The sequence below is a fragment of the Crotalus tigris genome, unplaced genomic scaffold (assembly GCF_016545835.1).
Source record: "Crotalus tigris isolate CLP2741 ecotype Arizona unplaced genomic scaffold, ASM1654583v1 scf7180000018317.730465, whole genome shotgun sequence".
In the NCBI taxonomy this organism is placed as follows: Eukaryota; Metazoa; Chordata; class Lepidosauria; order Squamata; family Viperidae; genus Crotalus; species Crotalus tigris.
In genome coordinates, this window is record NW_024096938.1 from 276,607 (window position 1) to 348,695 (window position 72,089).

General features: G+C 41.5%; 2 protein-coding genes and 1 long non-coding RNA gene across 4 annotated transcripts; 1 reads left to right on the forward strand and 2 right to left on the reverse strand.

Annotated features, from left to right (window-relative positions):
• Positions 1-6,863: 6,863 nt before the first annotated feature.
• Positions 6,864-14,207, reverse strand: LOC120311111 (zinc finger protein OZF-like). Its single transcript, XM_039350277.1, has 2 exons — positions 13,308-14,207; positions 6,864-11,297 (listed from the first exon to the last, which is right to left on the reverse strand). The coding sequence occupies exons 1-2, from the start codon at positions 13,332-13,334 to the stop codon at positions 10,266-10,268; spliced, it is 1,059 nt and encodes a 352-aa protein (XP_039206211.1). The 5' UTR covers positions 13,335-14,207; the 3' UTR covers positions 6,864-10,265.
• A 2,442-nt stretch (positions 14,208-16,649) lies between these two features.
• Positions 16,650-19,540, reverse strand: LOC120311113. The gene is made up of 4 exons (XR_005557527.1): positions 19,358-19,540; positions 18,671-18,726; positions 18,460-18,547; positions 16,650-16,846 (listed from the first exon to the last, which is right to left on the reverse strand). It is a non-coding gene; the product is annotated as an uncharacterized LOC120311113 (long non-coding RNA).
• A 1,071-nt stretch (positions 19,541-20,611) lies between these two features.
• Positions 20,612-41,936, forward strand: CCDC51 (coiled-coil domain containing 51). Of its 2 annotated transcripts, none has more exons than XM_039350275.1 (4): positions 20,612-20,718; positions 28,188-28,514; positions 30,064-30,228; positions 41,095-41,936. In XM_039350275.1, the coding sequence occupies exons 2-4, from the start codon at positions 28,272-28,274 to the stop codon at positions 41,872-41,874; spliced, it is 1,188 nt and encodes a 395-aa protein (XP_039206209.1). In that variant the 5' UTR covers positions 20,612-20,718; positions 28,188-28,271; the 3' UTR covers positions 41,875-41,936. The 2 variants fall into 2 exon arrangements, with proteins under 2 accessions (XP_039206209.1, XP_039206210.1); XM_039350276.1 differs by having other exon boundaries at positions 20,644-20,759.
• The last annotated feature ends 30,153 nt before the right edge of the window (positions 41,937-72,089 follow it).

The following is a 72,089-nucleotide window of genomic DNA, read 5'->3' on the forward strand; positions in this document are numbered from 1 at the left end:
CATCCTTGACTTATAACCATTTGTTTGTCTCAGTTTTCCAATAGCAGCATTGAAAAGTTCCCCAGCCCCCCCAAAATAAAAATAAAAATTCTTGAGGTGGTCAGGTGGTGGGGAGGCAGTGGTGGATTTCTGTTTGTGTAATATCCTGATAATGAGATTATTGCTTCACTCACAAAACATACAACATGTGATCCAATCTGTCCTTGTGCTTTTGCCTGAAAACTCTTCCCCTCCCGCCATTTTTTGTGTTGCAACCTTTGTGAAAGGTTGACTACTATGTGCTGCCGTGTACAATATGTTTCAAAGTTGTCGCACTGATTGCTGTACATCATGTGAGATGTTACTGGAGCAATACACTTGCTACTTATGTAATTTGGGACTTTGGGCCTCTGTTTTTCTTCCATCTCATTGAAACACTTGAGCTCCACTTAAGCAGAAGGGAGTCTGCATTCCTTTTGGCAGGAATTACTGCCAATTCTCATCTCCTGATATGGCTCTCCCCACCTCTTTCCCCAAATCCTTGCACCTCATGCTGCAGGCCTTTGGATAATACAGGTAGTCCTCGAATTACAACAATTTGTTTAGTGACCATTCAAAGTTACAACAGTACTGAAAAAAGTGACTTATGACCATTTTTTACACTTACAACCTTTGCAGCATCCTCGTGGTCATGTGATTAAAATTAAGAGGCTTGGAAACTGACATGTACTTATGATGGTTGCAGTATCCCCAAGTCATGGGATCACCTTTTGCGGCTTTCTGACCAGCAAACTCAATGGGGAAGCCAGATTCATTTTACAACCTTGTTACTAACTTAACAACTGCAGTGATTCACTTAACAATTGTGGCAAGAAATGGGGCAAAACTCCCTTAGCAACCATCTCGCTTAGCAACATAAATTTTGGCCTCAATTGTGGTCCTAAATCAAAGACTACTTTTAATACTGTATTAATAATAATTTAACAAATTATTTTTGTTCCTTGCTTTAAAATAACCCATTGAGATTGACTGGAAGTGCACAAACTGTCTCTAGTCATTTTAACATCTGCTTCTTGCAAGAACAGTTTTAGGAATGAAGTGATTATTTGGGGAGACAAGGGCAGCTTTATGAAAATGCCCGTTATGTTATGTCTCCCCTAAATATGTTTGCATCCACCTCTGTTTAGAGAATGAAGTTTGAATAAGGAAAGGGAAAACTGTCAAGAATGTTATTCCCCCATCTAAAGTATAAAGCAGGGGTCTTCAAACCTGGCCCTTTTATGACTTGTGGACTTCAACTCCCAGAATTCCTCAGCCAGGCATGCCTGGCTGAGGAATTCTGGGAGTTGAAGTCCACAAGTCATAAAAGGGCCAAGTTTGAAGACCCCTGGTATAAAGTGAATAACAGTTTCTATAACATTCAACTCACACAAGTTATGCAGGTGGTCCTTGACTTATGACCATTTGTTTATTGACTGTTCAAAGTTACAACACTACTGAAAAAAGTGACTTACAACCAGTCCTTGCACTTATAATTGTGAAAGCATCCCTACAGACAAGTGATCAACATCCTGGCACTCAGCAAGCAGCAGGTATTTATAACAGTTGCCGCATCCCAGGATTGTGTACCATTTATGACTTTCCCAGTTGGCTTCTAACCTTTAAAGTCAATCTGGAAATCTGGATTCACTTGATGATCACATAATTCATTGTACTGCAGTGATTTGCTTAAGAATGGTGGCAAAAACGATCATAAAAACTGGGTACAATTTGCTTAACAACTGCCTTGCTTAGCAATGGAAATTTTGGCCTTAGCTGTGGTTGTAAATCAACGACTACTTGCATGTAAATTGCAAATCCTTTCTATGCTTCAGTTATTGAAGAAAAGGAGCCTGGGATAAGTTGTCTTAGAGATAAAACTAATGTATCAAAGAGGTACAAAGCTCAGGGAATTTGCCCAGACTGTATTTCATAAAGCCACCGGAGCAGACATGTCAAACACAAGGCCCGGAGGCTGGATGCAGCCCGTGAAGTGGTTTCATGTGGCCCGCGAAGCCATCCTGGAAACAGTGAGGGAACGGCCCCCACTGTCTTGGCCCTGGCCCAGGCCAGCTGGGAGGGAGCCAATATACAATTTTGTGGTGGCCATCTATGCTGAAACGCATTCAATCTTAGCTCCACAAGGCTGTCTAGAAACAGTGAGGAACCAGCCCCTGCCGCGTCAGCCTCGTCCCCTGGATGCATGCTGGGGAAGTGTCACCCTTTGTGAGGAATGAAGAAATGGACCATGCCTTGGCACTTGCCCCGGTCCCACCCCCTTCTGCCAGAGACCCTCAGATCTGTCCCACTCCTGCCCAGGTCCCCACAGGTACCCTTGACGCGAACTATGTAGAGCTGGCCATGCCCACCCAGCAGGCCACACCCACTCCATCCACACCCACCCAGTAGGCTGCACTCACCTTGGCCACACACACCCTGCCCCCCCCCAGGGCAACCGCAATGCTGATGCGGCCCTCAATGAAATTGAGTTTGACACCCCTGCACTGGAGGATATAAGTCTGTCACTACCTTTCCTGAGGAGCAAAACTTTCTTCAGTTGGCTTCCTCAGACCACCAACCTATCTATAGCCTGATTAGATCAGACACATTTGCTGAAGCGTTTTGTAGTGGCTGAAGGGCTATATGGGAAAAGCCTGCAAGCCTAACTGAATATCTGAAGATTATAACCTGGAGCTGCCAAGTCCTATCTTTCATTAGTTTGTTTAATTCTTTCACAGCTAATGGTCACCCAGCAGACCATGAAGAAATAACTCCCATGGTTGCTTGATATTCTCCATAAAACAGCATCAGCCAAGGGGTTATAAAACAATGCTACAAATGCAGAACATAGAAGAGATCTCAAAAAACATTGCCGGTGCTCTAAAAGTGTCTTGGATTCAGACTGGAGCCAAATTTAAACAAAAGAATAATGTCATGGATACAAGTAAGCATAACAGCCAAACATCAGAATTCTGCTTGCCTGCTTATCTTTTTAGAAACCATTTTTCAGGGGTTCCACTGAAAGAACCTTAGATGTATGACAAGGTTTTGTTATGGAGTCTAAATTTATTTTTCCAAAATACATCAGAAAAAGTACAGAACATACTTGCAAGGGTAGAAATTCCCAGTCCAGGAAAAAAACAATAAAACTTCTGTCTCAGTTCATGTATCAGGATAAATTATGGGTACTTTGCTGATTTTGGCTTGTTGCACTGAATGCTTAGCTTATTGGAGACCACAGTTTAAATTTCATGCAGTGTGTAAATATAGCCAACTCTGGCTTGTTAAGTGACTCCCAGTGTAGCAGAATACATAAACCCAGGCATCAGGCTTATTATAGAAATGTTCACTCAGGGAGAGGGAGAAAAACATTCCAGGTTTGAATATTCTCCTCACAATTGGGCTGATTAAAAACAGCACACAATGCATATGAAGTTGAACATAGTTTTTGAACGTGATTTTGAATACGGAAACAGCCGGTAAGGATTCTTTTGCATTTATTCATCCAAAACAGAAGGACGTGGCTTAAGATATTCACCAGACCACCAATTTCCTGAAAGGAATATCAAAAAGTAAAGTGGTCCTCGACTTACAACAGTTCATTTAGTGACCATTCAAAGTTACACGTCACGGAAAAAATTGACTTATGATGTATGAATGTTGCAGCATCTCCATGGTCAGGTGATCAAAATTAAAATGCTTGGCCACTGATTCATATTGATGACGGTGGTGGTATTCCTCTTGTGACCGTCTGACAAGCAAAGTCAATAGGGAAACTAAATTCACTTAATAACCATGTTACTAACAACAGCAGTGATTCATTTAACAACTGTGGCAAGAAAGGTTGTAAAATGGGGCAAAACTCACTTAACCAATGTCTCACTTAGCAACATAAATTTTGAACTCCACTGTCGTCATAAGTCGAGGACTACCTGTATAGCTCCACACTCCTTCTCCAAAATAGGAGCATTTTCAAGAACCCAAAGTTAGTGATGAAACCTTTGCTGTAGATTAGGGGTCTTCAAACTTAGCCCTTTTATGACTTGTGGACTTCAACTCCCAGAATTCCTCAGCCAGCTGGCTGAGGAATTCTGGGAGTTGAAGTCCACAAGTCATAAAAGGGCCAAGTTTGAAGACCCCTGCTGTAGATGATCACTGAGGCAGAGATAAGATTTATACATTTTACTATTTTTTTAAATTGGAAACAAAGCATAGAGAAAACCTAAGAATGAGGGGAATAAAGCAAAGCTGGGGTTGGATGTTGTTCTTTTCTGAACAATGATTTCCTCTAATCCTTCCTTTCAAGAATATTTTTATTTCATTATTTCATATTTTATTAAGTTAGATTTCATATATCTGACCCTTGTCTTGGCTTCAGCTCTTCTTCCTATCCCTCAGGGTACAGGCAGCCATCCACTCATGACCGCAATGGAGCCTGCACACTGTGGTCAGAAGTTGTAGCGGCCACTAAGTGAAGTGTCCGTGTAATCGCCTCACTTATAAGCTCCATCCCTGTTCTCCACAATATGGTTGTTAAATGAACACATGGGTCATTAAGTGGAGCATCGGGTGCCTCCAGGGGAGGCCCCTGGGAGGCCTAGCATCGGCCCTTCCCAGGCCTCACAAGGCCTCTCCCACTCTTTGGCACCCGGTGCTCGGCTTTGGACCCTACAGGCCTTGGACCTACTTCCCACCCCTCCGGGCCCCACACCCTCCTCCTCACCCCACATCACCCATTACACACTTACCTCTCTCGGGCGCTGGCATTAGGGAAGCCTCTTTGTTCCTGGTCTGTATGGTGTGATCCCAGAAGCAGCTGCTCTTTTGGGGGGCAGCCTCGCTGAATTGTGGGTGCTTTGAAAATGGTGGCCACTTCTGAGATCATGCCACGCAACCCAGGGAACAAGCTGTTTCTCTTAACACAAGTTCTGGATTGCTGCAAACCTCTGTGGACCTTTCTGGAGCAACCATGAGGGTGCAGCAGCAGCCACGACTTAGTGATTGGGTTGTAAGTAACATGTGTTTGGGGGTCCTCCCTAATTTTGAACTGTCACTAAATGACTGTGCTACCTGTAATTCCTTCTGCCCACTGCGGAGAGTCAGCATGCTGCCCTTTACCATTGGTGTGATGCAAATACCAGTTGTATTGATTTGCAGGTCACTGTCTAAATTCAAGATCTCGGCATAGAATAAGCTACACATTCTTCAGTTGCATTTGGGGGATCCGGGCCAAAATATGCAAAATATGACTTGCCTTTTTATTTCCATTAGGAAGAAATGGTGCACATGGCATAACTGTGACTGATGCTGGTGCCCTTGCCTACCATTTCTCTGGGTTGCAAAAAAGGACATCATCGTTTCTGCCCTTTGTGTAATGTTGCTTACCCCAAAAGGGAGTAGCACGAATGTTATGTATGTACGGCTTAATAATCAAAGAAGTGAGCCCCTAGTACATGGGTGGGCAATACATTTTCCCAAGGGACCACATAAGAAATTGGACTGTTAAGGAGGGCCAAATCAATAGGGCTGTGAAGATTCGTATGTATGCATGCACACAAATACATAAATTGAAAATAAAAAGCAGTCATCTTCAAAATACAGTAAAGGCAATGCAATTGTACTATGTGCATGGCATATTCTTCTTTACATTTGATTTCTAATTTCCAACTGAAATTAGAAGGGGCCAGACAGAGACAGCCAAGAGGCCAGATGTGGCCCAGGGGCTGTAAAATGCCCATGTCTGCCCTTGAAGTACGGTCGGTGGTGGAATTTAGAACAGAAAAGTAGAAAGAGGCAAACTGAACATAATAAGCTGGATTTTACTTTATTTTTTAATTTTCATTCACCAGGGAAATGCTTAGATACTATGCCAATTTAATTATTATAAATCTCCATTCACTTTAACAGCATGGTTGCTTTAAAATGATACATTACCCTTTTGGGGGGAGGAAAAGTGACTCACAGGGACACATACACACACTTACACACCGAGCTGTGCTCTAAATTAATGGTAGTCACTATGGGGATTAGGCTTCAATACCCACCAATCCAGAGCCCCAGGTCCCCCCACTGTTTACTGGTGAGATCCAGTATGGTACCCTCCCGGTGTAGAGAAAGTTATTTCCTGTGTAGAGATGTATTTATATCTGAAATTAATGGGAAATCTTGCCTTGGGAAACAGATGGACAGACTGTGGGAAAACTCAGTGCATGAGAAAGATATGGACCATAAACACCTCATAGATGCCCGATGACATAGTTTATTCAAGTTCCATCATTAAGCTTAGTGTACCAACTATATGTAACACTGTGTGAGTATTGGCGCAAGCAAGAGAGTGGGAGGAAACATTTGGTAATAACCTTGCTGATTCAGACTGAAGACTCATTGAATCCGACAGCTTAGTGTAGTGGTGGCGAACCTATGGCACGCATGTCAGAGGTGGCACTCGGAGCCCTCTCTGTTGCCCCAGCCCCGCCTCCCCCCACAACCCCCACAACCAGCACCCTGCCCGGAGGAGAGGCTCTCCCAGGTGCAGCCCACGCAGAGCAGCGCAGCCAAGCACATGGCAGCCGGGCAGCAGGGGCAAGACTCCGCCCTCACGCCCCATCACGTGCAGATGATGCTGTGGGGTGCGGGTGGAGGGCGTGGCCACCATGGCGCTGCAAGGCTGCCTGGGCGATCTGTGGCGAGTGGCCCTATGGGTGGGCAGAGCAGGGGCAGAGGGGGGGCAGTTTTTGGGCACTCGGTCTCTAAAACAGTGTTTCTCAACCTTGACAATTTTAAGGCATGTGGACTTCAACGCCCAGAATTCCACAGCCAGCATTGCTGGCTGTGGAATTCTGGGAGTTGAAGTCCACATGCCTTAAAATTGTCAAGGTTGAGAAACACTGCTCTAAAAGGTTTGCCATCACTGGCTTAGTGTCTGCTGAGAATGTTGGGTTATCTCCCCATCTTTGCAGACCAGCCTAGTTAGTGAGAAAAGTAATATAATGCAAAACTCTACTATGACCCATCTAGAAACTGAGAGATTTTAATTAGTTACGGGATGGAACATAATCACCCTCTTTGCCTTCAACATCTGCTAGTTATACTAGCACTGAACTGAATTTCTTACAACTAGCAGGCCTTGACTGATCGATCAGGAATGGGAGCATGTCATCTTCCAGGCCAGAGTTTTTCTCAATCTTAGCAAATTTATGAAGTCTGGACTTCCATTTCCAGAATTCCCCAGCCATCATAAAGTTGACAAGCGGAGAAATGCTACTCTAGACAGAGCAGCGTGGACTGCTACGAACTGGAGACAAACCAAATTTGGAGGGAGAAAAGTTCCCTACCACTGATGCACAACCCTTTCAAAAAAAAAGTGAACTAGGCCACAATCCGCCTCTGTGAAACTGATCTTGAGGAGGCGGGTATGGAATCTTTCATAGTTACTGACCTAGAAAAACCCCATTATTCTTTCAAATGAGCTTCTGGGGATACAAAGGTTCATTGCCTTGGTTATCCAAGAATGCAAAACACAAAAGGAAATACTGCTCTGGGCACTCAAGACAGCTTTGGTGGCTGAGGAACTCTGGGAGTTGAAGTCCACAAGTCTTAAAGTTGCCAAGGTTGAGGAGCCCTGTTCTAGGCCATTGCAAACATATTTTGGGGTAGAGTTGTGCCAAGTGCTGCAATGACCAACGTAATGAATGTTAGACTGCGGGCAGCGCTGCAGTGATTTTTCAGAGATTATGTTGGCAGACAAAGCAGCAGAAACATTTGAGGTCAGGTTGTACCAGGCCAACTTAAAAACAAAGAAAACAAACCCACACAAAGAGCGCAAAACCAAAATTCTTACAAATAATGTGAAATCATTCTAAGTGCCCCTGTGTTAATCAAGTTATTGCTCTCTTGAACATAAAAAAAAAAAATGCAAACAGAAACAACTGGAATGCTTTGTGGGTTTTTTGTTGTTGTTGTTCTTTTTCCCCTCGATCTGTAGAACTAGGAACTTACCCCTTTCCTTCTCAGAATCATCAATAAAAACTTAAAAGCCTTAATTAACCTGTAGAATCAACTGCTAGAACAGGTCAAAAATCCTATCCGATTCTATTAAATGACAAATATTTTGATAAAGGATATCTACGGAAAGGATAAAAGGTAGCCACAAAAATTATTTTGCTACAGCCAAAAACATTCTTCTATGGACAGCTAATTCCAAACCTTCCCCACTGTGTTACTTATTTTTCATTTTCTGGCTACTTCTGTTAGATCTAGATATACAGCCCCACCTGACTTCTAAAGTTCAACATTGTTTGCCTTTTCATTAATTAATCAAAACAACTCTCATTAGATATTCCTAATGGATCTTTTCTTTCTCTCCATTTTTTTCTTTTTTTTAAAATACAGATAAGAATCCAAGGCACAGAGGGAACAACTCTGCCTGCAAAGAGCCAAGATTCAAACAATATTTTCTCCAGTCTGAGTTACAAGGATTGCTAGATGGATCAGAACTGGTGAGAATATGTATCTGAACATAAGTTGGACTTAACAAATGGGAACATACACAGAAATTAAGGGATCAGGTGACTGCAGCTCTTCCGGATATTCCAACTATGTCCTGAAGGCTGTGATACTTCAAATAAAATAAAATAGCATCAGAAAATCAGGACTCGGGTCCACTAAGAAATTAGGTAAGATTCTTCATGGTGGAATAAATGCTATCTATATGTGACCTGCTCACCACAAAAAAGTACAAATATCCCCCGTTTTGTTACATAATGCATTCATATGTTTAGTGGTCCGCTAATCCAGGTGTGTTGACTTACTTTCAGAACCCACCTTGCTTAGTTTGGTTTTTAATCAGTCTGTGTGTAAATGTGACCCACAGCCACACAGATATATATATACACACCTCCTCAGTCTCCTGGGTGAGCAACTGATGGAGTCTCTGGCCTGGGGAAGTCCAAGCACAATAGCCACACAGTCTCTTAAAATGCCAACGCACAATTTGTCTTCCTGTCATTAGAGAATTATGACCATCTTCAGCCGCTGGATGTCCATTCCTAATTGCCAAATGCGGAGATTGAGAAAGAGCAACAAAGAACAGATCCAAGATTTGGGAAACATAATCTTTAGAGAGGCCTCAAGGGAACTTAACCCACTCAGCTAACCACAACAAGGATTCTGGGAAAAAAAAAAAGATTAATCTCAGTCCATCAAAACATAGGCTTCACAAACTTGGGCCTCCTAATTTAGCAGATGGCTGTAGAGAGTGTTCAATGGCCAGGAAATATCATTCTCCCCTAAAGCCAAAGATTTATTCAGGCAATTTTACACCTCACCTAAATTACTCCACCAAGTCTTTGCATATAGATTGGGAGCCTTCCCCTCTTTCTTCACTTGTGGCCTAGTCCGTGCAATCCAGCTTCTCTCAGTCCAGTATACCCAGATGTATGTGATTCCAACTCCCATCTTCCCCAGGTTGAAGCAAAGGAGGATGAGCGCCATTATCCAGCATACCTGGAGATCCCTGGCTGAGAGGAAGGATTGTGTAGGTGATCCAGAAACAAAGGAAATCAAAACAATGGAATTACCAGGAAGTTCACTCATAATTAAATACAGTTAGATTATCAATAAATAATTTGATAGTTTTCCATACAAAAACATAAGTAATATATACAGGATTTCAAAATACCCCCAATTTCCTGTGAAGGACCTATCTGAGAAATAACCAAGTATCGATATTCTGAAAACCCACCTGGAACGTTCCAAAGCTCTTACCAAAATTCAGCACACTTTGAGCATTCAAACTTACCCAGTAGTTTTTTCTAAATTGGTGTGCTCCAGATGTATTGAACTATAGTTTCATAAATTCCCAGAAAAGCACAACCACTAAAACTGCAGTTCAAGACCCTAGAGCAATGTTCCTCAACCTTGGCTGCTGGAAGATGTGTGGAATTCAACTCCCAGAATTCCCCAATCAGCAAGCTACTTGGGAAATTCTGGGAGTTGAAGTCCATACATCTTCCAGCAGCCAAGGTTGAAGAACGCTGCCATACAGCATTCCAGGCAGGAAAAGACTACTCTGAATCACTTTGAGCTTACAATATCTTTAGTTATATTCAACTGAAAGCAAACTTTCTGAGGCAGCCGAAAGATGACTGAAATCAATCAAAAGGGTCCTACACTCTTTATAAACAGAAATAAAGGAAGTTCCCCAAGACACAGTTATCTCTATCTTCCCTTCCAATGGGAGCAACCTGTTAAAACAACGGGATTGGATAGGCAAACAGCGGATTCTCTCGGTTGTGGATCTTCTCGTGTCTCTTATGGTGGGAGCTGTGGCTGAAACATTTGCCACAGAACCGGCAAGCATAAGGTTTCTCTCCAGTGTGGATCCGATGGTGCTGGACCAGGGTCGATTTGTCAGTGAAGCAATTCCCACACTCGGAACACACGTATGGCTTTTCACCGGTGTGGATTCTCTGATGTCGAAAGAGGTTAGAACTGACGTTGAAGCTCTTCTCGCAGATGTTACACTTGTAGGGTTTCTCCCCCGTGTGGATGCGCATGTGCTTGATCAGGTCAGCGTTGTGGCCGAAACTCCGCAGGCACTCCGTACACGTGTTCAGCACTTCCGCTTTCTGTTTCGCTTTGGGCTTCTCGTCAACAGCACTGGCATTGGCCCTGTCCACCGGGACGCAAAGGTCTTGCGGCTCTTCCACCGGCTCCTTCGAATGCTTCTTCTTGTGAGAGCTGCGGCTGTAACTTTTGCCACAGTCAATGCACTCGTAGGGCTTCTCGCCTGTGTGGATCCGTTGGTGCTGAGTCAGGTTGGACTTGTCGTTGAATCGCTTGCCGCAGTCGAGACAGATGTATGGCTTTTCCCCGGTATGGATTCTCTGATGCCTGTTGAGGCTGGAACGGACAGAAAAGCTTTTCCCGCACTCGGAACACTTGTGTGGCTTATCATCGCTTTGGACAGGCCACGGGCTGATCAGGCTGGAGTTCTGGATGAAGACCTTCCCACATTCAATGCAGATATCCGGGATCTCTTCTGTCTGGGTACCCCGATGCACCAAGAAGGCTTTGCGTTTCTTGATGGTATGCACTGGTTTCACGGGCCATGCCATAGATGGCATTTTCTTGTCCCTTGTTTCAGAGCCACGGGCTTGGCTGTGACCGGGGCTTAAGCTTAGCATCTTAAGCAATTTTCTTTTGGTCACCAGCTGTGAGCGAGCATCCTCAGGACTAAAGTTCTCCTCCATATGGCTCATCCTGTGACCTCCTCTCACCTGGTTGGGGAGTCAATATGTTGTAGGTTTAAGGTTGGAGAATTCACACAACAGGAAAAACATCTACATTTTAAGCCTGCCCCACCCTCCCAAATGTAAGCCCACAGCATTCATAGTTGTTCTCATATCTGGAAAAGCTGCATTCCTGGAAAATTTTCTGTGTGACTTATTATCTTCTATCTTCCATTTTTTAAATCATTTTCTACCAATTCACCTACTTTTCTGTTAGACCTAATTTATCTACCGACTTGCAACACAAGCTACTTCTTCAAAAAGTACACACTGAACGATGTAAAAAAGACGCTGAAACTGTCTAGAAAGAGTACAGAGAAGAGCAACAAAGATGATTAGGGGATTGGAAGCTAAAATATATAAGGAATGGTTGCTGGAATTGGGTATGTCTAGTTTAACGAAGAGAAGGACGAGGGGGGACATGAGAGCAATGTTCCAATATCTCAGGGGCTGCCACAAAGAAGAGGGAGTCAAGCTATTCTCCAAAGCGCCTGAAGGCAGGACAAGAAGCAACGGATGAAAACTAATCAAGGAGAGAAGCAACCTAGAACTAAGGAGAAACTTCCTGACAGTTGAACAATTAACCAGTGGAACAACCTGCCTCCAGAAGCATTGAATACTCCAACACTGGAAGTTTTTAAGAAGAGACTGGACAGCCATTTGTCCGAAATGGTGTAGGGTTTCCTGCCTGAGCAGGGGGTTGGACTGGATGACCTCCAAGGTCCCTTCCAACATTATTATTATTATTATTATTATTATTATTATTATAAAATCCACAGGACTCCTACCAATTCTATGCAGGAAAATCTATGCTACAAAGTTCAAAGAATAACCATGCTCTATCAACTAAAAATAACCTGAAAAACTTACCTTTGGAGTTCTTGGTGCTCTCTGTTCTTGGTTATTTGCTTACAGAGACGTTTCATTACCCAACTTGGTAACATCACAAGACACAAGGAAGTTACTTAGTTGCATAACGAAATGTCTGCAAACAGACGAAATTCAGAGAATACCAAGAACCCTACAGTTCAACTCTGAGCTACAGATATTTTCTCTTATTGGATTTTACCTGTCTCTCTATGGCCATTTAAGTATTTTATCCCTAGGAAAACTGCTTGGGATGCCACAGTATTTTGAAATTTGGAATGCATGTGCTAATTTATATGATCCCCCTCCCATTATTTTACTATGTTAACAAATGTTACCAATAGCACGATATATGTGTGTAAGACAAGGTTGGTTCAGTAGGATAGTTAGAAAGTTTGGGTTTTGTTCCACTTTTCTTTTTTACACATAAAATAATATTCTGAATTTAAAATCCTGCATTCCCTAGAAAGAGTCAAGGGGACTGGATGGGTGTTACAAACATTGGAGGCTGGACCAGCTTCTGATGTCAGGAAGCAGCAATTTACAGTACTTATAAAGCCAGACATATTTGTCTAAGTTTAGGCTGAGCAGTCCTTAATGTCCTGTAACAGTTAAAAAAAAAACACTAATAAAATGAGACACTTCCCATTCAGGTAGATCTTCTGCTAGGAGCCAACGTTTATAAGCTCTACTTCAATTCTTCCTCAAACAAACAATCAAGCAAAGCACATCCTACACTGGACCTTATTCCAAAACATTTCATTTACTCAATACATAGACAACGGTCGTTTTTATTAAGAAACAGGAAGACATCCAGAATACAAAGGCTTCCACTCACACCTGCTGTCACTAAGAAAACAGGAAGACTAAGCCTATAGTATAATAACATCTATAAGCGACAGTTTGCATTTTGCCCGGAATGGGAGAAGGGAACACAAGACAGTTCAGAAAGGAAAGGTATTTTGCGTATGCTCAGAGACACTATGCTTCCTCGCTCACTCGTCCTGCCTTCCCACCCTCGGGGGGGGATGGGGAGATGATCCCGCCCTGGGTAGCAAGGCAAAGACCTGCAACTCGACGCGCCGCTCTCCACCCGATTCCACTCCCGGGGGCTTGGCGGGGACAATCTACCTTGTGCTCCCGGACGCCCGAGCTCATAAAGGCGGCAGCGGCGGGCACCGTGTCCCGCGGAGGGCGCAGACGGGTTGGCGGGGGCGGAGAAGCCACGGAGCCGCTTTGTGCCTCGCGAAATCGGGGTGCAAAAGGTCCGCGCGCCCGCCTACATCGCCGCCGCGCGCCGCCGGGCTTCGGGGAAGGGCGCGAGAGGAGCCCCGAGCGTGCAACTCGCCCGCCTCGTCTACAATGGAAGAGCAGGAGGAGGAGGCGGCTGCTTGCAGCCAGAGCTACCTCTGACCCAGGAAACTCAACGCTGCCAAGCGACCCCGTTCAAACAAAGCCAAAAGCCTCCTGATGCAAACGCCAGAGCCCCCTGCTGGACGACGGGGGATCTCGCAGCGGCCTGCTGGGAACTCCCTGCCTCAACGGCAGAGCGAGCGCCTTAAGGGCTTCTGAGCTTGTGCAGAGTGTGTTTTGAAGCAGGGTGCTTTCCTACCAAAGGCCTTCCAGTTGTGAGAGTATGTGATCGGACGCAGGGAGGTGCGGTTCTTGAAAATTCCTCTTTGTGTTCACGCAACCCACAAATTAGTCAATTGTGTGTGAATACAGACTTTGGAAACAGGGTATGATTGAATATAAACTGTATAATTAATATGCGATTGCAGCATCACGCATTCCTTACATTTGAGTAAGGAAGCCATTTGTACGTTGTTGTACGAGGGCCACTACGGCTGTTGTAAAACGTTTCACAGTGTAAACATTGTTTAGCTTCAACTGATAGAGTTTACATATTGTATGGGATGATTTCTCCCTCCCCGCATCCCTTATTTTTCCCAGGTCCTTGGTTTCTGAGTGCCATTAATTGCAGTGTTATGCATTAATTTATTTGCATTTTTAATGGTTTAAATTATTTTAGCCACTTTAAGTACTTTTTCAACAATATATTTACTGAACGAATGAGCAAATGAATAATTGCCAATAAATGTTACAGGCTTTTTAAAAAAGCTATAAGATTGTGCCTCCCTATTTTCGTATTCCACAGACATATGTATTTTGATGCATAATGCATAATATAAGGTCCTGGAGAAATGGTCACCGTTTAAGTAGCCATCAGAGGAAGAAGTCGCTTTTTCTGCAGAAACCTAGTGTTGCTTCAGATCATGCTAGTTTGTGGATTTATTGGGCTGGGTTTTTGCTATTGCTTTTATGCCTTGAGACCTAGGTATAGAGGATATAAAACCATGTACTATTTGAAATAAAATATTGCATCATTCAGTACACATTTTTAAAAGTGGCCATGGGTACTGCAAAAACTCGCAAGAAAGTGATATGCATCTGTCCTACAATTTCCAGTTTTTGGGCACTTGGTCTCTAAAAGGTTCACCATCACTGGTCTACCTGGTAAGACCAAGATCAGTCTTGCAAGTCTGAAACTATAATTCTCTCGCCAGGTTTTTTACTGCCCGAGAAACTAGGGAGGGTCCCTTTCGAGTGTCTTGCTCCACTATCTCTGAGCTGTGGTCTATGCTCCTTCTTACCTGACCATTCCCTAGGCCAAGGGTCCCCAACCCCTGGTCTGTGGACTGGTACCAGGCTGCGGCATGCCAGCAACCGGGCCTCACAAATAAGAAAAGCCCCATCTGTGGAGTGCAGGCAGCACACAAAACCTTGCTCCCTCTGGTCCGTGGAAAGACCTCTCTCCACGTAACCGGTCCCTGGTGGCCAAAAGGTTGGGGACCTCTGCCCTAGGCAGCACCTCCCCCCCCCATCTCCCAAAGTCTTTCCCACAAGCCATCACAGAGAGTGCTTTTAGACCTAAAAGGTTGTTATTGTAACCTTACAGTAAGGTAGTGTTTAGTATTCATGGTTTTGGTTTCTTGTCTGGGCTACCTCAAAGGGCTGACACATACTGACTGCACTTATGGAGCTTCTCTCCCAGGTGAAAATTTTTGCCACAGTCAAGGCATCTGTAGGGTTTGTCATCAGAATGGATCTGCCAGTGGTTGACCAGGCTTGAGTTCTGGCTGAACATTTTTCCACATTCAGAAGTTTGGTTTCTCTTCTGCCCAAGTGCCCTGGTGTATGATAAAATTCTTGCATTTCTTTATCCCCCCAAAGAGTTTTTCCTGGCCTTCATCTTCTCCTGCTTTAACATTGCTGTTGTTGTGCCATAACTACCTGATATCAAGACTGGTGGTCAGCATCACATTGATTTTTCAGAGCCTTTGCAATGAGCCTTCAATGTCCCAGTGTTTATCCTGTGTGATTTGTTCTTATCTAAGGAAGCAACATTTCCACTAACCTGAATAATTGGAAATACACCTTTAATATATGATCTGCCCTAGCTCAAAAATACTGTCCAGCTGCTTTCAACAAAAGAGAAGCCCTCTTTGCATGCTCCCACAAACAGCTTTCTGAAGCTTGATCAGAGAGACAGACAGGTGGAGGGGTGGAGGGGTGGAGGGAGGGAGGGAGGGAGAGAGAGAGAGAGAGAGAGAGAGAGAGAGAGAGAGAGAGAGAGAGAGAGGATAACTAGATTGCATGAATTCTTTAAACTTCAGGCCTTTTATTGTTGTTTTTAGGATCTCATTCACTCCAATCACAACTTTTAGACCTTCCCTTGTCTCTTAGCCCATACTCTTTTCCTTCCTATATTTGTTCCACTATTCAATTCTGATTAGTACTCTCATTAAACTACATCAATATATTTAAATAGTGATTTCAGCTATCTGTCATGGCTTTGGTCTATTGAGACTTTGACATATTCTATCTTTTTAGTAAGATAAAGTATAGAGTAGATTATTAACCTCAGTCGTACTGTTTTGTATGCAACATTCTCTGCTAAAGATAAGAACAATGCTAGTCAATCAAATCCCAGTTTTATCCCATCCATGCTCATGTTGCTCTGTGAAAACCAGCATTGTTAATCTAGAGATTAGCTTGCAAGCCCACAAATTCTGAGATGCGTGCAGTATACTTAGATTGATGCCGGGTACTTCTAAGTTTATCTAGCTTCAATAAAATGCCTTTTGAATAATTTCCCAATTTACAACTATGCAGGATTTCAAGTATAACCTAAATATCCAAACATCACCAACCATTCCCTTTAATGTGATAACCCCAGGCAGTAATTGCTAGTAAGCACTATCAACACAACGCAATTAATACATCTCCTTCAAAATATATTAAGACCTGGGGAACCTTATTCTAAAACAAGAAGCTACAACAGTTTCCCCTCAATTTAGCACTTCCAAATATGCAGTTCCCATCACCACTTGATCCCCTTTTCATCTTCTGCATTTTCTGAATATCAGAAACAAAAAACAACAACAACAAACCATGGCTGAAAGAGTGAGCAGTCATTAAAACAAACCAATACTTTATTTCGTTTGAACAAAATGTACAAAGGTGCTTATATTAATGTTTCCCGCAACATTAGCTTGGAAATTCTTCCTACTGCTAAGCATCAAGGGAAGGAACTCATTCTCTTTTTCTTGCCACAACAGTCCAAAGAACTCTCTACTTCTTCCCAGATTTTTTAATCCCGCCTCCAGCTGCAAAAAAATAAAGGGGGAGGGAGAGAGAGAAGTATCACCAACAGATTTAGACAGACAGCACTAGACAAAAGAATCAGACCTTATTTCTCAGCCTGAGCTTTAAAGGTAAATGCTGCCTCTAATTGAGCTCAATTGCTCACGGGTAAATGGACATGATTATATAATGTTCTTCAATTTACTTCAGAAGTGATTTGCCGCTGCCTCCTTCTCAGATGGTTTTATGACCTGATAATCTCTATAGAAGATTATTTCTATGAATCCACCTTTTTTTGGGGGGGGGGTTTTCTAGAAATGGTGCAATGTTTTCTACTGCCTTTCCTTTTAGGATGAAAATACTGCACATTTGGAAAATATGCCATGTTGACTATCCAGGTTATATTCAGACAAAACATGCTTCCATCTAGAAATGATCAACTTAATACCTTGAACATGCAAAATAAACCAGGAAGTTCTTTAAAAGAATTCAGGAAGTCTTTAAAAGGTAAGAAAATTTTATCAAGATACAATTAGAAAGATTTCTATATTACTTAGCTTTATCATCCAATAAGTTCCAATGACCAACCCAATTAAAGAATATATTATTACTCTATCCTAGCTTGGTGCTATCTAGATGTGTTAGTCTACATCATACTGATTGGCAACAATACTGTATCAGCCACACATCCAAAAGGCAAGGGTGGGAAAAAAATACTTTATCCTATATATTTACATATAGGTTCCATTACTAGAATAAATATAGTTTCACAAATATGTTAAGAAGTTTGCTTAATTTAGGAAGGGTCTACCAGCTAAGATTCCAGATGAAAACAAACTAGAAATTCTACTGTAAAAAGTGGCAAGAGGAATATTTTCTTTGTCCCCCTTCAAGTAGAATATATATGTATACTCCACTATATTCCTTTTTTTAAAAAGTTCCTGAGACAATTCAGTGATCTGAAAATGTGAGTTCAGCTGGGTCTCAATTCAACATATAATTAAATGTTTTAAAACCATCTTCAAAATAAGACATTAGCCCATCTTCCAAAGTGTACTGGTGTTAGGAGCAGTAGCTAATAGTTGAGGCAACTGCAGTAAAAGTAGAGGTATAGATATGGGCCATGCCAATGTACATTCAATAAATCTTATTCACCAGCAGCATACTATCCCATGCCATACAAAGGACATAAAGATCAACAATAGTTAAGACCCACAATATATCAGGAGTCTACGACTTCTTCAGTTGTTGGGTACCATTGTTTGGTGTTACAGGCACCAAAAAAACCTTAAATGTCCAACATCTCATGTAATTCACTAATTCATACTGAACAGCTGACATGATACAATGCTCAATCTGTTGCTTCAGGTTTCATGAGATTTTTAGCAAAAAGTTTTGTTTCATTTTAGGTCTTTATAGGCTTTTTGGACTTTCTTCAAAATGAAAAACTGGTTAATTGAAACATTTTTTATATGCAGAGATTAAAATGATGTGTGTCCAGGTCTTGTGATTCACCACTAATTTCATGAGAAATCCTATTTCCTTATCCTGAACTCTTCTGTAGCTACACTGCTAGATTTGCAGGGAATTTAAAAGAAAGCAACTTATGCAGGGAATTTAAAAGAAAGCAACTTACTAAGAGGGCCCTTGCCAGCAGCTTTTGCCTTCATCTCATCCAGTTTCTTTTGCTGCTCCTTCTGCTTCTCCTTGTAAGCTTTATCTTCCTGTTAAGATATTTACCAACTAGAGTTAAAAATGGACACCAAGCATTGACCATCTTCTTAAATCATGCAATCTCACCAGAAGCCCCAACCTCCTCCTTCCGTTCCCTCTCACTTTTTCCCCACCTCATCTAATTCTTTCGACTGCTTCTTGGGTTGCTTCAAGGGCTTTTTCTTTCCACCTACAGCAAAGGAGAGAGTATTAGACCACAGTGCAACCTGGCATCCTCTGTCATTGCTGGGATTCCCAGAATATTAAATAGTGAGAATTCTGGGATTTGAAGTTCCGGCATACCTGGAGGAACTGTTAGACTAGTAGTGTTTCTCAACCGTGACAATGTTAAGGCATGTGGACTTCAACTCTCAGAATTCCACAGCCAGCATTGCTGGCTGTGGAATTCTGGGAGTTGAAGTCCACATGCCTTAACATTGTCAAGGTTGAGAAACACTGACTAGAGGGTTTTTAAAAAAGTCTTACACACCCAAACTAAGGACCTTCTCCAGGTGGATTCGACTGAACACTCCTATCACACCCATCCAATATAACCCTAACAGCTGGGCATGATAGGGCTTGGAGTCCAAGAAATCAGGAAGCCAGATTATAGAAAGGACTCAGTTGAAGCCTTCTCCCCCACGCATGCACCATAGGATTTACAGCAGGTTCTCCCTCTCCCAAATATTTGCACCCCAAAGCCTCTCCCCTTCTCCCCCCCAGAGACCCCTCCGCTTCTGCCATCAGGTCCCCCGCAATCCCCCCACCCGCTCTCCAGCTTTTTCTCCATTATAACCCAGCCATCACGAGGCGAGCATTACCTTCGCGTCCCGACATGGCGCTTCCACTGGCAGGCGAAGGCGCTTCTTCCTACCTTCCGCTCGTCTCGCAAGAAAAGCCACCGGGGGATAACCCAGAAACCCACCGCTTAGAAACGGAGTTCAAATAGCGACTTCCGCCTGCACCCGTGACGGCGCAGCCATTGGCACTGAGGGGAAAAGCAAGCTTAGAGATAGAAATGGGGTAGAGTGACCCAAATTGTTCACTTCCGGAAATGGGTTAGCAAGGTGATAGTCCTCTATAACAAACATATTGGTGAGGAGTGTATATGTCCGTAGAGTGTGTGAAAAAAAGTATGGTGAGAGAGAGAGCATATTTATGTATACGATGTGATACATTTTATAATATATATTTTTATTTTTTATATAATTTATGTGATGTGACACACATGCATGGGGCACAGAGAGTGCATGTGTATGTATGTATGTATATACGTTGTTCGTCCATCGATTTCGATGAGGACCTTGACATCTTGTAGATTATGGGCCATCAACAATGTGTCCGTAGGTGGCTGATAAGACCGATGTTAGCACAGAATGTTCTATCACATACTGAACAAAGAAATGTAGACACTGTTACTTCAGCATTTACAGCTCTGGCTTTGTGGAGTGCTCGCTTCTCTTGTGCCAAGATTGTCCTTCTGTGTTCATATGTCTGGCAACCCTGGTACACCAAGGTGCGCCATGTATATATACAGAAATCCACACCTTCATAAATACATACATATGCACTCTCTGTACCCATGCATGTGAGTCACATTATATACGTCTTTATATAGAGATAGATGGATGTAAATAGATATATGGAGTATATCTAAGAACTCCGTAGCAAAGATTACACAGCTAACTCTTGAGCTACAACTATTCTTTTCTGTTCTATAGGAAGAACCCGGAAGAACTCCAGCACGTGTATATAAATTATATAAAAAAATAAAATAAATATATTATAAAAATTATATAAAATATATAAATTACTGTGGACAATCAGCTTAGTGGAAATGACCAATTAAGGATAGCTCTTCAGTAGTTTTTTAAAGCTTTTATGAGAAGCGCCCCTCCCCCCGCCTGATTGACTGAAAGGTTCATCGTAATCTAATGCGGGAGAGTGTTCCTCTTCTCCATAGATTTACTAAAGTTAGAATGACACCACTCCACCGTCCTAGAAAACGTCCGTGGCTATTGAAGAGCTTCGCTTTCGATCCTAAATTATCTGAATGCGTTTCCCTACATTCACAGAGAGCCCTGCATTGTTTCCGCCGCTACTTTTGTCCGCTTCCGGCTCGGCGGCATGTGAACTCGAAGAAGGAAGCGTGCAGCGGACTAGAGGGGGAACGTCGTAGTGAGTGAGTGAATGAATGAAGGGGTTCCTTCGGGGCAGAGAGAAGTAGGTTTCGGAGTTGCTGGGATTCTGGGAAACGCGCACGTGGGAAGGCTGTAGGGACTGGAGGGCAACAAAGCAGCCAAGGGATGGGGGAGATGGAAGAAATAAGTTCCTGCATACGTGCAGCTTTAATTTTGGAGATCCAATGGATCAGCCAAGGAGGCTTAATTCTCCTGAAATTGCAATTTGATTTCCACTTCCCTTAAAGGGTGCGTGTGCAGCAATCTATATGTTCATTTGCAAGTTTCCCAAGTGCCACCCAAACAAAAATTATTAAAAAGCAGGAAAAGGTTACAACACTAACATTTTATTATAGAATTCAAACATCAGATTCTTTTCCAGAATAATTGAAACAACAGTGACAGTGATTAAAAGCAAAGGTGGTAAATTAGAAGTTATATTTAAAAACTAACAGGGCTACCTTAGAAACAGACATACGTCTGAATTGCAACAGGGAACATCTCTGTTGGCTCTCCTAGCAGGGATGAGTGAGAATTTTAACAGTATGGTGCTGATTTTGGGAAAGATGGACTGAAACCAGGATTTTTAAGGTTGTCTAGAAACAACTAAGAAATCTTAGAGTTTTTTTAAAACTATAAAATTATTTTACAACTCACTCAACAATTTTGTTGCCGTACTTTTGGACTCAGGGAAGTTCCAAAGATTCCTACATCCAGTGATCCTCAATTTCAAGTTAGCAAAATAGGAATGATAGAATCTGAGTTCTTTGGCCTGGGGACCACCATAACTGGTATCCTGAGATTAGCTTGAGGAAATTGCTTTATGCCATAGCAATTTGGACATTTAAATAAGATAAAGCTCTAAGACAGGAGTCGTCAAACTTGGCCCTTTTATGACTTGTGGATTTCAACTCCCAGAATTACTCAGCCAATGTGCCTGGCTGAGGAATTCTGGGAGTTGAAGTCCACAAGTCATAAAAGAGCCAAGTTTGAAGACCCCTGCTATAAGAGATAGCAGTGTTTCTAAGGTGTAAATCTGGGCATTAGAATGAAAGAGTTGATATACATCTTAAAATCTGGGGGCTATGAGAAATAGGTCATATTCTATGGGTGGCTGCCTTATGGGTCTCTCATTGCTCATATAAAGCATTTTTGGCAGTATTCCTAACAGCATATTCATTTTACTTGCTGTTATTTCCTTTCTAATGAACAATATAGCAAGGTTGGCATAAAACACCAGTTTCATTTATATGTATTTGATCATATATTTTAAAGCAGTATTTTCCAAACTTGCAACTTTAACATATGTAGACTTCATGTACATTCATGTTGGATACATATGCAGCTTACAGTGCTTTTTCTACATTCCGTTTCTTCCTCCTATCATGTAGCCACCCATCTCATAGAACAAAACTCTGGATTGCATGCAATATAACTGCATCATAAAAACTAACAATTAAAAAACATTCCACAAAGAAGAGCTCCAATCAGAATGACTAGTAGCAGACTAGCTGAGAAAGTTATTATTATAGGCAGTAAAGCCATCTCAGTGGTGGGAGTCAGCCGGTTCGCACCACTTCGGCAGAACCGGTAGCTAATTTTTGGTTGCCCAGGCCCAGAATGGACTTCTGGAAGCGGCATCCACAAAGAGAACCGGTTGTTCACATATTTGAATCCCACCACTAAGCCATCTCACTAATTCACCTCTTCTTTGGGAAGCCTGATGTCACTACCGTGTTTTAAGGGACTTCTGGAAAGATGTTAGAGATGGGGTCAGTCTCACCTTATGGGGAAATAATGTTCTACAGGACAGGAACCAGAAGACCGAAGGCCCATCTCCTGTGTCTTGCCAGATATAACTGCTTGATGAACTGGACCCATAGGGGACCCCTTCTGTCAGCCCCAGTGGTGGAATCTGGCACTGGGTTGAGGGAAGGAGTGAAACGGCTAATTAGCTTTGAGTCACTTGTGGAGAGGAAACAGCTGAAGGGAGATTCTTCCTAAAGCTTCATAGTATTTATATATGTAGTTAGGTAGCGAATGCTTTAGTCTGGTGAGATTCCTGTCTGTAAGTGAGCAGAAATAAATATACTACTCAGATCAGCTCTTCCTCTTGTTTTTGGTTCTTTGTGCCTGACACAGGCAGATGTAATTAGGTTGAGGTAGATAAAAGTAAAGGAGTCCCTGTGGATTTTTCTCTGTAGCTGACTATAGGGGTGGTGCTCATCTCTGTTTCAATGCCATTGAGCCTGTGCTGTCTGAAGTTCTTTCCTTGGTCATGTGGCCAGCATAATGTCATGGAATGCTATTATCTTCCCACCAAAGGGGTACCTATTTATCTACTCGCAGTTGCATGCTTTCGAACTGCTAATTTGGCAGGAGCTGGGGTGAGAATGAGAGCTCATCCCATCACGTGGTCCTTGGGTCTAGAACTTGGGCTGTCAGTTTTCCAAAGTCTTAATCACTGAGCCATTGCACTGCCTCGGGTGGAGGCAGACCCTGAAATAACCTGGTCCCGTGTCATATCATGTGGGGCTCTAAAGGGCCAAAGCAGCACCTTGAACTGGTCCCAGAAGCAAACTGGCAACCAATACAGCTTGCAGAGCAGAGGTGTAAAGTGTGCCACTCTAGAGACATGTGTAACTGCTCAAGCTACCCTATTTTGTATCAGGTGAAGCTCTTGAATAGACTTCAAGGACAGCCCCATGTAGAGTACAATTATATGGTAGTAATCCAATTGAGAGGTCATTTGGGCATGAGTACCTGTGAGCAGGACTGCCTTGTCCAGGAACATGCATAACTAATGCACAACATGAAGCTGTGCAGAGAAATTTCTTAAAAAAAAAAAAAGCTACTGTGTTTATCTCTTTGTCTCAGCTTATATGAGCTAAGGTAGAACAGTGTCTGTGTTTTGATAAGTACATCACAAGATGGTAGACAGACCTGGCTGATCAGCATTGATGACTTTTAACTGCAAAAGTCTGAAGTAATTTTTACGACTGATTTTCTATATACATCCATACCTAATATCTGTAACTTCTTTAGGGACAGGTTTCAAGATAACAACATTATACAAGGTACAGAAAAGGGATATCCATTCATTTCAATATAACTATCATTTCTGTGCAAATCTTCCCCTCATCCTCTCACTTTACTTTCATCCCAAATCTTCTCATAATTTGTATTTTAATTTTCAATCATTGTTTTGGGAGGCTCCTTGTTTTATCCATTCACTTCCATAGTATTTTTTATTTTTTATCAAAATTGCTCTACATTTTCCCTAACCCGTTTTATACATCCGTTACTCTCTTTCATTTCTTTGTTTACAAGGTTTTTTTTCATTATGCACATTATAAAATATATTTCTCTCATTTTCATTTTTTTTCTCTTGCAGTAATCACCCTTCAATGTTGGCTTCATTTAGAGATTAAAAAGCATGAGGAGCAAATAAAGTCTTTAGAAGTCCATAGCAAAGTAAAGTAATCTGAAACAATGATTGCTTGTACCATCTGGAATTAGTCAGCAAAGTAGAATGGAACCACTGGATAATTGTATCCTACAATCCCTATTTCCCCTCCAGGCAGCTAATCTGAAATCAGTCTCATGGTCAAAAACCACTCAGAGATTTAACTGCTTGCAATAGTCTAGTGGCCTTATTAGAAAGAGTCTTAAATAAAAACTCATGTTATCCAAGAATTGCCTAGCATTGAATCCTTATTAACCACCCTTCTGGGATCCTTGCTTCAAAATGGAAAATTAACAACTGGTTCACATGCTTCAAGGTTCAAGACCCAGTTTATTTAGAAGTAACTTTATAGCAGTGGTTCTCAACCTTTTTAATGCCGCGACCCCCCAACCGGTCGTAAGTCAAGGACTACTCAACCGGTCGCAAGTCGAGGACTACTCAACTGGTGCAGCACCGTTTGCAGAATGGGACGTTTGGCGGGCTCAGCAGGGCAGAGGCAGCCTGGACAATTCCTATTGGCTTTTGAATGCCAATAGAATTGTACTCTATTCAAGAGAGTATCTTCTATTGGCTTTCAAAAGCCAATAGAATAAAAGGGAGTAGCACAGCTAAGGAAAAGGGGAAAAAAATGGCGGACTGCATTGTTTGGCGACCCCCGTGAAATGGTCGTTCGACCCCAAATGGGGTCCCGACCCACAGGTTGAGAACCACTGCTTTATAGCCATCTCCTTCTCCAAACTTTCAGTTTTCCACACTTTTAAAAATTAGGGGTATACTTCAAAAAATGTACATATCAATGCACACAAGAAGAAAATGTGTGCACAAAAATGCATTGTATAAGTGAGAAGTAAACCCCCCCCCCAACCTGAATATTTAAAGGAAAATACTGGGATGGGTACATATATATAAAGACCTATATCAGAATTGCTTCCAAAAATATAACTTTTTGCAAGTTTGAGGGGTGGGTTTTTTTTGCTAAATTTGCAAACTATACAAATAAAATCTGCAAGCTAAATAGAAACTGAATTTATTTATTGCATGAAAAAAGAGAATCTGAACACAGCTTATATGGAACTCTCTATAGATCAACCAATTAGTCCTCTATTGGATACCTTTTAAGTTAAGAAAACTAAGGGTCTTCAGTATTTCTTCCTATTTCTCATCTAGAAAAAAATATGTATGTGTTGAATTTCAGCTCCTCATCAACAGAGTCACAGAAATATCTGAAAAATACAGCTTGAAGCTTAACACCTCAAAAACCAAGATCGTGGTTGTCAGCAAACAACCCGCTAATTTACCACCAATAAATTCGGAAGGAATACCATTGGAAAAAGTTGAAAGGATCACATACCTCGGTTCTAATTTATATGAAAGCTGGGACATGACCACTGAAGTAAAGACAAGGATAGAGAAAGCTCGAACAGCATTCTTCAAAATGAAAAAGGTCTTCTGAAGTCACGACATAAGCCTAAGATTGAAAATCAGGCGTGTCAGATGCTATATTTTTTCTATCCTGCTCTGTGGAGTAGAGAGTTGGTCTCTGACAGAAGGCCACCTGAAGAGACTAGAAGCATTTGAAATGTGGATTTACAGGCGGCTGTTACGTATAAGCTGGGTTGACAAGATCAGAAATGAGGAGGTGATAAGCCGCCTGGGAAAGCCAAGGGAAATCATCAAAACAATTAAAAAACAAAAGTTAGAATATTTCGGACATGTGATGCGACACCCAGGAAAATACGGCATACTCCATTTAATCCTCCAGGGAAAGATTGAAGGCAAACGAGGTCCAGGCAGAAGAAGAACATCGTGGCTTCAAAATCTAAGGGACTCGTTTGGACAAAACTCAGCAGCACTTTTTTGTGCAGCTTCTGATAAAAACAGGATCGCCAACGTCTGATAATGGATATGGCACAAGAAGAAGAAGAAGTTGAATTTCTCCACCCAACAGAGGGGGATTGAATATAGAGTAGGAGCTGGAAATAGAAAATATGGAGAATGTGACATTGTGGTTTTTACTTATCAGGAAAAGCTTCCCTCCCCTCTTTTTTTACAGTTTATATCCCACCTTTATGCCCATGGCTGGAAATAGCCCACCCATCCAAGAGACTTAATAAGGATGGGATTCCATCTTCTCCACACAGTTTCTGTAGGATAAATCTTCTACTTCAATACATATGAATGGAGGAAATTTATTTATTTATTTATTAGAATTTGATCCTGCCTTTATTACTTGATAAGTAAAATCAAGGCGGCAAACGGATCTAATATGCCTTCCTCCTCCTGTTTTCCCCCCAGCAAGAACCCTGTGAGGTGGATTGAGCTGAGAGACAGGTACTGACCCAAAGTCACCCAGCTGGCTTCATTCATTTCTATAAAGAAAAAAGAAATGAAACAAGAACCATCAAGCTAAAAATAAGGAGATATTTCCTTACACTGAGAACAATTAATGATAGTAGTATTCCAGCTGCCAAAAAGGCCAACACATTTCTAGGCTGCATTAACAGAGGGACAGAATCAAGATCACGTGAAGTGTTAATACCACTTTACAGTGCCTTGGTAAGGCCACACTTGGAATACTGCATCCAGTTTTGGTCACCACGATGTAAAAAAGATGTTGAGACTCTTTTAGAAAGAGGACAGAGAAGAGCAACCAAGATGATTAGGGAACTGGAGGGTAAAGCATATAAGGAACAGCTGCTGGAACTGGGTATGTCTAGTTTAATGAAGAGAAGGACGGGGGGGGGGGACATGATAGCAGTGTTCCAATATCTCGGGCTGCCACAAAGAAGAGGGAGTCAAGCTATTCTCCATAGTGCCTGAAGGCAGGACAAGAAGCAACGGATGGAAACTAATCAAGGGGAGAAACAACCTAGAACTAAGGAGAAACTTCCTGACAGTTAGAACAATTAACCAGTGGAACAACCTGCATCCAGAAGCGGTGAATGCTCCAACACTGGAAGTTTTTAAGAAGAGACTGGACAGCCATTTGTCTGAAATGGTATAGGGTTTCCTGCCTGAGCAGGGGGTTGGACTAGATGACCTCCAAGGTCCCTTCCAACTATATTATTATTAAGTCAGTATTTGAGAGGCTGCCACAAAGAAGAGGGGGTCAAATTATTCTCCAAAGCACCAGAGGGCAGGACAAGAAACAATGTTGGAAACTGATCAAAGAGAGAAGCAACCTGGAATTAAGGAGAAACTTCCTAACAGTGAGGACAATTAACCAGTGGGACAGCTTGCCTTCAGAAATCGTGGGTGCTCCATCACTGGAGGTTTTTAAGAAGAGACTAGACAGTCACTTGTCTGAAATGGTATAGATCAGGGGTGTCAAACTGCCAGCTCACGGGCCGGATGTGTCACGTGGAAGCTGCGCCTACCCCATTGCCGGCAATGGCAAAACCGGCGTGATAACGTGCGACATCACATGATGTCGCGAGTTTGACATGCCTGGTATAGATTCTCCTGCTTGAACAGGGGACTGGACTAGAAGACCTCCAAGCTCCCTTCCAGATTCTATTCTATTCTATTCTATTCTATTCTATTCTATTCTATTCTATTCTATTCACCAGTGGAATGGCTTGCTTTCAGAAGTTGTGGGTACTTCATCATTGGAGGCTTTTAAAAAGAGATGGACGGGCACTTGTCTAGAATGGTATAGGTCAGGATCTCCTGATTGAGCAGGGATTTGGACCTGAAGACCTCCAAGATCTCTTCCAGCTCTTATTCTATTAATTTGGGTGTAGCAAATGCATTAACATGTCATGCCATTGTGTGGGAGGCTCCAGATGTAGAGATTAATTTGAGTGTGGGGCCCTTGGTGCTCTCTGAGCTGGGTGGTTTTCTCGCAGACATTTCATTACCAAGCTAGGGAACATCATCAGTGCTAGATTAATGTGAATATGCCATTCAGTGTTGGTTGCTTTTTAAAAAAAACTTTGTAGATTAATCTTTTAATGAGTTTCTGACACGGTACTCTTGTTTTTCTTCAATTCTGTGTCCTTCCAGGTATTTTTTCTCACAATGATGGCCCTGTGTTTGCAGGTTCAGTAAAGTGCCCAAGTGCTAGTTCACTTGTCAGAGCATCGCAAAATGCAACGTCCCCATTTGTTATCTTTTATGAGGATGTACTGCTCTCCAGCCTCCAAAAAGTCTGAAGCAGCCAACGCAATGGAAACAGCTAAAGTTTTTCTTTGTCGCCTCTCTGGAGTTGGAAAGGATTTGGGTAGACGCTCCATTCAGCGCATCTCTGCAACCACGCAAAGCTGGTGGGAAAAATACGAGGAATTTGTTGGCATTAATGAAGTCAGAGAAGCCCAGGGGAACGTGACCGAGGTAATGAAGGGATAACTGGTCAATTTGGGTATCATTTCTTTGCCTTTGGTGGGAACACCTGCTTACAGGTAGTCCTTACAACTACAATTGAGCCCAAAATTTCCGTTGTTAAGCGAGGCTGATAAGTGAATTTTGCCCCATTTTACAACCTTTTTGCCACAGTTGTTAAGTGAATCACTACTGTTGCTATATGATTCATGCGATCCATTGACTTGGCTTGTTGAAAGCCAGCTGGGATGATCGCATGAGCCTGAGACAGTGCAATTGTCATGTACACAGTTGTCAGGTGCCTGAATTTTGACCACGTGGATGTAAGTATGAAATCTGGTCATAAGTCACTGTTTTCAGTGCCATTGTAACTTCTAACAGTCACTAAACGAAATAGTTGTGAGTCGCAATTGATAAGTGTCAGATAACCACTTGACCCAAAGTCTTCCCAAAAGGAACCATCTTCACAGTATAATGAAAGGAGGTTAAAATGTCAAGCCTTCTCCTTGACTTTGGCATGCATAAGGGATGACCTCATGAAATGACTTACAACCCCAATTGAGCCCCAAAATTTCTGTTGTCAAGTAGGACGGTGGCTAAGTTGAGTTCTGCCCATTTTACGACTTTGCTTGTCACAGTTGTTAAGTGAATCACTGCAATTGTTAAATTAGGGACATTGGTTATTAAGTGAATCTGGCATCCCCGTTGACTTTGCTTGCTCGAAGGTTGCATAAGGTGATCACATGACTCTGGGACCCTGCAACCATCGTACATACATGCGTGCCACTTGCCAAACATCCAGATTTTGATCACTTGACTGTGGCAACGGTTGCAAATGTGAAAAAACAGTAATAAGTCACTTTTTTCTGGTGCCATTGTAACTTCGAACGGTCACTAAACGAAAGGTTGTAAGTTGGGGACTACCTGTATTAGAAATACAATATTTCAATAATATTTGATCATTTGCGTCCCTTCTTTTATGCAGCATCTCTACTATTATCTGGTGCTTTGCAGTTGCAAGAATTGGTATTGTCGTTGCCAGAATTCACATGAGCATGGCCAAAATATGTTAGTTGAAATAAGCTAGAATCCATCACATTCTGATGGATATGAGGGCCAGGGTTGTGGATCTGGGCTGCAAACATCCACACAACCACTAGGTCAGGCATGTCAAACTCGTGATGTCACGCGACGTATTGGGGCTTTTCCCCCATTGCCGGCAATGGAGTGGGCACGGTTTCAGCGTGATGCATCCGGCGGGCCGGCAGTTTGACATGCCTGCACTAGGTCAAGGGTACACAACCTTGGCTCTTTTATGACTCCCAGAATTCCTGAGCCAGCCATGCTGAGGGGAAAGGGAGAGGTTTCCAAGCTGGCTCAGGAATTCTGGGAGTTGAAGTCCACGAGTCATAAAAGAGCCAAGATTGCCTACCCCTGTGCTAGGTGGACCAAAAGATTCAAAACACTGTTTACTCTTTGCTGCCATCTAGTGGTAACCTGACCCTATTTAAGCTGTCAGATAAAGTATACAGTCAACTTTCCCTTTTCTAATGTCTTCCAGGCTGAAAAACAGTTTATGTTTGCTCGAGGAATTGTACGAGAAACTCGTGACACGTGGGAGACTCAGCAGCTGAAGTTGAAAGAAATTCGGGATCGTTTAGACCGAGTGTCACGTGAGGACGTTCAGTATCTGGAACTGGCAACTTTGGAGCACAAGTTATTGCAGGTAAGAATACCCCCAGATGTTGGAGGCACATGAATCAGACCGATTTCCCTTATTTTATTTTATTTATTTTTGGAGTTTTATTCCCTCTCTTTTTGGAGCTGCTTCAAGTTGACTTATGTTAAAACTGGGGTGGGCAACTATGCAACTTTACAATCTGTGGACGTCAACTCCCAAAATTCATGAGCATACTAGGCTGGCTCAAGAATTCTGGGAGTTGAAGTCCACAGGTTATAAAATTGCCATGGTTGCCCACCCCTGTGTTAAAACACGAAAATAGAATTTCCAATTAAAAAGCTGTCGTAGTTTCACGGACTAGTTTTGGAATGGTTTCTTTTAATTGGGAGGGACCTTAGCCAAATCCTTTAGCACTAGAGGTTTTCTTGAAAGAAATGAAGCATTTGATTAATCAGGAAAATGCTAACAATGGGCTGACCTTTTATACACAGAGAGCATTTTCAACTAGCTACCAATCACATTTGGATAATTGGATTTGCTAACTTTATTCTCGGGAGAGATTTTTCTTTATTGATTATTTTGAATAATGGCACTTTCTGTTCGATTTGGTATTTCTTAAAGCAGCTTAGGAAAGGTTAGGCTTGTTGAGGTATGTGAGCTGGGGCACATGCTACATAGCTTTCCTGGTTTCTTTTCCAAAATACAAGTATAGTCTAGAGGCATGGTGGTGTGCCAGAGGTGGCACGCAGAGCCCTCTGTGGGCACGCGCACCATCGCCCCAGTCCTAGGCCTTCAGCTGGGTTTTATAAAACCTTTTCGCTTTAGGCCTTTGTCGCCGTGTGCAAAAAAAAAAAAAAGGTTCAATCAATCAGTCAATTTCAACTTCTCGCGGGAAAAAAAAATGATCTTTCAAAGTTGGAATTGATTGATTGAACTTTTTAGTGCCACCCAGTCTGCCGTTACCATCACACCCACACCCACCCAATGGGCCACGCCCACCTGGCACCCGATGATACATAAGTGGGTTTTGGGTTGCAGTTTGGGCACTCGGTCTCTAAAAGGTTCGCCATCACTGATCTACTCTAGAGGAATAGAAACTGGTACTAGACAGAGAACGTGCAATCCTAAAACTTAATTTATAAAGGCTCTTAGTTTAATTAATTAGAATTCTTTATTGGCCAGGTGTGATTGGACACACAAAGAATTTGTCTCTGCTACATAAGCTCTCAGTGTACATACAAGCAACAAAGTGATAAATCATATTTACAAGTTGTTCTTGGCATATGATTGGTCACTTAGTGTTGGGACTAGTTATGACCCAAATTTAAAGTTACGCTGGTTGTCCCCCCCACGATAGTGTGACTAAACTGGGTGCTCAGGTTTTTGGCTAAACCCATATTCATGGCAAATCATTGGCTTGCTTAACAACCATGGTGTTTACTTAATAACGGCGGTGGCCGTTTTACAACTCCCGCATTTGCTTAATGACCCTTGGAAAATAGTTTATAAAATTGGGTGAGATGGAATCAGCCACCTGACCAATCTGTTTTATGACTATCATGACTTACAATTGTGAAGTACAGGCTCTATTACGGTTGTAATTTGAGGACTACCTGTACAAAGGTCCTTTGATCCTGGTTGAAAGATGTAAGTGGAGTCAGACCCAATATTGTTGCCAAGAAAAATCCATGAATGGATCCATGAAGTATAACAAAATAACAGAGTTGGAAGAGACTTTGGAGGTCTTCTACTCCAACCCCTGCTCAGGCAGGAAGCCCTATAGCAGTGGTTCTCAACCTTTTTAATGCCGCGACCCCCAACCGGTCATAAGTCGAGGACTACTTAACCGGTCATAAGTCGAGGACTACTCAACTGGTGCAGCACCGTTTGCAGAATGGGACTTTTGGCGGGCTCAGCAGGGCAGAGACAGCCTGCACAATTCCTATTGGCTTTTGAAAGCCAATAGAATTAGACTCTATTCAAGAGAGTCTATTCTATGGGCTTTCAAAAGCCAATAGAATAAAAGGGAGTAGCACAGCTAAGGAAAAGGGGGGGAAAATGGCGGACTGTGTTGTTTGGCGACCCCCGTGAAATGGTCGTTCGACCCCAAATGGGGTCCCGACCCACAGGTTGAGAACCACTGCCCTATACCATTTCAGACAAAGGATTATCCAATCTCTTCAAAACCTCCAGTGATGGAGCACCCACAACTTCTGGAAGCAGGTTCTAACTGTCAGGAAATTTCTCCTTAGTTCTAGGTTGGTTCTCTCCTAGTTCCATCCATTGATTTTTGTGTTGCTTTCAGGTGCTTTGGAGAATAGGTTGAGCCCCTCTTCTTTGGGGCAGCTCCTTAGATATTGGAAGACTGCTATCTTGTCATGTCCTTCTTTTCATTAGACTAGCCATACCCAATTCCTGCAACTAGTCATTAAAGGAGACTTTAGCAGGTAGGTGGCAGCAGTTAATTTTGGTTGATCTTCGAAATCTATGTAGGAACCTCATTTCTGCTTCTTGCCTTCCCTAGAATATGAAGTAGTGCAATAGTAGTGCATGTTTGCGTGACTTGCTTAGAGGAGCTGGGAGTGTTTCTCTATTCTCACAAGTGGTTTGCAAAATATAGGTGAAATGTAAGCTCCAGAAAGCTTCCTAGTGCTTGTAGGTGAAATGTAAGCTCCAGAAAGCTTCCTAGTGCTTGTAGGTGCAAGCACAGCTTTTGATTATCTAAGTCAGTGTTTCCCAACCTTGGCAAGTTTAAGATACATAGACTTTGACTCCCAGAATTCCTCAGCCACATGGCTGGCTGGGCAAAACTCTTTGTCACTGTTCTTAAAGGAAAAAACGTGCTCAGCATTCCCTAGATTCTAGAGCAGGATTTAAAATACTGTCACATAAAGTCCACTAACACCTCTTTTTGTCTGGATAGGTTTTTTTTAATTTTTGTTTTAATTGAGAATTAGGGCTGAGAAATTTTAAGAGATGTATTAAGCCTTACAGAGGCTTAAGACGAGGGGTCTTCAAACTTGACCCTTTTATGACTCGTGGACTTCAACTCCCAGAATTCCTCAGCCAGGCATGCTGGCTGAGAAATTCTGGGAGTTGAAGTCCACAAGTCATAAAAGAGCCAAGTTTGAAGACCTCTGCTTAAGACTCTCATGTCACCCCTTAAAGACCTGGCCCTTTCTCCTGAACACACACCGCAGTGACATAATTGCATTTCAGATGCTTGGTTACTGGCTTACATTTAAGACTGGTTGTAAGCATTCTTTGGTCATGTTACTGTGATTTGCAATTTTTATTTTTGCTGGTTTCCAGCAAAAAGCACCCATGTGGGAGAATGGATTCCCTTAATGACCATGTAGTTTCCATAATGACAACAGTGACTTGCTTTATGACTGTAGTAAAAATAGTTGTAAAATCGGGATAGCTTTCCAAAACAATAATTCCATGAAGCTTCCCTGCAGTCCTTCTCTTTTTAGCAAACCTTTTGTCAACTAGCAATCCAGCTGTTTCCCTGGCTGCTCTCCTCCTCCGAATTATTTGTAATATTTTTAGCGATGAGTTATTTTTCTCTTTGCCATGGTTCCCATGCCTTGCTGCTTGCCAACTTGCCAGCCATCTAAAAAAAAAAAGTACTTCCTTTTGGAAGTGCTTTTAAGAAGGTCTGACATTCCTTCCATTCCCAAAAACATGCACGTTTGATTTTGTGGCTACAGAAATGGTTGGGTGGGGGGGGAAAAGAGCTGAAACAAAATAGTTCATCCAGTTTTGCCGTTCAACAGGGTAAAAGAATGCAACTCTCTTAGCTTCTTTTCCTACTATTATGTACACAGCATTTCAGGGTTACATGCTTTTACATCATCCCTGAGCGATGGCTAGAACTTGTTATCCAGGTCAGGTTACACAATAGGGTAGGTTTCAGTATACAAACACTATATTGATGGTCAAGAAAATCCATTCATTCATTCATTCGTCTCACAGAAAGCAACTCTGGGTTGTGCTTTTTGATACGTCTCGGGAAGAATATTGACGAATTTCACAGGCTGGAATTCAGGTAGTCCTTGACTTATGACCACTATTGAACCCAAAATTTCTGTGGCTAAGTCAGACAGTGGTTAAGTGAATTTTGGCCCATTTATTACTTTCCCTGCTACAGTTGTTAAGTGAATCACTCCAGTTGTTAAGTTAGTAACATGGTTGTCAACTTCCCCATTGACTTTGCCTGTCAGAAGGTTGCAAAAGGGGATCGGCCTGACCCCGGGACGCTGCAGCCGTCATAAATATGAGCCGGTTTGATCATGTGACCATGGGGATGCTGCCGTGGTCATAAGTGAAAAATGGCCATGTCACTTTTTTCAGCACTGTTGTAATTTCGAATGGTCACTAAAGAAATCGTTGTAAGTCGAGGACTACCTTTAATGTTATTTCTCGGAACGCCATTCAGACAAGCAGGATTCCTATTTAATCTGGGATCCTCTTCCATGTAGCAGTGGGTTAGATGTTCCTAGCAAGCCCAGGATCAAACCCATCAGGGCTCCTCTGTTTCTCCAGCTGTATTGCTAAGTTCATTCACTTCTCCAGCTGCAGTGCTAAGCATGCTTGCTGGGAATAAATGAGTGTTGTGGGACACAGTAAGATTTAAGTTCTACTTAAACCAGGGGTAGGCAACCTTGGCTCTTTTATGACTCGTGGACTTCAACTCCTAGAATTCCTGAGCCAACATGGAGGAACTATGGCCCCTTCATGACTTGTGGACTTCAACTCCCAGAATTCCTGAGCCAGTATGGCTCAGCTTGGAAACCTCTCCCTTTCCCCTCAGAATGGCTGGCTCAGGAATTCTGGGAGTTGAAGTCCACGAGTCATAAAAGAGCCACGGTTGCCTACCCCTGACTTAAACATACCAAGGGTAAATACTAACTGGCAGAACCTCTCCTAATTCTCCATTTGGATCCATGTTCCAAAAAGTTGAATAGCACAAAGATACACACTTAATTTGACTTAATAACTGAAAATGTGTTATATGTGTTATCTGCAGTTGGCATGATTATTTCCCATAAATTTAAGATTCTTTTTTATCACTTTGCAAAATTACAATCTGGCAATGAACTGATGAGCTTAGAAGAGCTGGATCTAAAGCTTGGAGGGAAAAAAATTGCTTCCTAAATGAATATGCTTATTCATTCTGGATACAGTCCCTCACACCTTCCGGGTATCAGATCCAGTTTCTTGTCTTCCTCTGCTTTTTCCCCGTGGACTTCCTTGAATTGAGCTCCAGTGTTGGGTACCCCATGGCTGAGATGGCGCTGCACCTCATGAACATGGCTTAGCTATTGTACGGTCAGACCCTCTGATCTGCCCACTGCCCGTTTTGACAAAGAGGATTCAGTCATGCGACTTCAACAAACAAGTCTGGGAAAGTTGGGTCCCCACAATCCCATTGTAAACCGGAGCCTTTGCACTCACTGAATTTCAGCCTGTTTTTTCTGCTCTTTGCATGCATTGCTGAAGCTGTTTCCATCTTCCCTTTGCTCCCCTCCAAAATGTGCTTCATGAGGCATTAAAAAAAGCACAGGGCTCTCCTCTGCTCCCATGGGAGAGGCTGGTCATGAGAAATGAGGAAGGGGGCTTTGCGCCTATCATCTGTCTGACATGGCTCTCTAGCCAAGGAGAGGGAGGCGCTTCCCAGCATCCCAGATGTGTTTGCACAAGCATTCTCTTCCAAAGGGAAAACCGTGTCTCAAAAAGCAGAAGAGTCCCTGCTCTTTCCCAAAGCAAATGCTACCATCATGGATTATACACAACATTAAAAAAACTGTGTGGAATCTAAAACCTGGTTTATATTTCTTTGTTACACACTTCCGTGACCAAGAAAGGAAACTTAGCTTAGAATGATGCATTTAAAGCTCTGTTTTTAGTGGCAACTATAGAAATTTGTAAGATGAGAGAAATTAGTCATCCCAGGGACGAGGCCAAGCAGCACCTTATTCCTGACCTCAGTCCTCTGCTCTTGTGCTTCTGTTACGTAGCAGATTTAATCGGATAGCTTTGTGGACTTCCAGGTTTCCTGTTATTTGCTAGTAATGTTATAATTTTTTTTATAAATGACTTCTTTTAAAGCAGTGTTTCTCAACCTTGACAATTTTAAGGCATGTGGACTTCAACTCCCAGAATTCCACAGCCAGCAATGCTGGCTGTGGAATTCTGGGAGTTGAAGTCCACATGCCTTAAAATTGTCAAGGTTGAGAAACACTGTTTTAAAGACTGTAAGCAGAAGCTGATTAATCTGTCCCCTTAAGACCGCCTTCAGAATTCAGTGCTGGAATCAAACTTCATTGGTACTTCAATGAGGCATTTGCATGCTGGCTGGGGAATTCTGGGAATTGAAGTCCACAAGATGTAAAGTTGCCAAAGTTGGACACCCCTGCTTGACAGCATGAAAACTGCATTAAGTTCAGGAGGCACATCCTTATTCAGGAAAACTTGAAATGTTCAGGCTGAAAGGAAATGGAATTTCATCTTGTTTCAGGGGCAGGGATGAGGTGGAGGTTATTTGTAATAAAAGGCTGATGGTGATTATCATACAGTAGAGTCAATTTTCCTTCAGAGTGATATCTGGAATGTGTCTAGCTGGTCATCCTATCTGAATAAGGCTGCAGCAGTGAGCTTAATCAGAGTGTAAGAAAACCCAACTAGATCCAAGCAAAGTGCTTTTTGTTCAGTGTTTCCTTCCCATAAGGACCAATCAGATGTGGCCTGGAAGCCCACAAATACGTATTGAGGACGTAGTCTTCTCCCTCTCATCTTCAAAGCAAGCAGAATGAAGAGCATTCCCATCAATAGTCAGCTTGGCCGTTATGACTAGGAGCCTTTGCTACTCTGATCTTCTGTTAATTGAATGATTGTTTATGTGCCATGGAGTCAGTATTGACCCTTCATGGCCACATATAGTAGGTAGACTTTCTGCAGGACAGGTTGATCTGTCCTCAATCAGGTTCTTGAGGCCTTCCAATGGTGTACCCATCACATCTATAACAGAGTCCATTCATTTGCTGATGGTCATCCCCTTCTTTTTCCTTCCATCTTTCCTGGCATTGTAGACTCCTCCAGAGAGTGAGGTCTTTGTCTAATGTGCACCAAGTATGATAATTTGAACCTGGTTATTTGTACCTTGAGAGACACTCTGGCTTCATTTGTTCAATGGTCCATTTGTGTATTTTCTTAATTGTACATGATATTCTGTAGAATCTTCTCCAATACCAAAGTTCAAAAACATTGATATTCTTTCTGTCTAACTTCCAACTTTCACTTCTAAACTTTCAGAGGAAAGCCATTGTCTGCACCAATCCGACCGAAGGTATAGACACATCCCAGGGTTTTTAGTATCTTTTGCAAGATCTTCGGGGCTACTCTGCCAAGCACTAGTCTGTGGCATATTTTTGACTGTTGGTTCTTTTACCGTTGATAGTTAATCCAGAGGCTTCCCACACTTCAGTATCTTAATTGTCAGTTCAAAGGCTGGTTGCTACACCGATTGTCATTAATTTGGTCTTTACATTTAATTTCATTCATTTTTTTCACCATGCTCCTTGTTTTTTATTACTAGAGCTTGTGGATCATTTGCATTTTCAATTATCAGGTTAGAATTATTAGTATTGTTCAGGTTATTTATGTTTTTCCTTCAGTTTTGAAACCGTGACCATCATCTTCAATTCAACTTTTCTTGATATATATTTTCCATATAGGTTGAGTAAATAAAAGGAGAGTATACCGGTAAGTAATCCTTGACTTACACCTATTTAGTGACCATTGAAAGTTACAATGGCACTGAAAAAAGTGACCTATGACCGTTTTTTTCACACTTGCAGCATCCCCATGATCACATGGTCAAAATTAGGATGCCTGGTAACTGCCATGTATTTATGATGGTTGCAGTGTCCCAGGGTCATGTGATCACCTTTTGCCACCTTCTGACAAGCAAAGTCAATGGGGAAGCCAGATTCACTTAACAACCATGTTACTAACTTAACAACTGCAGTGATTCACTTAACAGCTATGGCAAGAAAGCTCATAACATGGGGCAAAACTCAGTTCACAACTGTCTTCCTTAGCAACAGAAATTTTGGACTTAATTGAGGTCGTAAATCAAGGATTGCCCGTATACAACTTTGTTAATCTGGACCTGATCTGTTACGCAAGTTCGGTCTTTACTATGACTTCCTGACCTATGTATAGGTTTTGCACAAGGACAGTGAGAGGATCTGGGATTCTCATTTTTTAAAAATATATTCCACCGTTTGACAGGTACAACACCATCAAGGGCTTTCTGTAATCCTTGAAGTGCCTTCTTTGGGGTATTCTTTGTCTTATCCCAATTATCCAGCATGTCTCAGCAATAATGTCTTGTGTTCCTCAGCCTTTACTAAAGCCAGCTTGAACATCTGGCATCTCCCTTTCCATATAGGCCTCTAATCTGCATTCTATTAATTACTAGGAGGTAAATCCCATTAGAGTTTTTGAAATTTACTCTTGAGCAAATCATGCGGAGGAGCAGATTGCGCTGTCCATGTTAATCAGACAGGCAGTCCTTGGTGAAACTGCAAAGAGAGAGCTTGACTAATGGAATTCTGAGGTTCCAGATTGGCAGTCGGACCCCCACCAAAACTCTTTTTATCAATATTGAGTCTTCTGTAAAGTTGTTAAAAGCTCTGAAATGAGCTTTACCACCCAGTTTAAAAACATGAAGACATGGTTTTGCCAGTAGGCCTTGGGACCCCAGGATGATATGGAGCCCATCAAGTGGTTTGTTTGGGTAGGAATTTATTGGGTTTTGTATTTGGGGTTTTATTTCTGTAAGCTGCCTGGAGTCACCGTGAGTGAGTTGGGCAATATATAAATTGTCTATCTGTCTGTCTGTCTGTCTGTCTGAATGAATGAATGAATCTTTTTCTGTATATTTTGGTGCTTCTGATTCTGAAAAACTAAGTGAATTTGGCAATCTGGTTGGGGAGATTCCAGTTTGCTACCTAGACCACATGATGGATGTTTGCTGCTGAAATGACAGATCAGTTTAACTCAGTACTGCTACACCAACTGATGGCATACCGTCAAGGCCAGAAGCTATAAGCATCTCTCCCTGGGTTCCTGCAGAGTTCTTAGAAGTGAGGATGCTAAGGATTCAGTTTCATTCTTTACAGCGTGCACATCAAACAAATGTTTCTTGAAGAACATTTGATAAATCCTACAATCTGATATCAGTTGTATGCCTACTTCATGCAATATGATTTGTTCCAGCTTAGGATAGAGTGTGAATGTAGCTTCTTGTCATTTATTAAAAAAAAACCTTCAATATTCTGCAGTTAACAAATATGTGAACCTGATCAGTATATAGAACATTTCTGGCAAGAGTTCCTGATTTGATTTCTATTGATTTATTGGATTTTGCCTTTTCTCCCAATCATTTCTGGACATTTTCTTCAAGGCCATAAACAGTATTGTCTCTCCAATAGTGACCTCTTTTTCTCCCCACCAAAACCAGAACATTAAACAGGACCATATTTGTAGTGCTGTATTCCAAATTATCATACAGGTAGTCCTTGACCTATAACCATTTGTTCAGCAATTGTGTGAAGTTACAATGGCATTCAATTAATGGTGATTACAACTGGTCCTTGGAGTTGCAGCCCTCCCATCACTTCCATGGCCATGCAATCATGATCTAGGTCTTTGCACTTAACGACTGGTTGCAGTGCTCGGCAATCAGAATTGCCACCTGCATAGTTCCCTGCTGGCTTCCCCAGAAAGTCAGTGGGAAAGCTGGCAGGGAATGTTGCAGATCACTGGAGTCAGTGTCCCCCAACTGCTTATTCACCCCAGATCCCTCTGCTCTTCTGCCACCCTGGTCACTTGTGCATCCCCACGGATCCTCCTTGACCTGTGCTACACCCTCACATGTCCTCCCTGACCCACACCGCATTTCTTATGCATCTACACACACCCTCCCTAAGCCACACTGCACCTCTCTTGCACTTCATGCACCCCCTCCAACCCTGATTATGCCATTTGCACACTCCCTTGGACCCTCCCTGCACATCTTCCCCAACCCACTTGCATCCCCCTTTCACCCTCCCAAAACAGTACCCTGCCTCTCTCGTCTTCTCACCCTCTCTGACTCTCGCCATTTATTTATTTTTATCCATTTATTTATCACATTTTTCAACTGCTCATCTTCATTACACTCTGCCATTTGTGCACCCCCTTGCCTGCCATTTGCTCACCCTCTCCACCCCTCTCACACCCTCTCTCACACTCTTATATACCTTCCCCGATATTTTCATGCTGCACCATCATGTATCCTACCTGACCCATGCTACGCCTTCCCTAAAACTGCTTGCAACCTTTGCACCATCCCCAACCTGCACCACATCCTCGCACAGCTTTCACATCCCCTCTTCACTTTCCCTGGCCACTCCATCACTTAGTGACAGAAATTCCAGACTGAATTGTAATTTGAGGACTATCTGTCAAACCACAGTATGCATTTACTTTAAAGTTTTAAGCCAAGTTCACATGCTGAGGACCCCGACAGCAAATCTGCGGGCAGATCAGCAAGCCTTATAGATTGAAAAAAAACAAAAACAAATGGTCTCACTTGTATGTTTCTCAGCAGCTTGACCTGCAGAAACCAGCAGGTGAGATATTTCTTTCCCACTTCCAAATATCAAATACTTGATATTAAATACTTAGCGAAAGTTGAAAAAGGCACGTGAGCCAGGGAGTGGTAAAACGGGGCCGACTTCATTCCATCTTGTCTGATGCATTGGGTTTCTTTCATTATGTTTCTTCAGGCTTTTAACATAACTGCTGACTTGTGATGGGGGTGATGGCTTTTCATAAGAGCTGTTGGCTTTCTTACAGGAAGAGAAAAGGCATCGGATCAACTACCTAACAGCTGAAGAAGCTGAGCGGGAAGCCTTTTCTCTCTTCTCTGCTGCTGTGCGGGAAAGTCACGAAAAAGAGAGGACGAGAGCCGAGAAGACAAAGAACTGGTCCATTATTGGCTCAGTGTTGGGGGCCGTGATTGGGGTCTTGGGTTCCACTTACATCAACCGAGTTAGGTTGCAAGAATTAAAAGCCTTAGTTTTCGAAGCCCAGAAGGGCCCGGCAAGCCTTCAGGAAGCCATCCGAGATCAAGCTACTGCCTATCACTCCCAACAACAGGATCTCGGTGACCTCATTGCCAGTCTGAAGAATATCCTGCAACTTGCCACGGTGACATCGCAGGAAGGAGAAGGGGCTTCCCTGACTAAAGACAGATTGGGCACCTCACTAAAAATAGACCCTCTTTTGGTTTCTGTGAAGGAGCAGCTGGTCTACTCTAAACAAATCAGCTCATTCCTCGGAAGCTTGCAAGAGCAGCTTAGTAATTTGGAAAAAGACTTAGGGCAGATGGTTCGTGAAGTACAGAACGTTAAAGTTATGCCTCAGTCTGTACCTGAGGAAAAGGGATTACTTGGCCTTCCCTCAGAAGCGAGGAGCCAGGCTTTAGAGGCAGAAGAAGTGGTTCTTGAGTTGTGTAATACCGAAAGGAGGCTGGAAGCCCAAATGAAGAAGCACTCCATCTACAGTACAGCCTTCACATGTGCCATACTGGCTGTCACCTTCCCCATGCTCTATATAATGTTGAAGGGAAATTAGCCTGGAATTTAGCCCTTCTCCTCAAAGTCTTAAAAGAATAATAAAAGGGTGTTTCTTGAACATAAATGCTTCCTCAAAGTCATTTTGCAGAATCGCCCAGTGGCTACCGTGTGTCCCTCAAAAATAAGACCGGGTCTTTTTTTTTTCCTTTTTTTTTTTTTTTTGCCTCCAACCTAGAACTAAGGAGAAACTTCCTAACAGAACAATTAACCAGTGGAACAATCTGCCTCCAGAAGCGGTGAATGCTCCAACACTGGAAGTTTTTAAGAAGAGACTGGACAGCCATTTGTCCGAAATGGTATAGGGTTTCCTGCCTGAGCAGGGGGTTGGACTAGATGACCTCCAAAGTCCCTTCCAACTTTATTATTATTATTATTAAAGAGGCACTAGGTCTTATTTTTGAGGCGTGTCTTTTCCACTCACCTCTGGCACTGGCAGCCTCACCCAGCCAGCCCACTTCTTCTGCGGCTGAAGGAGCAGCTTCATTTTGCAGCCGAGAATGGAGCTCCGGCCTACATTTTGACATCAGAGGCCTTTCCAGAAGGCCTGTGCAGCCGAGAGCTGAGCAATGGATTCAATGTATAGCTTAGTTCTTGGCTGCAAAAGCCTTGCAGAACCAAGCTATGGATTGGTTCTCGGCTGCAGGGGCCTTCCGGAAAGGCCTGACTGTGAAATACAGGCCTGTGGACACCGGAGAAGAAGTGGGACGGCGAGGAGAGGCCTGGCTACAAGGTAAGTGGGTGCAGGGCACATGGGACAGCTCGACACCCCCACCTCCGCCCTAGCTTGATTTTTAGGTGTGTGCCTCACCCCAAAGCTAGGGCTTATTTTGGAGGTAGGGCTTATATTAGGCCCACCCCCAAAAATCAAGCTAGGGCTTATTTTCGGGGTAGGTCTTACTTTTGGGGAAACACAGTAGTAGCCTGTGTCAGTAGAAATGCACTCTGCTCTATGAGTCTTTTGCAGAGTCCACTTCTGTGCCGACAAGCAAATAAATGATGTATTTTTTTAAAAAACTTTTTATTTATAATACAGTTAAAACAAAAATGGACATAGTGTAACATTCCAGTATAAATATTTCTAACAATTTGTTCCTCTTCATATGATGTGTTTTTTGTACCTGGTGCTCCTTGCCTTTGGAATCTGATAGGAAACTTTGATGTCTTCGGGCTCTTGATGAGTGAAAAAATCCATTCAGATGGTCAAGTTGCCCCCCCCTTTTTAGATAATTTTATTAGCGGTTTCAGATAAAGAGCTAAACACAATTAAGGCAGGGGTCCCCAATCCCCGGTCTGTAGACCAGTACCAGTCCACAGCATGCCAGCAACCGGTCCGCAGAAACAAGCAAAGCCCCATCTGCGGGATGCAGGCAGCACACAAAACCACACACTCTCTGGTCCGCAGAAAAATCTCTTTCCACGGAACCGGTCCCTGATGCCCAAAAGGTTAAATTAAGGTAGAAGAAAGAAACAGGTAAAGAATTAAAAAACCGGCAAAGCCAAAAGTGCAGAGAGAAAAAGAGAGAAAAATAAATGTAAAGGAGTGATTCTGACTTTTCTTTGCAGCAGATATGAATATAAATTTACACTGAAGTCTTTACAACACAGCTTTCGTTTCTTTATGATCTACCATAGTGGTTCTCAACCTGTGGTCCATGGACTCTTGGGTGGGGGGGCGTGGTGTCATCACAGGCTTGAAGAAATGTTATGATTTAAATCTTGAGTTAAGTCTTGGGGGTCCATGGCCACAAAAAGTATTTATAGGGAGGTCCTTGGTGAAGACAAAGTTTGAAAAACCACTGATCTACCATTTTATCTAATTATCAAATCCATTGTCATTTCCCCCGTTTCATGCAAAAAGTCCCAAAGGGGTTTCCAATCAGAATTATTGTCTTTTCTCTAATCAAAGGTGTTACTTTCACTAACACATCCAGCTCTATCAATTTCATCATCCAGTCTTCTCATTGTAAGTAATGTCAAATCTTTTAATCATTGTGTGCATATAAATATCTTGCTGCTAACATATGTAAAAATAAAGTTCTATGAGGTTTTTTTTTTTTTCAAGTATTTGTCCATCAGTCCCAAAAGGAATATCTCTGGTTTCAGATGCATATTAGTCTTTAAGGTCTTCTGAATAAATGTTAGTATTTGAATCCATTTTTTTTTTAGCTTTTATACATGTACTTTTTTACAAGTCCCTTCTTGTTGACATTTCCAGCATTCATTTGAGGAACCTTTATATATTTTAGGCATTTTTTTCTGGTGAAAAAATAATAACAACACATCACTTTATGTAATTTTCTTTTAAGGTTATAAAATAATGTGAATGTCATTCATTTCATGCACATATTCTCCCACTAATCTATTTGTATATTATGTTTTTGGTCCATTTTATTGTACATTCTTTCACTTGCTCATCTTTTGTTTCACATTTCAGTAAGAATTAATACATTTTAGCAATAAAGTGTAAATAATTCTCTTTCAAATTCTGTCATGCCATATTCAAAACCAAAAGCTCTTTTACCTACTTTGATTCTTTCCAATGAAAACTTGACATATGAACCCTTCTGATATCAAATTGTGTCTTGGTTTCATTTTAACGTCTCCCTGGAAAAATTCCCATTATCGCCATAGATTAACCAATTATGTTTAATTATTATTTCTCTTCTATGGTATGCATCAATAGAAGAGAGTATTTGTAGCTCAGGGTTGAACTGTGGATTTCCTATTGCTCTTGAAGCTTGATTATTTGCTTGTAGACATTTCATTATCCAACTAGGTAACATTTTCAGTGCTAAGGATCATGTTACTTTGTTAGATTATGAAACATCTGCAAAAAAACAATCAAGCTTAGAGAGCACCAACAACTCCATAATATGCATCTTGTGGTGAAGCCTAAGTTTGTATCTGTTCCATATTCTTAATATGACATATCTAACAAAGTGATTTTTGAAATCTACATTTACTTTAATTTACATCAACTTTATCATCCCATAAGTAGCTATGTCACTCAAAACTCAAATCATGCCCATCCAGTAACCTGTTTCTCAGCATCGCCCACTTTTTCATCCAAACTAAACAATAACGTGCAAAATGCAATTTTGAATCTTTCTTTAGCGTCTTGTAACACTTTATATGTAACACTTTTTAGCTTGCCACACAAATTTAGATATGTCTTTCCGTCACTGTTTAAATAGTACATCAGTTGTCAAAACACTATTATTTGAAACAAAAATAACATTCTAGGTAAAACATTAATCATAGAAATTTTCCCCAAAGAATTTGTAATTTTCCCCCTCTTAATATACCTTTTTAACATCTAAACATAAATATTTTGAAACAACATACAACTCATATTTGTTGAATTAATACCCAAATATTTTAATTTTTCCTCAATCTTCAAACCAGTTTTATTGATCAATTCTATTGGACTTGTTGTATCTTCACATTGCCAGTATCTTTTGTCTTCTGTTTATTAATCTTAAAAATAGCTAAATAACTAAAGCACTAATTCTTTTAATTTCTCATTAATGTTGTAGACCCCTTCAAAGAACCCGTGCCAAATGGTCTGCAAAAGCTCCATCTTATGGGGTTTTTTTTTTAACACCCAGTATCCTCTCAGTTTGCCTTATATTTCTATTCAACACTTCAAGAACCAAAATAAACAAAAGGGGGAATGATGGTCAGTCTTGTCTTGTTCCTTTTGTATCCTACGAAGTTTTGTTAAATCTTGATTTACAATAATTTGTAAAATCAATTTTGCCCATTTTATAAAATTCTCTCCGAAGTTCTGATCTTCTAAAACTTTAAACATAAAGGGCCAGTTCAAATTGTCAAAGGCTTTCTCACATATAAAACAGTAATGCTGACTGTTTTTCATTATGCTATTCCAAATATTCAATAATATCTCATATGATCATGATATCTCTTAATTTTTTTAAGGCAAAAATATCCACATGGATCTTCGTGAATAAATTGTTGTAAAATTTCTTTTACTCTATCTGCTAAAATCTTGTAAATAACTTACAATCACTGTTCAATAATGCTGTTGGTCTACAGGTACTCCTTGACTTCAAAGTTATGACTGACTTACCGTGTGGCTAATTACGACAAAAATTCAAAGTTTCAATGGTTACCACTCCCTGTGGTCACATGGCAAAATCTTGAGTGCTTGGCAACATGGCTGCATTTACAGCCATTTTCTGCATCTCACAATCACATGACCATGTTGCACTGAAAATCAGCACTTACGTTTTTTGGCTAAACCAGACCCATATCAAACCATTAGTTCGGCTTAATGACCACAGTGTTTGCTTAACAACCGTGGATTTGCTTAATAACCACTGCAGAAAAGGTAAAAAATGTCACGTGACGTACCCATTTTGTAATCATCACAATTTACAGCCATGATGGGCAGGCTCCGTTATGGTTGTAAGTTGAGGACTATCTATAGTTTTTTGTGTAAGTTACATCTTGTCCTTTTTCCAGTATTCAGTATTTTTCAGCATTCTGTATTAGCCTCTTTCTAGGACTTTGGCTTTTATCTCCTTCTAAGATAAGAGTTCATCCTATTTTGAAGAGTTTGTAAAAGTTCATCCTCAAAGCATTTGTAATAACCTGGTAATCCATCTGCTCCTGGTAGTTTTCCTCATTTAATCTTTTTTATAGCTTCAGAGACTTTCTTCCATCTCCAATTAAATTGCCTTTTCTCTAGTTTGAAAGAACAAACAAGCAAGTAGTCTGATGTTTCTGGTTCTATCTGTGGACCCTTTTTGAAATTAAATCTCTCAGTTACTTAATTTCGGATTGTGCTACATGTTCTCTTTTTAAGGTTGTCTTGACACGGGCATTGTCCTATCTAGGTTGGCATCTAGCTGGAAACAGACGGAATTTCCTTGCCTTCACAAGCATCTTGGCCGTACTTGCATTTGAAGAGACATGGTTTCAACATGAAATCATTTAGGGAAAAAATGCGTAGGAGGTGTAAACAGATACACTCATGCGATGAATGGCATATACCTGCCTTCAGGCCTTACCCTGGCATTAGGCAGTTTTCAGCCAGGCCTTGGAAAGCTTCCTCAAAAAGATCTCAGTTATTCTCTTGAACTTCATCAGGAGTGATGGATTTCTTTAATTGTCCTCCCTACCCAGTAGAAGCAGCCACAGACACTGGGCTTTAATACTGTCAACCCAGTGGCCAGCTACGTGCAGGAAGTGGGTGGAAGACACTGAGGTGCATAAGAGCTGGAAAGCAAAGAGTTAATCTAAAGTTTGTGCTGACATCTTTCTTTTAGTGCAATTAGTTACATCACGGGAAAAATTATTCCTCTCTTCTACCATTCCCCATTCCAACAGGTTTGATTCTACATCTTTATCTCTTTTTCTCTGCAGGATAGAGTTGCAGGCTGCTTTCCTTTTTCCTTCCTCTTCCTTTATAGAGGTGAGTCTTCGATTTACGACCACAACTGAGCTTAATATTACCATTGCTAAGCAAGACAGCTAAGTGGGTTTTACTCCATTTTGTAACCTTTCTTGCCGCAGTTCTTAAGGGAATCACTGCAGTTGTTCAAGTAAGATAGTTGTTAAGTGAATTTCGCTTCCCCGTGGACTTTGCTTGTCAGCAGGTCGCAAAAGGTGAGAACGATGGCATGACCCCTGGACACTGTAACTATCATAAACACATGGTAGTTGCCAAGCATCCAAATTTTGATCAATGATCACGGGGATGCTATAATGGTTGTGTGAAAAATGACCATATGTCACTTTTTTCAGTGCTATTGTAATTTTGAATGGTCACTAAATGAATGGAAAGAGCCATGGTGGTGCAATGCTTAGGATGCAGTATTGCAGACTAACTCTGCCAACTGCCAGCAGTTCAATCCTGACCATCTTCCATCCTTCCAAGGTGGGTAAAATGAGGACCCAGATTGTTGGGGGCAATACGCTGACTCTGTAAACGGCTGAGAGAGAGCTGTAAAGCACTACACAGCGGTATATAAGTCTAAATGCTATTGCTACCGTATTGTAAGTCAGTCCTCAACTTGTAATATGCACCATCCTGAATACCCATGAAGATTATGGCTCTATCCTTCTGGAATACTTAATTCCTAAAGTCCTTTTAAAGCCAGTATTTTATTTCCCTTTATATAGGCTTCTCTACATTTAATGGCAGTATGAAAAGTGGATATTCAAAAGGCAATGTTTCTTTCATATTTCCATGGAGGCCCAGATGAGTTTTCAGTGAGTTATTTAACAGTTTCTCCTCTTTTAACTGGAAATTTTTAAAAAAAAAAAAAAAAACCAAGAACTAGCCATCCCATTTCTTTAATTATTCCTCTTTCTCCTCAACAAGTGTTTTTCACATCGTGCACTGGAAAAAAACCTGGGTGGTTTCAGAAAAACCCTTTGGTCGAAACTGTGAGCAAATGCAAGGGACAAAGAAGCCTTTTTAAAACTCCCAAGTTGCTCTTGCAAAGAAGATGGGCCAACACAAAGTTTTTAGCATTTGTCTTTAGTTCCAGACTGTTCTCTAAATTTCCTGAGGGCTTTCTAGAAAGAAATGTGTTAACCCTCATGGTTAATTTAACGGGTTGTTTTTTTTTTTCAATCCTTGCAACACTCTGGAGAAACTCAAAACAATTGCCCATAAAACTGATTGGCATTGTTTGTGTGTGTGTGTGTGTGTGTGTGCATCTGTGTGTATGTCTTTAGAGGATTTTTTTTGACCAGAGGGTTACTGAACTGTTTTTTTAGGCTACTGTGTCATGGTTGCCTGGTGATGGATCACTATCAGCCAATTCCTAAGAATGCTGTGCTTTACTCTCCAAAGACCCATGCTCTGGTGTGTGTGTGTATGTGTTTAACAGAGTCCTAGTTCTGATCCTCCAGCTGAAACAAGTCCCCCCAAAGAATCCCCAGTGAGTTTTGGATGGATGTGACTTTTCTTTTGCCCAGCAGCTTTGTAAAAAAAAAAAAAAAAAAAAAAGCGCCCTATAGAGGGAATTAAAGGGTTCTCTGGTTCCCAGGTGCTTATAATGAGGGAGCTGACTAATTTCTGTATTTAATTTTGGAGAACAAGCTGGGGGAGCTTTTGTGGCATTTGGAAAGCTGCCTGGCCCTGGAAGATATTCAGCAATCCCCACTTTGCCTCTTTGTAGAGACCAAGCCAAACATCTTCACCACTGTCCCAGATTCATCTTGTGAACCAGCAGAAGCTGCCCATTGCTGGGAAGAAATCACACCTTTTTTTTTTCCCCTTCCAGCCCGAAACAGGTAATAGGATCCAATAAAGATGCTGCCATTTCAAGGTTCTTCTGGGCAAATGGAAACCGTTGCTGCTTGCAGTTAAATCCTGCTTTTTCAAAAGTCGGAAAGCTGCTCCAACTTTCCCTCACAGGAATTGGGCAGATTGGTTTTAGTAAGGTGACCAACAATCCTTTAGGGAGGACAGTCCTCCTTTTGTAAGTTCTGTCCTCCCTCGAAAAATGTCCTTCTACATGTCCTCCTTTTCAATATTTAAAGACTAATCTGCAGGGCTTTTTTTTCTCATAAAACTCTCAGAAAGGCGTTCCGGCACCTTTTTTTGATCTTTTTTTTTTCAACTTTTGCATGAGCTGTGCTACTCCCACTATTGGCTTTCAAAAGCCAATAGGAATTGCTGCTGAGCGCGCCAAAACACCCAACTGGCAAACTTTGCACATGCAAGTTGTCTGTATTATTGTTGCAATGAATAAAATGTTTCTTTTATTTACGATATTTTTTCTTCAATTTATTTGTGTCCTCCTTTTCATTATAAAAAAGTTGGTCACCTTAGTTTTAGTCCCCACTCCAACAGTAGATAGGCTTAAGATACAGAAGGATCTGGACAGACTTGAACACTGGGCGCTATCTAACAAAATGAAATTCAATGGTAAAAAAAGTAAGGTTCTACATTTAGGCAAGAAAAACCAAATGTACAGGTATAGTATAGGGGGTACTTTGCTCAATAGTAGTAACTGTGAGAGGGATCTCGGAGTCCTAGTGGACAATCATTTAAATATGAGCCAGCAGTGTGCTGCAGCTGCCAAAAAAGCCAATACAGTGCTGGGCTGCATTAACAGAGGGATAGAATCAAGGTCACGTGAAGTATTAAACCACTTTACAATGCCTTGGTAAGGCCACACTTGGAATACTGCATCCAGTTTTAGTCACCCAAAAAAGATCTTGAGACTCTAGAAAGAGTACAGAGAAGAGCAACAAAGATGATTAGGGGACTGGAGGCTGAAACATACAAGGAACGGTTGCTGGAATTGGGTATGTCTAGTTTAATGAAGAGAAGGATGAGGAGGGACATGATAGTAGTGTTCCAATCTCTCAGGGGCTGCCACAAAGAAGAGGGAGTCAAGCTATTCTCCAAAGTGCCTGAAGGCAGGACAAGAAGCAACAGGTAGAAACTAATCAAGGAGAGAAGCAACCTAGAACTAAGGAGAAACTTCCTGACAGTTAGAACAATTAACCAGTGGAACAACCTGCCTCCAGAAGCGGTGAATGCTCCAACACTGGAAGTTTTTAAGAAGAGACTGGACAGCCATTTGTCTGAAATGGTATAGGGTTTCCTCCCTGAGCAGGGGGTTGGATTAGATGACCTCCAAGGTCCCTTCCAACTTTATTATTTTTAGTAGTAGTATTAAGATCTAAATTACAACTGGAGGCAAGTGTCGCAAAGGTTATTGTATGGTTCTCCATACAAAACAATTCTGCTAAGACCTAAGGGTATTTGGGCTTAGTTCTCTTGTGACTACGTAGGGATTCTACGTTGATCGTCCTTTTTACTCCACCCCCTTTTCACTCCATCCACAAGTTCTGCCATCCCTTTCCTACAAATTATTTTTTAAATGTAATTATCACCCACTGTACTTTTCACATTTCTTTTTGCTCCAAATTAACTAATGATTTTCACTAGGCTGAGTCTCTAAGCCTTGCAGAGGAACATCGAACTGCTTGAAAGCAAACCAGATTGGGGTCACCATGGTAACTTTGGTCTTGCCCTCTCTTAATGTACCCTAGGTAATGAGCAGAAGAGAATGGTACACCTAGGAATTCTGTCAGGTTTGAAAGACTAGGTCAATAGGCGAAGTTCAATTAAAATTATTTATTGACAGAAGCCTATTCTCAGGAATCTTTTCTGCTAAGACCTGCGAGTAATTGGACTTAATTCTCTTATGACTACATAGGGATTCTAGGCTGATCCCCCTTTTCATTTCACCCCTAGGTTCTGTCATCCCTTCTGCTGCAAATTATTTTTTAAATGTAATTAGCACCCTCTGTACCTTTCACACTTCTTTTTCCTCCAAATTAATTTCTAATGATTCCCCCAAATAATTGGGTGGCAAATATGCGAATGCAGGCACAGTCACAGACATGCATGCAAACTCAATGAAGGGGACTACAGTCTAGCCAACCCTGATGCCAGAATAAATTATCTTCGTTATCCCTGGGATCAAGAGAGTCCTACTTGTTTAAGAGTTAATCTCTAATATTTAAAACATGTTCCTGCCCTAGAGCTTGGTCAAATTAAGCCTAACTCAGATTTTTGTGCATCTGGCATTCATCTCTGATATATTCTTTCTTTCTAATTTTTCCTTCTGTAATCAACTTTCTCAGATTTTTTAAATAAGGCTTTAACTGCAGTTCTGTCTATGTATATGCCTAAAGACCTTCAAATGTATTGAACTACAGTTCCCATAAACCCTTCACAGTACCCATACGGGCTTGGTGTGACAGGCACTGTAGCCCAGGACATCTAGGGACCCTGAACTGGGGAATGTTGGAAACTTTATCATCATGGTTATGGGCATGCTGTAGAATGTTTCTGATTTTAAAGACCTAGGACAAATTGGATGCTACTGTATTTATTTACTTGGAATAATAAATTATAGAATTGGAAAAAATCATTCAGATCAGTGCTTCTCAACCTTGGCCACTTTAAGAGGTGTGGACTTCAACTCTAAAATAAATAAATAAAATAAAGTTCCAGAATTCCCCAGCCAGCATGTGTGGCTAAGGAATTCTGGGAGTTGAAGTCCACACTTCTTAAAGTGACCACAATTGAGGAGCACTGCTTTAAACTATGGACTCTAGCTCCCTTCTCAATATAGGAATCTAGATTAAAACATCCCTGACAAATAGCTGTCTAGCCTCCATTTCAACACATATGGTGAAGGAGAGCAAGACATCATTTTGGGTGCTTCGTTCCACTATCAAACTGTTAGGAAGTGTCTTTTCCCCTCTAGCATTCAGTGAGAAACTACCTTCTGTTATGTGCTGCACTTGGGAATGAGAGAGAACAAGTCTTGGACTTTTTTTTTTTTTTACTGAGACATGCTTTCAATTATTTAACAAGTATTATCCTATTACATTCCCCCATTGTTTTCTTTTCTCAAGATGTAACATGCTTACTACTTTACAGAGCTTTCTAGCTCTCTATCGTTATCATTTCTGTTGTTTTTCTCTGAACCTGTTCCAATTTCTTTGAGTCCTTCTGAAACTGTAGTACCCAGAATTGTGTGTAATACTCAAGATAGGGCACTGGTGGCGAACCTATAGCACGGGTGCCAGAGGTGGCACTCAGAGCCCTCTCTGTGGGCATGCGCACCGTTGCCCCAGTCCTAGGCCTTCAGCTGGGTTTTATAAAACCTTTTCGCTTTAGGCCTCCGCTGCCATGTGCAAAAAAAAAAAAAAGGTTCAATCAATCAGTCAATTTCAACTTCTTGCGGGAAAACAAAAAGATCTTGCAAAGTTGGAAATGATTGATTGAACTTTTTAGTCCCACCCAGTCTGCCATTACCACCGCAGCCACACCCACCCAATGAGCCACACCCACCTGGCACCTGACGATGCATAAGTGGGTTTTGGGTTGCAGTTTGGGCACTTGGTCTCTAAAAGGTTCGCCATCACTGAGATAAGGTCTGACCAATGCAGAGTAAAAAAGAACAACAGCATCTTACGATATGAAAATTACATTTCTACTAATGCAAATTAAAACTGCATTTACCTCTTTCACAGCTAGATTTCATATTTATTTTGCAAATAGCTACTATTATATGATTGTTATATTGTATACAAATACATACATTGTCTGGAGTTGTGTACTTTAGGTGGGCGGCTATATAAATTGAAATAATAAATTAATTAAACAGATAAATACTGTTCTAGGATTTTTTTTTTCATAAGCACCATTACTGTGCCAAATAACCTCACTCTATTTACCTGTGTTTGAATCTTGTTTCCTAAGGACTTGATCTCTTGTACTTAGTTCAATTTCATTCTATCACTCTTAGCCCATTCACTCAAACAAACATGGTTTCAAATTTCATTTGGTATCCTGGGACAGCAATTGTTCCACCTCGCTTTGATAAGAATTCCCTCCACTCCTTCATTCAGCTATGAATGAAACTATTTTTAGGACCCAGGATTGATCTTTGTAGATCTGGATCTGTAAGACCAGCTTTGAATTGTAAGTTTCCTGTTTGGACTTTGCTGTGGGGACCTATTGTGCTCCCTTTTTATTTCATTAAATGGCAAGATTGCTAACAGTTCAGAGCCTTCAGGACTGATTGGGACACAAACGAAATGAAATGAATGGTGTCCGCATCCCCACCACCCTTCTCTTAATTTTTACTCTGATTCACCCCTGCATCAAATTCAACAGGAAGGCTGACAAGTTTCTTTCCTTCCCTTTGATCTTTATAACAATCCTGTCAGGAGGGAATCTTTCACGCCTGGCTCCTTAGCCCAGCACTCTAACCACTCTACTACCCTGCCTTACTCAGCCGTCAGTCCTCCTCCTCCTTCCTTCCTTCTTTTCTCTGGGCTGAAGCTGCCCTCGGCTTCCAGGCCTGGCAACTCATGAATGGCTTCTACGGTTTGTAAATGAATGCTCCAAGCTATGACAGGCGGGCATCCGTGCTCAGTGAAAGCCCTGTCTTCACACTGCTCCAAAGATACCAAACATACCCAGCTCTCCACTCCAGACCAAGATTGGGACAGGAAGGGAAGTCTACTTTTTTCCAACCTTTCTTTTTAATGTTTTTTTCCCCTCCCTTCCCCACCCTGTTCTTTAAATGAAGCTTGCAAGAAAACTCTGTCCCAGGCTGAATGGGCTGCAGGCAAGAATTGGCTCTGGAGGAGAAGGACACAGAGGATTAGTGTTTAGAAGTCCTGAATGGATCAGAGCGAGGCAGAAAGTCTGCTTTTGGCTTGTGTCCTGGTTACCAGTTTGGGATCTGGGGGTGGGAGAAATTCTGCTTGAGTTCCAGTGTCTGAAGCAGAGAAAAATGTTTGTGTGACCGTGGCAAGGGAGAAAGTCCTTTGCTGTGACATCAGGATGTATAACTTGGATCGCCTTTCTGTCTGAAAAGAGGGAAACTAAGGGAAAAGCCTGAATGTTTTTTCCCTTGTCTAGGTTCAGAAGTGTAACTAATGGGAACGGACATGGGCCCTGTTGCAAACCTTCAAGTGTTGCATTGAAGGCCACATCAGAATAAAGCCATGTGTTTGGCTTGAACAGGGCTGTATAAACAAATCTACCTCTGTGTTTTTTAGTAGAGATGGTCTTGGGCCAAAGCTTTGGGACCTCTAGGGTACAGGTTGGATTCACTCCAAGGAATCGCGGAAGGGACTTCTAAAGCAATTCTTCAGCCCAGAGGGGGCTGGCACAAGGTCACGTCTGCCGAGGAAAGCTAAGTTCACCTCCATTCCACACGCTAAGGAGGGGTGAATTTGTCCACTTCATTTCTCCAAGTTTCTAATTTTTTATGAGTCTGTCAAGTTTATTTCTCTGAAGGTGCCAAGCTCCGTTCATCACACTTGTAAAATTTCCTAACAAGTTTCAGTGGCCCAGGGTAGACCGAGTCCAGCTCCCTAATGGATTGTTTTTCCTGAGGGATATTTATAACTGTGAATGTGGTCCTCAGAAGGATTTTTCATACAGGTTTTTCACTGTTGTTCCACATGAATTCAATCTGCATATCCCACATTCACTGACTGCACTACACTGTCCTATAGCTATTAGTGCTGAAGGTCAAATCCAGCACCATTCATCTTCAGTGCCTCATGACCTACCAAGCTGAGGGAGACAAGGGGGCTCAGATGGCTGTACGGTCCCTAATTTGCCTATCAATTTGCTTGCTTTTGATCTGAGAAATGGTTAGCCTGAAGTCCTTCCCTTCTGCTTTTCTTGGAGTCTTTGACTCTCTTAATAAGATGTAGCTTGCCTAAACGCTAGGATTTGCTTTTCATATAATATATTTCCTGCAAATAAATCTTTATGTTATACTTATAAAACTTATTTCCCAACTACTTGCTGAAGGGAGATTCTGGCTATCAGGAATAGTCACATACACATACAGATTGATTTATCGTACTAATCTTTATCTAGTTATACTCTCTCTCTCTCTCTCTCTCTCTCTCTCTCTCTCTCTCTCTCTCTCTCTCATCTATCCATATCATCTGTGTATCGTCTACCATCTATCTATCTATCTATCTATCTATCTATCTATCTATCTATCTATCATCATAATCTATTTATCATCTATCTCTCATCTACCTTCTATCTCTCATATATGTCTGTTTATATCTATCTCTATCTATCTATCTATCTATCTATCTATCTATCTATCTATCATCTTCATCTTCATCTATCATCTATCTCATCTACCTTCTATCTCATATCTGTCTGTCTATCTATCTATCTATCATCATCATCATCTATTTATCATCTATCTCTCATCTACCTTCCATTCTCATATCTCTGTCTGTCTATCTATCTATCTATCATCATCTATCATCTCTCATCTACCTTCTATCTCTCATATCTGTCTGTCTGTCTGTCTGTCTGTGTCTATCTATCTATCTATCTATCTATCTATCTATCTATCTATCTATCTATCTATCCAGTGTGTCTCTCTGTCTTTCTATTTGTCTATCACCTCTCTGATTGATAAACCACCTCACCCAAGAGGTGTTGTACAGAAGCAGAACACATAAGAAATAATAGAATAAAAACACAATAAAGACATAATAAATGGTAATGACATGAGTGTTCCTCTAATTGCTTAATCTCCAAAGATTTTCTAGAAAACGCAGATTTTTGCTACCTTCCAGAAAGCTGTTTTTGCCTTGGGGAATAAACTGTTACAAAGGGAGGAGCAGCCACTAAGAATCTCTGCAACCCCTTCTAATGTATCTCTGATAGGAGGAGACCTTCTGGGGATACTTTTTATTAATCAGGGTTGGATGAGCAAAATTGACTTCAAATGGATTATCTCTAATATACCCAGAATGAAAGCAATCGTGAAGAGAGAGTTTTCTCTAAACTGGGCTACCAATTAACCACATGGCAAAATTCAATTTAAGTAAATATAACATGATGGATATTTTTTTTCCTGCCATTCAGTCATGTCCATTTCTAAGAGACTGCCTGGACAAGTTCTGCAGTTTTCTTAGCAAGGTTTTTCAGAAGTGGTTTGCCATTGCCTCCTTCCTAGAGCTGAGAGAGAGTAACTGGCCTAGGGCACAGGTCGGCAACCTGCGGCTCCGGAGCCGCATGCGGCTCTTTGAGCCTTCCCCTGTGGCTCCCAGCCTCCTCTGCCTTTGCAGAGAGAGACAGAGACAGAGAGAGGCAATTGCGCTTCCCTGCCTCTCTCTCTCTCTCTCTCTCTCTCTCTCTCTCTCTCTCTCACTCTCTCTCTCTCTCTCTCTCTCTCTCTCTCTCTGTGTGTGTGTGTGTGTGTGTGTGTGTGTGTGTGTGTGTGTGTGTGTGTGTATGTGTAAAAGAGAGTGCACTCACATTGTTCTCCGAGGAGCTGAAAAGCTTTCTAGGCGGAGCTCCTCCCTTTGCTGCGTCTCTGCAGGAAACAGGAAGGGCAGGAGAGAGCTAGCTCGCCCAGCTAGGCTGACTCAGGAATTCTGGGAGTTGAAGTCCATGAGTCATAAAAGAGACGAGGTTGCCTACCCCTGAGATTATTGGAGAACAACTTGAAGCTTGCCAGGTGAGCAGCAGATGGGGGGGGGAGAAAGAGAGAGACAGAAAGAGAGAGAGAGGGGGAGGGGGAGAGAGAGGAAAGAGAGAGAAAGAAAGAGAGTGGGGGAAGAGGAGTGGCAGACCAAGGGCAGAGAGGGAGGGAGGGAGAGAGACAGAGAGAGACCCTTTTGACATCTAAAATGAAGATAACACTGCATATATCCTTTTTTTTACCTATGTGTGTATGTAATTTTATTCTCTTAAAGCATTCTCTCGGTGATCATTGTTTTAATAGTATGGATATTCCCAAGAGTCCTATTTTTACTTTTATTTTTAATGTGTGTGTGTGTGTGTGTGTGTGTGTACACACACACACATACACAAACACTCTCTCTCTCTCTCTCTCTCTCTCTCTCTCTCTCACACACACACACACACACCTATAATAAAGATAAAAAAGGATATATGCAGTGTTATCTTCATTTTAGATATCAAAAGGGTTTTGCGGCTCCCGGTATTTTGTTTTTGGTGGGAAACGGGTTCAAGTGGCTCTTTGAGTGTTTTGGGTTGCCTACCCCTGGCCTAGGGTCACCCAGCTTGGTCTTATCCCTAAGGTGTGACTAGAACTTACAGTCTCTCAGTTTCTAGCCTGGTGCCTTAACTATTATTCCAAACTGGCTTTTGTAACGTGACATACATTGAGGCAAAATTTCCTAACTTTACATTTATAAAAATGCTGTCTGAAATATCCAACTGTGAAAAAGTACTTGGTGTTATAGTTAAGAGCTGAACGGAAGTACGAGGGCAATTAGGAAATAAACCTCCGTTTGTCTATCAATGACAGACACTTGCAGATACAGAACTTTTATTATACACATTAGACAACTACAACATTACATTACTTTTCATCATAATCACCATTCAAATTGAGGCACTTGTCATAATGTCTTACAAGCTTTGAAATTCCTTAGCAGTAATTGCTTGGTGCCAAATCTGAGCTATGGGGGGGGGGTGATCAAAAACATCCCAACGGAACTGCTTCAAAAGTTCTTGGGTGCATCTAGCAGTGTGCAGGCGAGCATCATCGTGAACCAACACCACATCAGAAGTGATGCCAAATGTGAAGATGCCAAAGGAGTATGGTAGTGAAGTTCATGGAGTGTGGTTCAACTATTAGTTCAGAAGTCTACTGTGAAACATTATGAAAACTCAGATACGCCATCCATAACAAGCCCCGGGGCGTGCTGACTTCCGGTGTGGTGTTGGTTCATGTTTTTGATCACTTCCCCCACCCCCCCATAGGCCAGATTTGGCACCGGGCGACTACTACTAAGGAATTTCAAGCCTTGTAAGATGTTATGACAAGTGCCTCAATCTGAGTGGCGATTATGTCAAAAAGTAATCTAATGTGGTAGTTTTCTAATGTGTATAATAAAAGTTCTGTATCTGTGAGCGTCTGTCATTGATAACCAAATGGAGGTTTATTTCCGAATTGCCTTCGTATCAATCTACCATGCAGTAAATGGGGAAAAGGGTGAAGTTTTAGATTTTATTTATTTAATTAATTTTAGTTTTTTTAAAATCCCACCTTTATGATTTTTATGAATAACTCAAGGAGATGAACATTCCTTATACTCCTTCCTCCTCCTATTTTCCTTATAACATTATTTTTATATTATTATTATTATTATTATTATTATTATTATGGATCATCGCACAGCCAGCCAGATGTTCAGACTGGATTTGGCATTTTGTCTACTTATCGAGTCCTTACCCAGGACCTGGGATAGGCAGATGTGGATGTTTGATGATATTACAGGTATTGTCGCAGGATGGAAGCAGTTCCTAGTAAGGCTGCCTTTTGCAATTGACTAATAGCGAATTTGTCAATGCCAATGGTGTTCCAGTTGTTTTGAGATTGCACCCAAGGAGCCTATTACTATTGGTACTACTCTTGCTTGCTTTTGCCACAGTCTTTCTATTTCTATTTGTAGATCTTTGTATTTTGTTATCTTCTCCAGTTCTTTCTCGTCTATTTTGCTGTCTCCAGGCACTGCCACGTCCACTATCCAGACTTTTTTGTCTTTCTTATCGACAATTGTTAAGTCTGGGGTGTTATGTTGCAGGTGCTTGTCTGTTTGAATTCTGAAGTCCCAGAGCAGTTTAATTTTATCATTTCTATGACTTTCTCTATTTTATGATCCCACCAGTTTTTGCTTACAGGCAAATGATATTTTTTGCAGATCTTCCAATGCACCATTGTTGCTACTTTGTCATTATTACTATTATTATTATTATTATTATTATTCATACCGTGGATTAGAAAAAGGATTAAAAATGAAACTGCCGTTATCATAATGAATATACAAATCTATGACACATTTTTATTTGAAATACAATCTTAGTTACTGCATTTGAAAACAGATAAGACAGAAAAAGAGTAAATGTGGACAATCAAAATAAATGGGCCCAAACATTTCTCTAAGCACAACAACCTTTTCCTTACCACGGACCTCCTTTAAATACTTTTTGTGGTCACAGATTATGGCCATGGACCCCCAAGAGTTAAGATTTAAATCATAACATTTCTTCAAACCTTTGCAAACCCCCTGTGACAACAACCCTCAGGGGTCCACGGAGCACAGGTTGAGAACCACTGAGGTAGAACATTTGACACTCTTTGGCTTAGAAAGATGATGATAAAAGAACTGTGGATGTCAGGGAGAAGGTTTTCTCCCTCACTGAAGAGTCTAGGAACAAGGATTATCCAAATAATCTGACTGAAAGAAGATTTAAGACAGACAAATGAAAACACTACTTCATAGCACCTAATTAACCAGCAGGATTCAGTAGCACAAAATGTGCTGATGGCCACCAACTTTATTTATTTATTCGATTTTTATCCCATTTTTATTACTTTACAACTAACTTAAGGCAGCGAGCATGCATCATATTCCTTCCTCCTCCTATTTTGCCCACGACAACAACCCTGTGAGGTGAGTTGGGCTGAAAGAGGGAGTGACTGGCCCAAAGTTACTTGTCTGTTTTTTACACCTAAAGTGGGACTAGAATTCACAGTCTCCACCAGGCCAGCACCCACACCAAACTCGCTTGGACGGCTTTTAAAAAGAGGTTGGATAAATTCAAGAAGGACAGTTTAGCAAGACGATTTGATCTTGGACAAAATGCCTCTGAATGCCGATAGCACAGATACAAAGACAGGAGAGGCCTGTGATTCCACCTCCTATTTAGGTGCACCCCAATGACAATTAGTTGGCTGACTGTGAGATATAAAATGTTGGGTCTACAATGGTCTTTGGTCTAATCCAGCAGAGTTATTCTTTTCTACTGGGACAAGACATAAAACTTTGTCCATTGATCCTAATTTCTCAAGTAAATAGAAGCAAAGCTTTTGGATGCACTCCTTTTTTTGATCATAAAGGTTCAGCTGTGGGTCCTGAAGAAGGATCCCTCATTCGTGTCTTGAGCATGGGCAGATTGATATCGCCTGTGTAGATGAGCCAATGCTTCAGTTCCTTTGCAGATGATTGAACAAAATTGCAAGAGGTAGCATAATTGTGCCATTTGTGATTCCTAAAAATTCCCGGAAGAGTGAAGGGCTAGTTAAAACAAGTCTGATTCAAGCTAGAAATAAGGGCCCATTCTTTATCAATGAGAATGAAATGACAGCAGGCTGCCAAGATGGATTTTCCAGCCTGTGGGCCTTGGAATCAAGGCTGGGCATTGTAGCCAAACACAGTGTAATGGGTTTATTATAATTACTGGTGAACATAACACATGTTTCATGTGATACAGAAAGTCAAATTAGAAGGCTTTAAACTGGGTTTTTCAGGGGGAGGTAAAGTAAAACAAAATGTTCTGCTGGACGAAGATTGCAGTGGGCTAGCAAATTACTATCATCTGAATTATTCAAAAAATGTTATTTACACTGTACATGTATTTATTAAGGTATTTATGTACCCCTCAACAACTTACAAAGACTAAAAAAAAAACACATGAAAGCAAAAATCAATCATGACCAAATATTTATACTTACAAGCAAAAACTTAAAACAGCAGCAAAGATGCAATGAGTCCAAACTAACTATCAAAATAAAAATAAGCAATAGAGTTAAATATTTATCTAAGATGTAAGGCTCATGATTCAATCTCCCTAGTACTGTAGATCAGAGGATCCATTATGGAGGGCAGGGTGAGTTCACAGGCAGAATTTTGCTCTGCTTCATCTCATGCTTCTTCTATCCTCACTAACATGTCTGCAGGGATTTTGATTATTTTTACATGGAATATTAGTCTTCTAGAAGGATAGATCTGATTTTAGGAAAATCCCAGGAGGAAATGGGAAACAGGCAGAGTGTCTGTGGAGATTCTCACTCATCCAGGTCGTGGTTGTCCCAAAGGTGCTTTTTCAAGAGGCAACTGGACTTTCTTTGTTTTTCCCTTGGAGACATTTCGCTTCTCACCCAAGAAGCTTCTTCAGTTCTGATTGAGTGTTGGGGGAATGGAAGGATTTATATTCCTTGCAGTCATCTGGTGCTAATGAGTGCTAATGACCAAGATGGCTGCAAGGAATATACCATATATTCCGGCATATAGGGCAACCTGGCATATAAGACGACCCCCGACTTCGACACCGAGTCGCATGCCTAGAAAGTCATCTTATACGCTGGAAACTACCGTTATTTCCGGTGTATAAGATGACTCGGCGTATAAGACGACCCCCAAGTTCTACGCCGATTTCAACGCTCTCAAAAGTCGTCTTATACGCCGGAAAGTATGGTAAATCCTTCCATTCCCCACCATTCAGTCAGAACTGAAGAAGCTTCTTGGATCAGAAGCGAACATTTTCAAGAGGAAAAAACCCCAAGAAATCCAGTTGCCTCTTGAAAAAGCACTTTTGGGAGAAATAGGCGGAGGTATTCACCCCATTCCATATATCCCAACCCAATGTTCTCCAAGAGGATCGCAGCATTAATAGCCAATGGCTAAAACCACCAATAGTCAGAAGCAGAATATTTATTTATTAAAATTGTATGCCACCCATCTCACCAAAGGCCACTTTAGGCTTACAATCATTCAATAAAAATGCCATATTAAAACATTAAAACAAATAGAAGCATTCAGTTAAAATTTAAATTGAAATATATCTATAACTATATATGTAGGTCTTTGGTTGTTTGGGTTTTCTCCCGCGTAAAATTGGAAGTGTCTTGGCGACGTTTCGACGAAGTCCCATTCGTCATCTTCAAGCTGGTGCTTTCAGCTTCGTGCTTCGAGGAGCACGAAGCTCCTCGAAGCACGAAGCTGAAAGCACCAGCCTGAAGATGACGAATGGGACTTCGTCGAAACGTCGCCAAGACACTTCCAATTTTATGCGGGAGAAAACCCGAACAACCAAAGACCTACATACAAACACCCGCGAAAACCTCAGAAAACAAATAACTATATATCCATATATCTATATATGTTTTCTGAGGTTTTCGTAGGTGTTTGTATATAGGTCTTTGGTTATTCAGGTTTTCTCCCGCATAAAATAGAAAGTGTCTTGGTGACGTTTCAACGAAGTCCCATTCTAGAAGCACGAAGCCGAAAACACCAGCCTGAAGATGACGAATGGGACTTCGTCGAAACGTCGCCAAGACACTGTCTATTTTACGCAGGAGAAAATCCGAATTACCAAACACCTACATATCTCTATATCTATATATCTATCTATATCTATATCTATCTATCAATATGGATATAGATATACAGATAGTCCTCAACTTAACCACAAATTGAGACCAGAATTTCTGTCGCTACCCAAGGTAATTATTAAGTGAATTGCACCCAATTTTATAACCTGTTTTTCCATGGTGGTTAAACGAATCAGTGCAGTTGTTAAGTGAATCACATGGTTGTTAAGCAAATCAAGCTTTCCCCATTGAATTTGCTTCTTGAAAGCTGGGTGGGAAGGTCACAAATGACAATCACATGACCCTGGGATGCTCCAACCATTATAAATACATGCCAGTTGCCAAGCCCCAAAATTTTGATCACTTAACTGGGGGGATGCTGTAACAGTTTTAAGTGTGAGAACAAGTTCTGAGTTTTTTCAGTGCTGCTGTAACTTTGAACCATCTCTAAAACAATGGTTGTAAGTCGAGGACTATCTGCACCATGCATATTTTTTTCTCTTTCTTTGGGGGTGTGTGTGGATTTTCTTTATTTCCCTTTTTATTCCTTCATTCTTAAAATGGACCTGGAGCAGCAAAATCCTGCCTCTAACCCAGGGGTCTTCAAACTTGGCCCTTTTATGACTTGTGGACTTCAACTCCCAGAATTCCTCAGCCAGGCACGCTGGCTGAGGAATTCTGGGAGTTGAAGTCCACAAGTCATGAAAGGGCCAAGTTTGAAGACCCCTGCTCTAACCCTTCCAGTAATAAAACCACCACAAAATACAGCCATGTGAAACCCTTGTTCAGAGAAGCAGTTGAATATTTACATTTCATTCATTTGGGCAGAGGCAGCAAGAAACCTCTGGCAGAATGTGGCTATTTTCCTGGCAGAAGGCCAGTACCTTTCTGTTCAAGACAAGTCTGCTGGGTTTTCACAACACCGCTAAACAATTTTTTTGAAAAAAATATATAGTGCTCTTTTAGAAGCCCAGTATTCCTGGAGATATAAGAAGCCTGTGTATGATGCTGGTGAAGGCCTGTTTGGCAACTTTAAGATGAGTGTGGACTTCAACCTGGAATTCTGGGAGTTGAAGTCCACACATCTTAAAGTTTTCAAGGTTGAGAGACACTGGTCTAGTGTTTAGAGTACTAGATTAAGGTGATTTCGTGCTTGAGGCAGGACGAGAACCAAGGAAATCTGAGTTCTAGTCCTGCCTCAAGCACGAAATCACTTGGATGACTTTGGACCAATAACTTTCTCTCAGCCTTAGGAAGAAGATAAAAGCAAACTATTTTGAAACTAAAACTGCGTGGATTTCTCCATGTAGTTGCCAGAAGTTAAAACTGACTCCAAAGTACCGAAACAATAATGTCAAACTGGTGTTATAAATGTCCAAAGTGCAAGTATGGTCAGTAAGCAGAGACCTCAACCCCAGTATTTCCCAACCTTGGCAATGGTGAGATGGATGGATGTCAGCTGAGGAGAATTCCTCACTGGCATGGCCATTGCTAAGAATTCTGGGAGTTGAAGTCCCACATCTCAATGATGCCTATGTTGGGAATCACTGCCTGGTGCAAACCAAATGGCCCATCTTAGTTGCAGCCCAAGTCAAAATGGCCACAAAGTGCAGTGCCCTGTAATGAGAGTAGAGGGCCATGCCTGCAAGTACCTTCAATAGGGAGCTGGGTTGATTCCACCCTCTGACTATAACTGTCAGCATCATACAGAGGCATTACAGATTATTCATACCGCAAACTCTGTGGTGGGAGAAGAGGGAAAGCTCCATTTTGGCAGCCAAACTACTGAAAAAAACTTTAGGTTGCCTTTGCAGTTGGGAACAAGAGAGAGGCAACTCCCTGATAATGATTAAAAAAGTTACAAGTAGTCTTTGACTTACAACATTTTGTTTAGTGACCATTTGAAGTTATAATAGCACTGAAAAAAGTGACTTATGACTGTTGTTCACACTTTTGACTATTGCAGCATCTCCATGGTCACGTGATCAAAATTCAGATGCTTGACAGCTGACCCATATTGATGACCGTTGGTGTGTTCCGGGGTTATGTGATCATCTGTTGTGACCTTCTGACAAGCAAATTCAGTGGGGAAGTCAGATTCACTTAACAACCACATTATTAACTTAACAACTTAACAACTCTGGCTAAAGATTGTAAAATTCACTTAACAACTTAGCAACAGAAATTTGGGGTTCAATTGTGGTCGTAAGTTGAGGATAATCGATAATGATAAAAACAGAGAGATGTCTTTGTGTTGTGGTTAGAGGGAAGATGAGCCCTCTGCTTGGTTTACGCATCATGCTCTTTTCACGCTTTCCCAAACTCTGGCACCCTGAAGGTGTTTTCCTTATCATGCTAAACTATAAATTATGATTAAGAAGTGCTCAGGGCTAAGCCCAAAGCAAACCTGAGATCTTTTCCTGCTACCGGTATGTGTGTTTCAAGACTCCCTTGCAGACAACATCCCTTGGGCGTTTGCAATTTCCCCACTACCCCAGAGATTTCTCTCTGGTGCCTTCCAATTTCCAGCATTTGGAGGACAACCAGGTTGGGAGGCTGTGGTGTCCATCACCAGATCAAAAATGTTTTTCTCCAGGCCCCTGAACTCTGAAGAGATTCTTGTCCATCACCCTGCAAGCAGGATGTTTTTACCTTGAAATCTAGGTGGGAGCTTGCCAAGGCTGAGGGGAGGGGCTGTCTTTGATCTCTGCATTTTGAGGGGAGCCAAGAGGGAGGGGGAGGAGAAGGGAAGGGAAGACTTCTGCCTTTGTTCTCTTGAGGACAGGAGGGGACGGAGCAGAGAAAGGGAGGGGGCCAGGCATTAGTGGATGTCTCTAGGTCTCCTGGTAACAGCTGCTCCTTAAATGCAGCCTGGGGGGGATGGAGGGGCCTGGAGGGGTGTTGAGTGCAAATGGGTGGGTGGGGGGTGACGGGAGCATGGAGCTGTGCTTACTGGATTGGAATGGCTGCGAGGAAGAAGTGTTGAAATGTACACACAATCCGGCAATCAGCTGGCCTCTTCTCACCAGGAAGCCCGAGAGCTTTTTCTGGTGTACCGATGGTGATAATTCATGTCTTTTGGGATATCATGCCTTCTGTCTGCAGCCCTCAGCGGAAATGTTTGCTGGCTGGGGGAAGCCAGAAGAGATACGGGGCAATATTCTTGGCACTTTCACTCCAGCTGGTGTCCGGGTGTGCAGAGCCTGACTCCTGGGGAAACTGCAGTCTTTTTCTCTGGCCTTTTGTCCAGCTCCAGTCAGTGAAAGATTGCTGAGCGTTCTGAAAAATGGCACATTTTCCGATTGAGAGGAAGTGTCAAAAGGAAGCGCCCAAAGCCCTGAACAGGCCCTGCGGCGTTCCACATTTTAATAAATCCCTTGGATAATGGAGGAGAGGGATGTTCATCAAAAATGTGGATGATGCAGAATTGAAAGGAATATTTACCTGTGTAGGAGAAGGGTGGGCATCTTTTTGCAGCCGGTGTGCAATTTTGGAATTTGGAGAGCCTGTTGTTGGTATTCTCACATACCGGCTGCTATTGGGGACAAAAGAAACCTCCCCCCAAAACATAAATTGACCAGAAGTCAAGCTGGTGACATTGTTTTATGTCTACTGTTGTCCATGGTATCTTTATCTTTTTCCCCCCTGGATTGATGGGCACTTTTCCCAAAAAAATAGCAGTCTTTTCCTATTCACCATTTTTATTTTCTAAGAATTTCTGTAGAGCCCACCTGGGACCAGAAAGAGACATTCTTGTCTGTAAAGATGCAAACAGCTGACAGTCTTCTGCTTTATACCTGGCCCACTTCTTTTTATTTATTAAAAAAATAGAAAATATAAATTCAAAGGAGACAGGGAATCTGGCAGGCCCCAAGGGGATGGTAGTATTCTTGGGACCAGCACCATTTATCTGGGTCAGAAAAGATAATCTAAAACCCTGCTGAACAAAACAGTTGCAATCTTTTGAATTTGAAAGATGGATTGTTAAAATTTCAAGGAAAAATGAAAAGTGGGTCAAGGGGGGGCAGTTTAGGTGTGAGAGTGGGCTAATATTTAGGCCACGTCTGCATTAGGTTATAATCTTAGATGAACTGTTGAATAATTTACCAGTATGCACAATGGACTATCATGAAGCACAGAAGTGATGCTAAATTGATGGAAAGCTTCTCTCAATATTTGCTGGAAAGCAGAAACAAGCAAATAAAACTGGAAGAGTATTTACTTGGCAGTGATATCTTTGAAAAAGACTTAGGTTTCCGAACAGATTGCAAACTGAATATGAATGAGCAGTATAAGACTGCCTCTAAAGCAAAGCTAATGCAATTTTAGTATTTTTTTTTCTTTATTATCAGAAAAGCATTGGCAACTTAGGATGTGTTTAGAGTAGGAGAGTTGCTTGACGAGAGGTGTGTGGAAACTAAACCATGTGACAAATGGTTGAAAGAAGTAAGTTCACTGTAGGTTAGAAAACAAGATTAAGAGAAGAAATGATAACAATGTTAAAGCAATGTTTCTCAACCTCAGCAACTTTAAAAGGTGTAGACTTCAATTCTCAGAATTCTCCAGCCAGCACCTAGGAAGTCCACACATCATAAAGTTGCTGAGTTTGAGTTATACTGGTCTAAAGGCAGCTGTGAGAAAACTTGTGGACAGGAGGGTTGAAATATATACTAAGTTACAGTCTTAGGGAGAATTTCTACAAAACCATGTATTTATCACCGGAATTGATTGTCAAAAATGAATAATCAAGATCACCTGAAGTATTAATACCACTTTACAATGCCTTGGTAAGGCCACACTTGGAATACTGCATCCAGTTTTGGTCACCACGATGTAAAAAAGATGTTGAGACTCTAGAAGGAGTACAGAGAAGAGCAACAAAGATGATTAGGGGACTGGAGGCTAAAACATATAAGGAAAGGCTGCTGGAATTGGGTATTTCTAGTTTAATGAAGAGAAGGACGAGGGGGAACATGATAGCAGTATTCCAATATCTCAGGGGCTGCCACAAAGTAGAGGGAGTCAAGCTATTTTCCAAAGCACCTGAAGGCAGGACAAGAAACAATGGGTGGAAACTAATCAAGGAGAGAAGCAACCTAGAACTAAGGAGAAACTTCTTGACAGTTAGAACAATTAACCAGTGGAACAATTTGCCTCCAGAAGCTGTGAATGCTCCAACACTGGAAGTTTTTAAGAAGAGACTGGACAGCCATTTGTCTGAAATGGTATAGGGTTTCCTGCCTGAGCAGGAGGTTGGACTAGATGACCTACAAGGTCCCTTCCAACTTGATGATGATGATGATGGGATTTTTACCAGTTTTTGGTGGACTTGTGAAAAGGCTAAACATTATTGGAATGAAATACATATGTTCATTCAAAATAAAAAAAAATAAAAAGATCAGACAGTTCAGACCAGAGATATTTTTGTTAGGGCTGATGGACAAAGAGAATTTGCATTCTCTTTGTCGTGTATATGATAACATATACTAACATGTCAACTAACTATGACACATGATATAACTATAACATATAGTTTTATATATATAACTATAACATATGATAACTAGCAGGACATCTATATGCCCAGCGTTGGAAGGATTTGATCAAACTGACAATATTTACAATGGAAGAGTAGTTGGTAAAGCTTAGATGAAGAAACTAATAGAGAATAATAGAGATAAGGCAGTGGTCAAATTTAATACCAATTGAAAGCCCTTTTTGGACATTTTGCAGGAAACAGAAAAAAAATGAAATCATGACCTTTCAATTTGATGACTACTAATATTTACAGATTATTTTTTTAAAAAAATGGATGTTACATTGTAATTATAGTACAAGAGTTGAACTTAAGTTTAATTAAGTTTTATCTGCCGTAAGAGAAGGTGGAAGTCATTCTTTTTTTAAATCTTTATTAAATTTCAAAGTAAAACATTAAAATACCAACTAGCATAAAAAGGGAAAGGGAATAACCAAACAAATTAAAAGTGTTAAAAAAATACAAAAAAAATTATAACAAGGATGACCTCCAATTTTCTTTTACTCCAGAAATAATAATACCTCTTGCTATATTTAAACAAATAATACCCATATCTTAAATACATTTCTAAAATACCCATATTCATAAAATATTCTTCTCTTAATTTTAATCTAACAATTTCTACTTTTTAGTTTTCTTTTAAAATTTTAATAAAAATGAAAAAAGAAAAAGAAAGAAAGCAAAACACTGGTCTAAAGTACTGAAAAGGCTATCCTGCTGAAATGGGAGGCAGAAGACCTGTTCTTAGTGCAGGATCAAAACCAACACGGAGGAATAACTGGGAAAGAAACTCTGAGCTGAATATGACATTTCCTATCCATAAGAACCATTTGGCAATGAAACAATCGGTCGCAGTTTTATTGCTGAAGTTGCATCCTGAGTCACAGATCCTGAACTAGATAAGGCAGATCTGCACAGCCATCTTCCAACTTGTAGCTTTTATGATCTGTTGGGAGTCATACAGACACACCCTGATTTACAGTGATATAAGATTAAAGTTCTGCCAAGTACAATAGTTATACATTAGTACCCCAGTTTTTAGAAGCTTTGTCATGAGTTAGTCCTCAATTTATGACTACAATCGGGGACCAGAATTTCTGTGGCTAAGCAAGGTGGCCACTAAGTGAATTGAACTCAGTTTAACCTTTTTCTGCCACAGTTATTAAGTGAATCACTGCAGTCAAGTAAATCGTGAAGTTGTGAATCTGCCCTCGCTGACTCTGATTGAAAGCCATCCGTTGTTGTTAGCTGCGAAGTCGTGTCTGACCCATCGCGACCCCATGGACCACGTTCCTCCAGGCCTTCCTGTCCTCTACCATCTTCTGGAGTCACTTTAAGCTCACGCCTACTGCTTCAGTGACTCCATCCAGCCACCTCATTCTCTGTCGTCCCGTTCTTCTATTGCCCTCAATCTTTCCCAGCATTAGGCTCTTCTCCAGTGATTCCTTCCTTCTCATTAGGTGGCCAAAGTATTTGAGTTTCAACTCCAGGATCTGGCCTTCTAAAGAGCAGTCGGGGTTGATCTCCTCTAGGACTGACCGGTTTGAACGCCTTGCAGTCCAAGGGACTCGCAGGAGTCTTCTCCAGTGCCATAGTTCATAGGCCTCAGAAAGCCATCCGGGAAGGTCACAAATGGCAATTATATAACCCCCTAGGATGCTGCAACTCTTGCAAATACAGCCTGGTTGTCTAGTTTTGATGACAGGACTGTGGGGATGCTGCAACAGTCATAAGTGTGAAGAGAGGTCGTAAGTCAATTCTCTCAGCGCCACTGTAACTTCGAATGGTTGCTAACGTATGGTTGTGAGCCAAGGACTACCTGTAGTTTGGAAGTTTTAATGTGAAAATATACCTCAACGTGCAATTCAAGATCTGGTTGCCTTTTATGAAGAGTAGATGCACTTATTCAGCGCATCTGAGCGCCAAGGACCAGATGACTGCAAAGAATAAATCCTTCCATTCCCCCACCACTCAGTCAGAACTGAAGAAGCTTCTTGGATAAGAAGTAAAATGTTTTCAAGGAGGAAAAAAACCCCAGGAAAGTCCAGTTGCCTTTTGGAAAAGCATCTTTGGGACAACCATGACCTGGATGATTGAGAATTTCCATAGACACGCACTTATTCAGTGTGTGTGCAGCACATTTGCTGCAAAAATTATGAGCGGAGCAGAGTTCGTTCATTTGCTTTTTGGAGGGCATTACTGAAGAAAAATAAAGATAAGCATAATTGAAAACTTTTGAGAATCTATTCTTAGCAATCAGCCACAGCCTGTTTTTTGTCTTGGGAACTGGCAGGCCTGCTCCGGAGATAGCACATTCATATCACTGAAACCATCAAGAGCGCACTATGCAGGGCAAGCTATTTAAACTGTGGCGCCAGCCTTATTTTAATAGTCATTTCAAAACAAATAAAAATAAAAATGTAAAAGCATTCATGGTCGCCAAGGCTGCCCAAGAACGAAGAGTGTCCAGGGTGAAAAGGGTCAGTGGCACTCCTTTCTTTCTCCAGGCAATACTTTCCTTAAAATGCATTTCTTAAAAAGGATCAAATTTTACAAAACTTGCAAGGTTTACTCTACTTACTAATGCTGCCTGAAAATCGAGCTGTATTCCACCGTTTTTAATTACACACAGATTACTTAAAACTGGGAACTGAAAAGGACAGAGTTTAAAAGCAATTAGTGGAAGGAGTTTGTATTTAGTACTGAACCTATAGCTATATTTTAAAAAAGATTAAAGGTGTTGCTTTTTTCATTCAAAACATTATCCTAACTCAGTGCATTTAACAAACAGGGAACTATCTATGATGTTTTAAAGATATAGACCAGCGTTTCTCAAATCTCAGCAACTTTAAGATGTGTGGACTTCAACTTCCAGAATTCCTCTGGCCAGCATTCTGCCTGGGGGAATTCTGGGAGTTGAATTCCACACAGATTGAGAAACACTGGTCTAGAGCAGTGGTTCTTAACCTAGGCGATATTGCCCCCCAAGGGGCGATTTCATTTTTCAGGGGGGCAATGGAACGAAAAGGGGAGATGCGGGGGCGAAGAAATGAAAAGGGGGCGATATGGGGGCGATGGAGCGAGAAGTTTTGGGGGCACTTTTGAGACTTTTTTGAACAGTGAATCACTGTATATCTGTCGTACAAAAACATCAATTTGCTCGCTATTAGTGGATTGAATTGTGTTTTCAAATGTTCTTCCAGCTAGCTTCAGTACAGAATGCTGTACATATGTGAATATGCATCACTTATCTTCATGCGCATTGCGCAGCAGCCTCTACCCATACAGTGGCACACCATTGGCCAGAATATGGGAGATATGGGAAAAAGACTGGAAATAAATTATTTGCATCAATATGTCCTGATGACAATTTTAAAGAAAACAAAAAAAGTGTTTGCATAAATTGAAGAATTATTTCCTATGTTGTGATTGAGAGGTTATGTTGGGGAAGGGGGGGCGATGACAACTTTCTCATTGGCTCAAGGGGGCGATTTGTTCAAAAAGGTTAAGAACCAGTGGTCTAGAGCAGGGGTGTCAAACTTGCCATGTCATGTGACATGTCACGACGTATCACGACTTTTTTCCCCTTGCTGGAGCTGAGGTGGATGTGGCTTCCGTGTGACGCATCTGACTCGCGGGCCGGCAGTTTGACACCCCTGGTCTAAAGCATCCTTGATTCTATGACCCTCTGCTTGCACCCTGAAGCTCAAAAACAGTCTCCTCATTTGCCATCTGTGTGAATGAGTGTGTCATTTTTTCTATTCAAGGATTACTTTACAAATGGTATTTTTTCAAAGTTAATAATTAAAATGATGGGACATTTCAATTGCAAGAGAACAATTAACCCGTTTCACAGAAATATCGCAGTACAATATTTCTACTGCATTTTTCAATTAATCCATTTGGCCTGACGAAGGCCAAATGATTGGAGCAAAGTTAGCTTTCTGAGGATTATTCTTAAGGTGACCAACTTTTTTACAATGA

Excerpts from the sequence above, each read along its gene's own strand:
- LOC120311111 (XM_039350277.1), bottom strand. The coding sequence starts at position 13,334 with ATGAGCTCGGGCGTCCGGGAGCACAAG. Across the intron at positions 11,298-13,307 it reads CGGGCGTCCGGGAGCACAAG|GTGAGAGGAGGTCACAGGAT; the intron begins GTAGATTGTCCC and ends CTCCCCAACCAG.
- CCDC51 (XM_039350275.1), top strand. The coding sequence starts at position 28,272 with ATGCAACGTCCCCATTTGTTATCTTTTATGAGGATGTACTGCTCTCCA. Across the intron at positions 28,515-30,063 it reads CCCAGGGGAACGTGACCGAG|GCTGAAAAACAGTTTATGTT; the intron begins GTAATGAAGGGA and ends AATGTCTTCCAG. Across the intron at positions 30,229-41,094 it reads TGGAGCACAAGTTATTGCAG|GAAGAGAAAAGGCATCGGAT; the intron begins GTAAGAATACCC and ends GCTTTCTTACAG.